Source organism: Chelon labrosus (assembly GCF_963514085.1).
Source record: "Chelon labrosus genome assembly, chromosome: 6".
NCBI classification, from domain to species: Eukaryota; Metazoa; Chordata; class Actinopteri; order Mugiliformes; family Mugilidae; genus Chelon; species Chelon labrosus.
Window position 1 is genome coordinate 19,929,901 of NC_140342.1, and position 61,193 is coordinate 19,991,093.

Here is a 61,193-nt window from a genome sequence, read left to right on the forward strand (position 1 = left end):
ATCACTGTATCTGAATGATAAAAGAAGGCTTGACATTTTTAACTTTAATGATAATGTATTGGCAGCATCCATTTTATTTGTATTGTTAGACAATGTATATCTTTGGGTTTTGGATTTCTTCAAGACAAGCAACAGGCCTATAAAGATGCCTATTTTCTTCACCAGTGAGTTTATTGACTAAATAGCCAAGCCATATTAACTAAGGCATTGGTTTCAGTCCCACAGACAACCAACATCCAGCATGATAGGCTAAAAAGGGATATAAACCATGTTAATTTGCATGCGGTGGGCAGGGAAACACTTTTCACAGTTACAACGACCTCCGTGGAAATATCTCTGAAGAAGGAAGGGGAAGTTCATGCAGACAGAGGGGGGTTTCACAACACACCCCCCCCCCCCCCCCCTTCTCTCATCCGTGCTGCTCTCATAAGCTGAACACAGCTCTGCCGGTCGTCCAGAGGCGATGCCGGAGTTTGGAGAGACGAGCGAACGGCTCAGCGCGCAGCGTCTGTCATGTGGAGCGCAGACTTAAAATAGGCACAAAGTTTTCTTCTCGCTGGCACCGACCTGCTGTTTACATCGCTCTCCGCCAACATGGAGTACTGGAGGCAGTGCGCGGTGTGGCTGATCGGCTGCAACGTGCTGCCGGCGAACCACCGGGTCACCGCGGACACGGCGCAGGTGTTCGACTTGGCGCAAACCCTGCGGGACGGGGTGTTGCTGTGCCAGCTGCTCAACAACCTGAGGCCAAACACCATCAACCTGAAGGAGATCAATCTCAGGCCGCAAATGTCACAGGTACACTGATCATTTCAGAGCTGCTGTCAAACTAACTTTTGGTAGTAACGCTTTCAGAGGAACTGCAAAAATACTGTGAAAGAATCTCAAAAATCACGCAGTGGTAGATGCTGACAATAGTCCAGGACAGTGTACGTTCATTAATTCAATGCACAGATACTCCAGAGTCAAATTAAGAGGTCAGCCTAATTAAAATTCATGGAGTAGGTAGTGTTGAAGCCACAAGTTGGCAGCTGCTTTTCAAGAAATGACTGTAGTGGAAAATACAAATGTAGCACTTCCACATAATGTTTCTAAAAAGCACTGCCACAGGAAGCAAGGAGAAAGCTTATTAGAACAGTATAAAGTCTAATGGTTGCTACTAGGCCTGCAGGAACAAAGATAATTAGGGGACTGGAAATGGGCCGTGTCCAGTGTTATTATACGGCAGACTTATGTTTAGTTTTATCCATGCTTTTAAAATAAATCGTAAGGATTTGGAGCTTAAGCCGATCGTTTGATGTCCCAAACGCTGTTAAATACAGACTCTGAACCCCTCTTTGTCGGCGCTGCCTCAGATGAGTGCCACTGTAAACACAAAGTCAACACAGTGACCTATCTGACTGTCAGGTCTTCCGACTGAATCCGTATTTCGCTTGTTTTATTTCTATCACCATCTCAGCAGCTGAAACCATATGCAAGTATATCTTAGATGAGTAAATAAGAGAGTGATAAATGTTCCTCTGCCGGTGGAACCTAAAGAAATGGTCCGAAACTTGACGTCTAATTCTTGCCGCTGTCACTGGAGAGGCCTGATAAAATCCCGTCTTTGATCCACCCTTGAGTTTGGAAACTAGTTTGTGCAGCAGCTTGTAGTTTGCTTTACGACATTTGGAGGCCGCAAAGCTGCACATTTTTATTTAAAAATAAAGGAGAGATAGCCGAGACGTTTTTAAGTCTCAGTTTAAGGTTGCACAAAATAAATCAACATCTAACAAATCCACCAGTGCGTTTCGTGATGCCACCAAGGCTCACGTTGAGCAGAATATGTCCCTGTGAACTCGGTTGAAATATACTTATCAAAGTGTTCACTGATATTTTGTCTGCCTTTTTGTATGACTATCTCTGAACGAGAAAGACTTCCTGTGCGTACTTACAAATGATAAGATCTTTATGCACCTTAAAAGAGAACCTGCAAAGGTCAAAACATCCACTAATAAAACAAAAATACCATAAAAAAGACTGCGCTATAAAGTGCACATAGAGAAGTTAATTATAGATGTGTTCGTTTTGGGGAAGATGGGATATTAAACCAGATGGCTCAAAATTTATTTCATGAAAATGTAATTCTGTATCAATCTGCCACGCATAAGTGGAGACATGTAGTCAAGAGGACTAATTTCGCCTTTAAATCTTTGCTTTAGGGATAAATACGAGGTAATTTCACAGCCAGACATTAGACCGCGGTACGTCTTCTAAACTGCACTGCACATCTGCTTGCTTTTTATTTTCTTGACTGACAGGGAAAGGAAAAGCAATCCCGGGGCACGATGGGTTAAACAATGGCCGGCCGTAGCCTACAGCTGTAGGCCATCTGAGTGATGTCGAGAAAGGCGCGTGTGTCAGTGGGCTTCAGATTTGAAGTGGCGCATTCAGCGTGCCCCACTGACCTACGATCTTAGAAAGGAGAAACGAGGGCGTAAGGGTAATGGGCAGGAGGATGAGAGTTCAGCGTAGTGTGATGAAAATGCACTGAGATTTTATTTTATCGCAGTGCATGTCGTGGTCGTTGGCACAAAACAGTGGCGTAGGGTTAGGTTTAGGGTTAGGGTTAAAAAATATATATAAATGTGCTAAATATCTTTTCTGCTATTCTTGCATTATTTACTTTGTTTGTTCATAAAGAAACGCTTTCCAAATAAAATCCTTCATGAAAATTACGCCAGATGTTGCTAAAAGTCAATACACAGTATATGTTCACAAATTAGACGACAGATAAAAATCCTCTATTAATCCAACGCCCGAATCCCTCAAACAGAAAAACTTAAACACCAGCTCTTGTGGTGTTTTTCTCCATCTAAACTAGATGCGAGCTAGAGGCTGTACGCCAGAGCTCTAACTGTATTCGGGAGCGTGAGGCTGCCGGTGGTGCAAAGCCATCATGTTCAAGCACTTCCTCCACAGACAAACGGGGCCCCAGGGGGCGGTGGAGTGATTACAGGCGTCTCCACGATGAGCTGCTGTGATAAAAAAAAAAAAAGTAGCCTATCTGTTCTCGAGAATCTTGTTACGGCTCTGCTTTTACTGCAAATTATCACAGATGCAGTTTCTGGTTTAGTCATCGCTTAATAATGTGGACAAACAGTTAAATTACACTGGCTGGGTTGTTTATAGTTTATTCACTGGATGTTTTTAGCGCTATATAGTGGCTATGTTTATTCCGAAGTGGACCTTGAACCTTAAACCATAACCAGTTTGACGGTCAGTTTTCCCACTGACACACGGATCCTAGTGGGAAGTGACACCAGCAGAGGACAAAGTCGGCGGTTTCATTTCACGCTGTTAAACTTTCAGATTTCACTTTCAATTTGTGGTTCACTTTCACGTTTATAAAAGTTCCTTTAAATGCCCCGTGCTTTCATTACAAATTGCAAGTACAAGTTTAGAAGGTTTTCCACATTACTTTGGTTTTTATTCACAAAGGTTTTAGATAGTCAGTAATCAGCAGCTACAGTCGATTCGTCTGCCCTTACTTGTGCACCACAAAGCATGCAAAACTATATTTAATACATCCATATCTCAAACAACAATCTTTTATAGCTTATTCAGTGGCACTGCTTCTACAAATAAAATGGCATTTAGAAATTTTCATCAGCAGCACAGAGAAACTTCTTAAAACCATGGCAGTTCTCATTTGAGTGAACACACCTTTTAATTTTGCCCCTGGTTCAGGTATTGGCAGCCAAACCGCACAATCTTTTGGTCAATAATGTACAGAAATGATTGTTTTTCTCACCAAAGACAGCAACAGTGAATATGTGTAGTTTATAGAAACAAACTCTATCAAACTCTCCCAGGTTTGGACAATTCAGTTGACATTTGGTTCATATTTTTGACCTTTGCAGTTCCTGTGCTTGAAGAACATTCGGACGTTCCTGAATTCCTGCTGTGACGCGTTTGGGATGAAGAAGAGTGACTTATTTGAGGCCTTCGATCTCTTCGATGTGCGTGACTTTGGAAAGGTAACGCCCTCATTCGTCGGCTCTCTCTCTCGTGTTATCTTTTCGCTGCCTGTCGTTGCATTTAATGACTGATGGAAGTCTGTGAGCTTTGCGCGATCTTGCCCCCTAACAAGCTGTTTTTAGAAGGAAATCAATGCGGGCGAGCTCATTACACGTCACACTCTATTACAGCTGAGGGATGGTTGCGATTGTGCCGGTCGTCTGTCTAATCGATGGCACATTTTACAGTTTTTTCTCCGTTGTTTGGATGTTATGGTTTGAAGCGGCGGGTCAGAAGTTCAAATGCGTTTTAAAAAAGTTTTTATTTTTTGATAAAAAGCAATAAAAGTAGAGAAATATAAAAGCAAACTTAAATCAATTAATAATGCTTGTTGCAGCTTCCTAAATGTGTCATTCCTGTTAATATCTTTCACCATATTTTGGGAACAAACACAAGAATATTGTGAGCACGGCACTCTCACCTGAATCTGAAGTGCATACGCTTGTGAAGTTTTTGCAGATTGTGCTTCTTATGTGGTTTAGTTAAACATAAAATGTGGTCATTTGCAATCTTATTTCCCACATTTAGCACAAGCAATACATCCAAAATCTTGCAAATAAATTCATATACTGCCCATAAATCCTGTCAAATATTCAAATATCTACTGCATAATGAAGATCTTTGTGATAGAGCCGATCAGAGTTATGATTTCTTCTTTTTCTGATGGAGCCATGTGTGTAAGTTTTGTCCACACTTTGACTGGTCTTGTGTTTTCGTGGTGCGCTCCTTGAAGGCGATTGCTTGGCTTCTTTCTTTTATCGCTGTGTTATTGTGGGGGCCGGTTTCACTGTGTGTACGCGGCGTTACCAGGTCAGTGGGTTTGTAGTGCGCTCTGCCCAGCCACTCTGTGGACTGTCGCTCGCAGCACAGGAGCCTGATTTAACTCCGCAGAAGAAAGCCCGCTCACTCTGAGCAACCGTAGTCCCACATTTCCTTAGTTTAGTGCATTTGGTGCATAAGTTTGCCTCCGAGCGTTATGAGTTCTTCAGGGGGGAAACGTGTCATTATTTGTTTCTTAAGCATATAAATTAGAGCGAGTGTATTCATCTGTACTAAATTATTTATTTCATAGTTCATTACATTAGAAAGCCGGGGTTTATTTTTTTGCTTTGACATATTTAGTGAGAACATTGATTGTATTTATTCTAAATAAATTCAGGAAATTGTGAAGTGCAGTTCGGTGCAAGCATGTGTGAGCAAATCCTAATGAGGAGAAATGTTCTCTAGGCACAATTAGGCACCGCACTGAGAACACTGAGTGTATCACAAGTCTTTCATTTAGGCCTATTATACATGACTGCAGAGCTGAATTCACTTCCCTGTGGAGAATAGAGAGGGGTCGCAAGTGGCTGAGAACTACGAGCGAGCGCATATTGAGCTTTGCGTGCAGTTTTTCCCACACAGACTCCCTTTTCTTCCAGTTCAGTGTGGTGCTCTAAAGAAGCTTCCAGTTAATCTGGCTGCTGATAATCCCACATGGGAGGTGGCGCCTGCAAATATGTACAGTACATGCATAATCTCAGTCATGTTCAAGGAGGGGAAAGATTGCGCTGCTGCTGCTGCTGCTTTTTTTTTTTTTTTTCTCATCACTAGTTAGACATACGGGTGTCTGCAGGTTCAGCGACTGGGGCTGGCTCCACTCCAGGAAGTGATGTACGGCCGAACAAGCAATGCTCTTCCTTGTTTTCCAGAAACATCCAAAGGAGAACATCTCAAATCTCGGGCCAGTCTAATCCACTCGAGTTGTGCCAACTCTGCCCGTAGACTGAGCATTAGTCCACTGAATATCTAATGAGAGCTCCCTAACCTACATTCCTCTGCTGAATTTCTGCAGGCTGCACCACGGGCAGCCACGGTGACTGCGTGCAGCAGCCTGCAGGTCACAGAGATGAAGGGAAGATCTGAACAATGTTTTTATTTTTTTGCCTTCAGCGTAAACTAACATCAGCCTCTCTTCAGGTGAACAGGGTATTTAGGGTTGAAGGCCTGTAGTTTCTTCACTGTAGCTGTTGTTTTGGGAAATAAACACATTCCTGGTGAGAATATGATGAGAACGTAGATTGAGCATATAGTAAACTATCAACAGTCAGCTAGACCGATTCTGTCTAACAGACTATTCCTTTCATTCTAGGTCAAGAAATAGACCAGCACTATTTTAATAATTTGGTAGAAAAGTAGATGTAGATCCAAGATTCTTTATTGTCAAATACTATGCAACAACTATGCAGCATCAATTAAATATATCGAAAAGAAATAGAATAGAAACGGAATAAAAGCAGAATTGTGCATGTGCATGCGTGTGAGGCAGTTCAGCAGATATGTTGCATTGACTGAGATAACTGTCCTGTGCTAAACCGTCGTAGCTTTATATTTATTGTGCAAGCATGACAGTGGTGTCTTTCTCCTCACTTAACCTTGGGCCCTAAAGCTAGTCAACATACAGCTCTGGAAAAAAATAAGAGAGCACTGCAAAATGATCAGTTTTGCTGGTTTTGCTATGTATTTATTAAAATGAACATTTTTGTTTCATTCTATAAAGTGCTGACAACATTTCTCTCAAATTTGAAATTAAAATATTGCCATTTAGAGCATTTATTGGCAGAAAATGACAACTGGTCAAAATAACAAAAAAGGTGCAGTGTTTTCAAACCTCGAATAATGCAAAGAAAACATTTCTTGAACAACACAACACTAATATTTTAACTTAGGAAGAGTTTAGAAATCATTATTGGTGGGATAACCTCAATCTTTAATCACAGCAGTGTTTTTTTATAATCTTCCTCATAAAATAAGATTTGGTTCAGGTGATCACCTGATCAGTGTCTCAGTAAGCAGAATGAGGAGGCTTGTGTTGGAATCGAACAACCACTGGAATGGACTGGCTGCCATAGATGTAGAGATGCTGATTTAAGAAACATTTGTGGGAGTGGTCTCTTAATTTTTTCCAGAGCTGTATTTCGCAAAATGTCAAAATATTTCTTAAACCGAGCTGAATAAAATAACGTAACAGTAAGGTTATTGGTCAGTGTTAATGAATACCGTCTTCCTCAATGTCAGCTGTTGGTGGAAGCTCTTGCTTGTTACATAACGCTTTGGATTGCTATACCTAGACTTTACGGATAGCTGAGCGACCGTGTTTGATATCTCCATTCATGTTTTATTTTGATTCATTGCATCCTGTTAAAATTCTCCTCCGTTCTGCTTAGCTTTCATTTTTTAACTGCACTCCTGAGATAGACTTAGTAAATAGGCCACTCTAACCAAGGTGGTCGGACTTCAGCTTAGCTTGTGGCTTTGCTTCTCGAGTCACACACATCTTAAACTCAGGCGAGGCACGTGTGAGATCGACTTCTTTTTAAAACAGCCTGCAATGTTTCAGACTTCAGTGCACTAAACTAACTAATGTTCGTCTGATTTGTGCGTCACACGGGTTCCTTCTTTTCTCTTAAAGACGGTAAATTCAACTTTTTATTCTTTAGATGTTCTCCTTCGGCACGACACGCTAGCCCTGTATATTGTGGCCTTAGCTATCACCTTTTAAATCAGTTGTAATGGGTGTGACGTGCAGCAGAATTAGATTTGCTCTGATGACGATGTGATAAGTGCAAAAATACCGCAGAGATAAAATCGTTATATTTAACTCGTAATGCTCTCAGCGAGGGATCTAAATGCAAATTAATTTACAACTATTCAAAGATTTTCTCGAATAAGCTGGCACGTGATCATAAGGGCACGACTGCGTTCCAGTTGTGGAAATGACACACAGCTAAACATTAGGGTAAATGTTAGCACATATAGTAACTCTGCATAGCTAACGAGTGCAATGATCTCACTTCCGAGGCAACGTTTCTTCTTTCATTCAGAAAAAAACAACAACAACATTTCGACTGCTGTAAATAACTTCTGACAACGATGAAGGCCCTTTTTTGCTCTTTTAAAGCCGCTCTCTCTCACGTTATAAACGCAACTCTGTCAAGACACCGGCACACCTGGGTTCAGCCAAAGCCACAGCACCCATTCACACAGGAAGAGGAGATAAACTGCAGACAGAAAGGCTGTTCTAGTTAACCCCACCAACAATCTTTATTAACCATCCAAGTCCTGCCAGAAAGTTTGCAGTTGTGTTACCAGAGAAGTTAGAGGGAAAGTGTTAACAGGTGCCAGGTGAACTGCGGTCTTGGTGTTATTGTATTTACTTTCACTACTTCACCTGTCATATGTTCTGAACAAAAAAAAACAAAACACAAAAAGCCACAAAAAATTCAGTTATGATCTTGTATCTGGTTGGATAAATAAATGGACATCAATGGTGAACATCAGAGCATTATCTTGTTTTTAAGGTGTTTCGCTAGGAGGATCAACGTATTTAAAGTTTAACCTTGCTTTTGGCAAACGTTAATTTTTTACACTTGCTTATGTAGAGGACGGTGTATCGCTGTTATTGTTGTTATGTAGTGACAGTGTCAAAGTATTGAGCAGTTTTCTCTCGCCTTTCTTTCGCTTCTAAATCTAAACTTCTTTTAGACGTGCACTCCTCTTCTGACACGCACACACACACCCGCCACCGCACTGACACAGGCATGTGATGCATAGGTGTGAGTTTGAGGTGGCCTGACCGTTTCCTGTCGTAGCTCTCCCAGCTGTTTGTGTTTCAACTTTTTTTATGAATAGAATTTTATTTAATGTAGAACATTTAATGTAGAACATGAGAAATAAAAGAAATGATCTGCACATTGCCGCACTGCAGACGGCACACTACGCCGTACAGCCGCGTAACTACTATATAAAGAGAAAAATACGATGGAATAAGATATTTGATTTAGGAATTTAATGCAATGGTCACAATTGCAGAAAAGATTAAATAAACAATAAATCAGAATGAGTTGTTGCACTGTTTTGTGTGCTGACGTATTTTGCCGCTGCTGTCACAAGTGTTGCTTGACTTTTATTTTGGTAAAGGAATAGAGTCGTTAGTAGCTTGTTGTGTACACATTAACTGACCCTACATCTACCACCATGCCTTTTGATACTATTAGGTTAGGTATTTTATACCTTTGTAAAATAGTACAGAGATGGATAAAGAAAGCTCCACAGCTGGATACAGAGGTGGCCTGACTTTACATTTTCATAGCTAGTGTGTTGCGTCCTGCTGAGACACTGATCGCTGTTTAGCCGATGCATGCCAATGTCAAGGTGTTATTTTTTTTTCAATTATTTGTGGTTATCACATCGCTTTTTTGGCTTTTGGGGTGGCAGCTGGGCTTGCAGGTGTTTGGTAACATTATACATGGCGGTAAATACAGAACGACAAAGTATTTTCTCATGAAACCGGTTGCTTGAGCAGTTTGTGCTTTCGGTGCGCTCAGTGTTCACATCATGGGATGGATTTCAGGGATGAGACAGGCCATTTGGGTGATGCGAGCAAACAACTCAAATCGGGGAAATGTAACACCAGTTCCACTAAAATTGTGTTTAACCAGATTGAGTTATTGACTTCAGCTGACATGATGCATCCATTTGTTTGGCATCCACGGTTCGTTTCGCTCGGCACTGACATGGAGACTTTTTTTAACTCAGAAACTGGTGATTATCAGATATGACGTTTGTCTCTTACACACAAACACACTTTCTTACTCTGAGATATTCAGCAATGTGATTTCATGAAACTTTGTTTCACCAGGTCATGGACACTCTATCCAAGCTCTCTTACACAGCGACTGCTCAGCAAGGAGGATTCAAGTAAGTCATTTGCGGTAATGGCCCTACAGCCACTGTGTACGTGTGCCTCCCTTTTGCTTCCATTCACCTCCTCCTCCACCTTCACCTCCACCTCCCCTTACTGACATTGCAACCACAGCTGCATCTCACACTAATTTCCAGTTTTACCAACTGTTACATTCATTACTGAAATGAAAAAAAAAAAATCCCATTTAATTTAAGTTCAATCAAGCTAGTGTAAAAAACATAGCCACAAAACAACAGCTGGTTGATTTAATATATAAATATATAAATTTAATATATGACTGCTTAAGGGAAAATGCAAAGCAAAGTAATAAAAAATCCTTCACTCAAATCAGACAGTGACTTGTCTCAGGATGAAACTGTTTCTTTTTTGTATGATCTAAAATTATGGTGTTTTTTTACATTGTAATAATTAATCTTTAATTATTATTATTTCTGGCATCCAGCGACTCTGCATCTTGAAATCCCAATTGCTGTTTTTCAAGTTGCTCTTGTACATTTGTCCAAATGAATTACTTCAACCCCTTTCTAGTTTGCAAAAGACATAGTGGACTGTTCTAGATATCTGAATATATATTGACACGTCCTTGGTTAGCTCAGTTTCTTCATTGCTTTGTTTTTTTTTCTGTTAAACACTGAACCTTGTGCTGCTTTGCTCTCACTTCCAGGCCATTCCCAACGGAGGAGAGCCTGAAAGACGAGGACATCTACAACAACCTGGAAGACCTGATTGAGTATGTATGATTCTCCTCTCCGCGGGTCTTTAACTGCCATTGATAAAACATGATTATTTCTCTTAGTAGCCAAACCAGCTTTTGCTCATCATCCATCCTCTCCAGGGGTCCGGACACCCACATGTTTTGGTAAAGGGCTGGCTTTCTCTGTTACTGTCAGAGTAAGCAAATGAGTAACGCTGCATGTTTTTTTTTTGCTGAGCGCTTGCATACCACCCACATCAAGGTTCTGGATGGGTGCTGCTGACAGTGTGATTGATAGATGAAGAAGATACAATATTTGTATGAGTCTCATGACACATAAGGGTTCCAGATTTCATTCTGTAATGCATGCAGTGATCAGTCGTTGAGTAAAGGCTGATGACAAATATGCAAAAAATAAATAAAAAAGCAAACCAAGGCATTTTTAGTTAAACGTAAATTAAAAAAAAAAAGTGTAAAAGTTGCTGCTGATATCCAGGCAATGGTCACACAGCACATCTTAGAGGTGTTAATGAGTATGTTGGTGCTTTTTTTGCAATAGTGAGAATGTTCTGGATGACGAGGATGACCTGTACGCTGCGGTCTACGGTCTGGAAGAAGACCAAGCAGGTGGAGAGATCTATGAAGACCTCATGAGGACTGAGCAGCATCCCCCACTGGTACCACAATGAGTCAGCCTTGCACACACACAGACATACACACATTTGTATTGGCTATCTTCGTGAGGACATTCATTGAAATAATGCATTCCCCAGCCCCTAGTTCACTAGTCTTAACCCTCAAACAGCTTTGTAAAGAAGTGAGAACCAACCAAAATGTCCCCACTTTGCACAAATGTCCTCACTCCACGGGTGTACAACTCAGAGTGGGCCTCAGAAAGATAGCTGAAAAAGAAGACACACACACATACATGTTTATATGGCTATCTTTGTGAGGACATTCATTGGCATAATGCATTCCCTAGCCCCTCACCCTAACCCTAACCATCTCAGCTAAGTGCCTAACCCCAACCCTCACCCCTAACCCTGACCCAGTTGTAACCTTTACCATAAAACCAAGTCTTACCCCTCAAACGGCCTTGTAAAAAAGTGAGGGCGGCCAAAATGTCCTCACTTTGCACAAATGTCCTCACTCCAAGGGTGTACAACTCAAAGTGGGCCTCAGAAAGATAGCTGAACAAGAAGACACACACACATACATGTTTATATGGCTATCTTTGTGAGGACATTCATTGGCATAATGCATTCCCTAGCCCCTCACCCTAACCCTAACCATCTCAGCTAAGTACCTAACCCCAACCCTCACCCCTAACCCTAACCCAGTTGTAAACTTTACCATAAAACCAAGTCTTAACTCTCAAACAGCCTTGTAAAGAAGTGAGGGCGGCCAAAATGTCCTCACTTTGCACAAATGTCCTCACTCCAAGGGTGGACAACTCAAACTGGGTCTCAGAAAGAGAGCTATACAAGAAGACACACACACACAAATAGTGGTATAGCTTTCTTTGTGAGGACATTCATTGGTATTATGCATTCCCTAGTCCCTCACCCTAACCCTATCCATCTCAACTAACACTAACCCTTACGCCTAACTCTGACCATAACGGTATACAGATAGCATAATGGTAGCCTTTACCCTAAAGCAGAGTCTTAACCCTCAAACACTGCACTTTGTCCTCACTCAGATGGTGTAAAATTCAAACTGGTCCTTCCGCCCTAGAGGTTCCTGTTGAAAGATATATATATCTGGTGCCATTTTCAAAGGTTGCCAAGCGTGAAATTTTCACTGAAGAATGAAAATGCTGCTACCTACTAGTACTACTATGACTAAAATTATGAAAATTAATAAATTAATGACTAATGTTTTATTCCTTAAGCCGCTTTTCACTTACATCAAATTTGATGTATGAGAATTGATTTTGCCCTTAAAGTTTTGCAGCTGTGACTGATCATGTTTGGGGATAATTATTAAAAATTAATTAAAATGGAAACACTAAAAACTATACTTACCTTAAACATCTGTATACATTTCTTTCGTTACTTTTCGCCGATACTACTAACTTGGAGTACTGCAGGGGTCTATTTTAGGCCCCATTTGTATGTTTTGTTTTACATTATTTCCGTGGCTTTTTCTCTCACTTGTCAAGCATGTGCTGATGATAACATTAACGTGCATTTACAGATAACATACTGCCTTTAGCTTTAAATATTCATCCTTCCCAAGGACTACAGATGAACCGTAGCCATCTGGCAAAACACTCTGTTTCTGTTCCGTCTGTTTCAGTGAGCAGGTGTTCACAGTTATGGACTGGACCACATGTATCTAAGACCAAATAACCAAGAATCAAATCAAATCAGGAACTAGTATCAAATGTTTTTTTTTGTATTAGGTGTATTAGTAAAATTTGACAAAAATATTTTCAGCAATATCACTATTTCTCAGCTCCTGCCTCACATGGTTGAGTGATACACTGTAACTAGGAAGAATTATTATTGAGCACATACTCTGAACACACGACCAAACAAAATCAGATTGCAATATTCAAACAATATTTTATATAAAATTTGTCTTTCTAGAAGCAGGCAGAGGTGGACGTCCGGAGCTGCTGCCTTACAGAAATCAAACAGACAGAGGAGAAATACACAGAAACCCTGGAGTCCATCGAGAAGGTACCGAATCTTTTTTAATGTCAGAGATCATATATTGTTCAGAACAAACCTTAATGTCACCTACTGTAAGTGTTAAATTGTTATCATTATTATTATTATATCATCACGTTCACAGCACAGCACAGGTATTTTAGGGGTTTTTGAGGGAACTTCTCAGTTATCAGTTCCCTAATTTGCATTTCTATCAACCTGTTATCAGACGTCTAACATGACGTCCATCAGTAGTTTCACTATGAGTGTCACTGGTTATTCCAAACTACCCTTTATATAGCTAAAAGTGAAAAAGGGGATGAAATGTTTTGTATAAGTTTATATGTCTTTCTTTTGTCCAGTATTTCCTGAATCCACTGAAGAAATTCTTCTCTGCGGCCGAAATTGACAAAGTTTTCGTCAACATTCCAGTAAGAGATTTCCTCTTCTTGCCACGTGACGTGAAAATAGAACCTTTCCGTTCAGATACTGATGGCTTCCTTCTTCTGTCGCAGGACCTGGTAAAAGTTCACAAGAGCCTGATGGTTGAAGTGCAAGATTCCATCCTCAATAAAAATGCCTTAAACCTCTATCAAATCTTCATCAGCTACAAAGAAAGGTGTCGGAGAAGTTAATTCGGGTGTTTTTGGTGCTAATTTATTTCAATCTTTTAGTCTTAAAAAATTATGTGTGATAGTTTCCATTGACTGATGTCTCCTAATTTGCTTTGTGAAGTTGTATCTCTAGTAGTGATGAAGTACATGTGCAGAAGGTTTCATTGTAGGTTAATTCCACCACAGAACTTGATGTTAATACAGTAATAGAAAGATGGCGATGAAGACTTTTCTTTTTCTAACTCTGTTCTGCACACTGGAGGTCTTTCATTTGAATTATATGACAGCTATGTGGTCTTACGGATGTGTGTTTTAAACGCACTGAAGCTAAATGTTGTTTGCATTTTCTTCTTTTAGAGAAATGATCATTTTCTTACAGAGTCGATTAAGTGTTTTATTGTCAGTGAAATAATAACGGTGTGAGAGAATCTCTTGACAACGTGATTGTGACATATCGTGGCGTTCTGTATTTTGCACAAGCGTCTGTATCACTGTCTGCTGATTGGCACTTACTTAACAGCCTCTCACTTCTCCTGTTTCCCTCTTGACTTGTAGGCTGCTCATTTATGGGATATACTGTAGTCGGGTGGAGATTGCCATCGCTGTTTTGGACCTCATCTGCAAAGAGAAAGAGGATGTCCGTCTGAAACTGGAGGTGACACATCTGAAGCTGCACCACCTATAACACACTTTCACAATCCTAATCCATATACATATATATCAAGCTTTTCAGTGACTCCTAGTGTATACATTGAACACTACACCTACATCAGAGAGTAATTTCAATTCACTTTTTATTGAATTATTATCTTACATATTTGTAAAATAAAGGTATAAAGAAGTTAACGTCCTATCATACTTTGCGCGAAGTATTAAGATAAATTACATATTCCATTAATTTCATTATTTGGCAACTATGACAAAACTGAGGGTCTATGTGTATTCCAGGAGTGCTCCAAAAGAGCCAACAATGGGAAGTTCACACTGAGGGACCTGCTGGTTGTCCCGATGCAGAGAGTCCTCAAGTACCATCTCCTTCTACAGGTAAAGACGCTGCCTGACTCACACATTTAAAGCACGTGCCACACAATAGCAAGGAGTGTCTCTTTTTCAGTTTCAGTGATTCGTCTGTATTATCACTTAAATCTGCTGAATCTCCTTGCTACCATTATTTTTTACTTTATCATTACTTTCTATGTGTATAAAGTTACTAGCTCCACTGGAACTCACTTTAAAGTGAATGTGTAGCTCTCAAAAAATCACTGGTTTCAACTTCACAAATGTGATATATTTTGATTTATTTTTACGTTTTATGATTAAATTGAGTTCGATTCCATCGCAGACCTTTCTGTGCGGAGTTTGCATGTTCTGCCTGTGGTTGCGGGGGTTCTCTCTGGGTTCTTCGACTTCCTCCCACCGTCCAAAGACATGCTAGTTAGGTTCATTGGTGATTCTAAATTGGCCGTAGGTGTGCATGTGAATGGTTGTCTGTCTCTCTGTGTTAGCCCTGTGATAGACTGGAGACCTGTCCAGGGTGTACCCTGCCTCTCGTCCAATGACAGCCGGGATAGGCTCCAGCCCCCCTGCGACCCTTCACAGAAACAAGCGGTTACAGACGTAGAAGATGATTAAATTGGAAATTTGATTGACAGATAGCAGGCATCTTACCTGGGATGACATATTTCGCTATGTGCTGATATTGTCGTGATTAAAATATTAATTGATAAATCAAGAAAATAATTTCACCTTTTCTAGGGATGCAACATCAGTGTTTGCTCTGTGACAATTGGTGCTTTTAAACATTTTTATGAGGCAGAATCTGCCAAGTTCTGTCCACTTTCATTTTTCTTTCATTATATAAGTGGCCACTTGAGGGCGACATCCTCCACAAATTTGCAATATATGTATTCCCTCCCTTCTCAGCAGCTCCACAAGACAAATTAATAATTTAATTAAATAGAAAGTCAGGCCTATTATGAAAAGTCACTTAGGTTTTGCATTTATTCTTTACTCCTGACATTTGAGAATACAAATACAATAAATAGTCCCATTTCCCCTCAACCAGGGACTTAAAAGGGGAAGATCACTCAATCTAAGACTGTCAGTCATCTGATGGAAAAAAAAGTAAATCTGAAATCAATTCAAATCATTTTTGTAGTGATTCGATGCATGATTGGAGTTCATAAACTTGCTCAGTAAAAGGATCACTCCTGCATGCACCAGTTTCCTGCAGAAACCGGACGTGCAGGCTTTTAAAAATCCCACTAATTTCAGTGCCCGCTGATGAACTGTGTGAGGCCGTCTCCTCTAGTTCGTATGAATCAGAGGTCAGACTGTAGGCTGCTGGCAGGGCGGTTGAGGGCGATGCCTCGAGAGCTGTTCTAAAGTGTTGGAGGGTAAAGGCCTCCGCGGTGATCCTGGGAGTTCTCAGCTGGCCCCCTGAGGAGAAACTGTGTGACGGGGCAATAAGGGGAAGACGGGAAAGAGGAAGTGAGAGAGGGGACGGCTCACTGTAGCTTTCACTATACGTACTCCTTGAAATAACATTTAAGCTCTTAATTTTTTAGATGAGCATCAGATCATGTGTGATTCCACCTACCTTTGATATTAAACGCATATAATCTGCAAATCTGTAATTACGATCAAGATGTCTTCTTTGTTGTTTTATGCTAATGAAACCAAAGGGAGATTCCATAAGAGATTCTTTGTCAACAGATCGGCATCTTTGTGCAGGTTACACAAAGTTATACCAACTATAGCTTAAACATGTTGATTAAAGGAACAGAACATATGTGTGTGTGTGGGTGTTGGGAAGATGATGTGCTCAGAACATCCTTATGTGCCCCCTGCACTATTTTAGGCTCAAATATACATTTGTACATGTTTAGTTAATTATTGTAAGAAAGGAAATCCTGTTGATGAAGCTTTCTTTCTTTTTACTTGTCACTTTATTAAATATGAATGATTAAATTAACACCTGAAGCATGTGCCTCACTGGTGGTATACAGACCTTCAGTAGAGGGAGCACTTCTACACAGTGAAAATACTCCATTACAAGTCTTGTTGTACTGAACTCCCTATTTTAATAAAAGTATTTTACACAGCAGAGAATATTCCCTTTATATTTATAAAATGCATATACTTCCATTTCTAATTATTCCCTCTGAGAGTTTATGAAGTAGATTTGCTTCTTTAAATTCCACTGCTGTTCTTCGCCGTGCAGCTTCATCGCATATTCGCACAGACTGGAACAAATCAGGTTTATTTTTAGTGTATTATGATACAGTTTGATATCGAGTGAAGCCAACCCGTTAAGTAGTCGAAAATCAGAGAAAAGGGAGAAGAAAGACAACTGGCTGTCTTTTGAATTTTAAAAATGCCTATTTGTTATAAAAATAAAAAAAAAAGCCAGCAGCCGCCTTTCATACCATTTACTTTAAAGCCATCTTCATTATCCGATTCCAATCAATAATCCAGCTACTGATTCTAAACGTGATTGTAAACGCAATTGTGTCTGCTGTGTGTGTTCTGTTAGTGGATGTGGTCTGCCATTCATTTTCTGTCCTCCTTCCCTAACAGGAGCTAGTCAAACACACTCAAGATGCGGCCGAGAAGAGCAACTTGAAGATCGCTCTCGATGCCATGAAAGTAAGTGCAGTGGTTACGGTAAATGGCGCGTAATCATGGTGATTCTGGATTCTTAACAATTTAGCTGATTTAGCGGATAATTCCGAAATGGTCTCTGCCACTCGGCTATCAACTTTTATTTGATGAAAGAAAGAAGGAGAAGGAAAAAAAAAACACAAAGCCATGAATCATTCATTCATCGTGTGTTACGGCTTGAAATGGGGGAGAATTGATAAAACTTTACATTGCACTTATTTTTTTTTAGCACTGATTGCTCTGCTTACTCTAATACTGATGACACCCCGAGCTTGACATACAGCTGATCTATGAAGTTGTCAAATTCACAACTTTTGACAAACTGATTTATACTTTTTATTGACGTGATTTTTCTGCTCACAAAGAAGCACACAAATGTTCTACAACTGCGTATAATAACACATATTTGTCTCTTAAATATGAAGCAATAACACACAACAAATTAGCTTAGCATAAAACGGGAAAATCAGCCTAACTCTGCTAGCCTTCGCATTGAACAATCTCTACAAAGGTAGGGACAAGAGTGTTTTAATTTATTTAATTTATTTTACCAGAAGCAATAGTCTTGAACACATTAGCTTAGCTTAGCAAATTAGCTTAGCATCAAAGAGGGCAAATTAGACTAACTCTGCTAGCCTTCACATTGAACAATCTCTACAAAGGTAAGAACAAGAGTGTTTTAATTTATTTACTTTATTTTACCAGAAGCAATAGTCCTGAACAAATTAGCTTAGCTTCGCAAATTAGCTTAGCATTAAAGAGGGCAAATTTGGAAACAAGTTGCTTGGTTCTGTCCAAAGGTTACGACATCCTACACGGCGTTATTGTTTGTCATTAACAAACCTCCATTTCATTTTCCATGTCAGTTTATAGATGGTCCAACTGTTTTTCAGTCTTTATGCTAAGCTATGATAGCCTATGGCATCTGGCTTCAGCTTAATAACGAATAACTTTTATAAAAAGATCCCTGCATGTGAATAAGCAGAATTGGACAACATTACGTTAGTGTATGATTTCTGTAGTCTAAAATTGACTAATCAGATTTAAGCATGCTTTAGTCGCAAGTAGCTAAACAGCTACATAATGTTGTGTCTCAACTCCAACCCTGTTGCTCGTCGGTCTATGAACAGTGATGCAAGGAACAGACACTCTTGGCCCAGATATCCGTTATCTGTTATTTTGATGTCCACTGACTAGGCTGGAAGCCAGTGGATATCAATCCTGTCAAAGATTTCTGAATGGATATAGTTCCCAAAATGTCCAAGGTATCTTCTTTACAAAACAAGTGTGGACAGAATCTTTTTGACTGTTTTCACTTCCTCCACACTTAACCCTAACCTTCACAAAATATGTGAATATGTTTTTTCTGTGTTCCTCAGGATCTGGCTCAGTATGTCAACGAGGTGAAGAGGGACAATGAGACAATAAGGGAGATCGACCAGTACCAGAGGTCTATCGAAAACCTGGTAAAGCATGATCGACATCCGTTGGTGTACAGTTTGAGAAAGTGCAAATTATCGGGAAGATGTTGTTGTTTTTTGTTGAATCATTTACAAGACATCTCTATACCAAATACTTAAATTAGGCATCCAAGCAATTAATTCTCATGACATTAATATGTTTTATTTCTCCTTGATTAACCCAATCAGTGTCAAAGTTACAGTAGTTCAAAAAGAACTCCATATTATGCCTATTAAGAGCTGCAATGATTATCAAGTAGACAAGTCTTTATTAAAGTGCTTAATGTAATAATTGTTGCTTTTATTTGTTGTGCTTGGCTTAAAATAACTTAAGTTCTTCACAATTTGTAAACCTCGACCCCTGGAAAATTTCAAGAGTATTTTTTATTATATTGGGAGATTGTTTTTTTTTTAGAAACCTTAAATAATCTGAATGAAAATAATCATCGGATGTATTGATATTGAATATGGTCAATAGTTGCAGCAATCTCTTGTTAATTACTAATGCCATTAAAATATAACATAATATAGACATAACTTTTGACGTGGAGTACACAACCAGGTTATTATATGAGTACAAGTGTGCTGCTAAGAAAACATAATGCGATGATGTGGATGTGGTCCAAGGGAAAAAAATATGAACCAATTTCAGGCTAGAAAAAAGCGTATCCAGCATCATAAAAGTAAGAGCATGAGAGCCTGTCAGACTGTAAATGCCTACTCCTTATCTTGATTGAATGTGATTGGTGACTTGAATGGATGTCATTTGCCATTACAAAGTCAAATAATACTAATCGGCCAGTGGTGCAAGACTGCCTCCGTATTCATCAGTTTAGTGGACGGACAAAAATAGTAATTTTTGGGGATCTCTTTTGAGATTCTCCTGCTGAACTCATTGTTTTTTTAGTTTGGTTTACATTTGGAGTTGAGTTGAAAGATCTCCTTTGAAACATATGATGGAACGGTGTGCAACATTAACTGTTCTTCTCTGAAAGAAACGGTAGAGACAGACATTCCTCCCAGAAAGGCATTTAAAATGCACCGCAGATTGCCATGCTCTCGTACTAGAAATTATTGATACCTAAAACATTTTATTTTCTTACGATACCTTACTTTATCTTCTTTTCTAAATGAACCGATTCTGGGAGAAGATCTGATTGATTGCACTTCGGCATCAAAAGGTTGATGTGACCAGATGTGATGCAATTTTCAAAGCTTGAGGCAGATGAGAAAATGAAATAAAGAAAAGCTTGGTGTGATAGTATTCATGTTTAACTGCGTCACGTTTTGCTCGCAGAATCAGTCTCTAATCACCTATGGACGGCCGAAGGGTGACGGAGAGGTGCGCATAGTCTCCACCGTTGACAAGAGGAAACAAGACAGGTTGTCATTGCACTTCATTGTCCTCGTTGAAGGTTGCTTTAATGAAACAGAACGATTCAGTAGATTTACTTTATGTACAAAGTTGACTTTTAATAACTGAATTAATTACTTGTTTGCTTGCTTCTAGCACGTGTAGAGCTTAAAAGTCACTGAAATACATTTAACTCTTAATTAAATCGCTGATGCAAGCTTCATATAATCACATACTCTCATCTGAATAAACAAGATTTTGTCGCAATCGATAACAAAGCAACATAACACGCCGTCTTATTGTTCTACAGACACATCTTTTTATTCGATGTGGCCGTCATCGTTTGCAAAAGACGAGGGGACAACTATGAGATGAAGGACATACTCGACCTCAACTTCTTCAAGATCACCAACAACCCAACGTCAGACAGAGAGGGTAAAAAGGTCAGTCGTGTTGAGAAATCACAATATACTGTATTCAGTTTTTTGCTAATTGCTAACTCTAAATCTGTCAGGCTGCGTAGTTTTATGGCTAAAATAAACACAAAAAAAAACTCCATTCTGGGAAACCCTTCATTGAGAAGCCTCGAAATCTAACCCTCTTTTGTCTCGCCGTGCAGTTTGTGCGGCGTGCTATTTCCAGCCTGGTGGGAACGTTCGCAGGCCGTATTGTAGTGGAGGGGACTTGTTGATGTCTTGTTGATGTATGCCCACAGATGGTGCCTTCTCACTCCGCTGCTGATTGCTAATGTGAAACTGACAGCTCGCCAGAATGGGACTGTTCTGTGTTTTTTTCTTTTTCTTTTTTTAATCAAAGGGACTCCATTATCATTCTCATTTACTTTATTACGCATTCATCATATGTGTGTGGGAAATGTGCATGACAGTGATCGGTATTTGACATGCATATCCATTGTCTCGAGGTGCTTTTTGGGGTATTTATGCTCGCCTTTGACAGTATTTCTGAATTAACAGTTGACGCAAACAGTGCTTTATACGCATCTTTACCCTTTTTATTTATCCCTCTTCTAGCATAAAGGTCTATCAATCACACATAACCTTTTCTTAATGCAGCGCAAAACTACACAGACACATAAGAATGCATTTGCAGCACACAGAAACAGATGCTTATTCACAGAGGTCCCGTGTACTAACACCTACAAACACACACCCACACACAAACACAATGCGGGACAGACATGCTAATATCAGGTGATGAATGTGTGCAGTCCTCCAAGGCTACTTAAAGCTATATATCATTTTCTGCTAAATGAAACTTCAGAGTTTGAATGCGGTGCCAGTGAGCACCCACACAGTCATCAATGATTTAACGCTCAGCAGAGCTCTGTAAGCACTCAGGGCTGGCCAATCACTGATGGGTAAACCCGACCACTTTTCTCTTATTAGATATGACACAACAAGCACGGAGCAGGTTATGGTGACAAAAGCAGAGAGGTTTGGGAATTGATTGAATGCACACATAAGAAAAAGCAAGTAGCACTCATACACTATATTACCCATGGATTTTTCTGTACACCTGTAAGACATGGTCAAGAACTTTGGCGGGGGCTTTTGGGTCCACCTTTAAGAATTTTTTTACAAGCTGTCTGGTTTCTCTGAGGCATATTTGCAGACTTTCTGCCTCAGTATTGTCACAGCTTAAGTCTGTCAGCCCTCTGAAGGACTCAGCACTCTGGCTAAACTCCCACTGCTGTAGCACTCTTGACGTTGACGGTATACAAAGCTAACATACTTTTGTTGGTCCGGCATCAAGACACATGAAGCTAAGTCGGTTATGATTGATGATGGCATTAATGGATGTGATGATTGGCTTGTGTTTTGATTGGTGTTTGACCGAACGGCTGAATTACACCATATCACCATAAATCAATCTAGACAGCCTTTAATGCATCTCGTCTTATACAGGACGTAGTACATTTTACCATACGGTGGATAAGATAAAACAGGATAATCCTTAAAACATTTTTTAGGGGTCTTTTGCCTTGTATTGAATTGTTGGGAGTAGTGCTGGGACGTTTGGGGAATGATTGCTGGGCAATGGCACACAAATAGATCTGGTATGTCAATGATGCCCCATAACCACTTGGCCATCCATTGCTGGGCTATAAGAGAAATTAAACATTTTTAATTTTTTATTTCACTGAGTTGTTTTCTCTGAAAATGAGCCATGTCTGTTGGAAAAATAGCAGACTATTCCCTTTTTTTTTTAAACCAAGAATTACTATAGATCGGAAGACTGATTCTACTCCAATGTCTGTATGACAGATCTGAAGGTAACACTGGAAACAGGGGAGAATATCTATCTGAAGGTAGAAAAATCTGTCTAGCAGCACCTCCAGACCTAATTATTTTATGCGCTAGTTCTTTACAAGCAAGACACCAAACATGCGCAGCCTTAGGCAGATGGGTCCCTCCATATGAGCTGGGTTCTGCTCGAGGTTTCTTCCTGTTAAAAGGGAGTTTTTCCTTGCCACCGTTGCCTTCAGGCTTGCTCTGGGGGTTTCAGGCCGGGTTTTTGTAAAGCGTCTTGAGACGATTTGTATTGTTATTGACGCTATATAAATAAAATTGAATTGAATTGAATTGAATTTATGCTAAGCTAAGCTAACTGTCCCCTGCCTGTAGCATCACATTTTCAAATTTACAGATGCACGCGCATTTCTGAACTTCTCAACAGGAAAGCAAATAAACATTTCCAAAAAATACCTAAATATTCCTTAAATATTAGAAATGTTGTGGAAACTGAAGAGTAATTTCCTTCTTCTGGGGGTTTAACATTGCTCAGTCACACAATGGAACATTAGCTTGTTGATGTAAAGTGCTTTATAAATAAAATGTATTATTATTATTACTAGCCTTTGGCAATAACAACAATAGCATTTATTAATATTCAATTTTAATGTTTTATTGATTTAATGGCCACAGCACACGTGGCATTTATCCCTTTAGCTTTTCTACTTATGTAACACCCAATTACAGAGCATCACACAGTGTCTATACTCAAGCGTACGCTTATGCCCCTCGAAAACCCTGCTGGCCCTGCGGTGTCTTTGGTCGGTGCACTGGCCTGACTGCCTTAATCATTCACACTTGTGAAGGTGAGCATAAAAGTCACGGCTGAAGAGATCTGTGGAGTCACCTTTCCTCTGCTGCAGAAGCTCCCCGCCTCTCACCCGTCGTCCATTTACATGTTTGATGTAGTAATTCATGGAAATTGACCATTTATTTTTGTAACTCTGATGTCAGGTCTCTTTCTACGCTGCAGCCCTCGAGCCATGTTGTAACACGCACAAATACATTACAACAACCTTCCATGTTATTGGAAATTTATGACAGAAATTAAAAGAAAAACTTGTTCTGAAGCAACATTTGCACGAACTCAATGACTGTGTCCCCACACACTAATCTGTAAATGTTCCTGCACAGACTGTACATCAGTAAAAAAAAGCATTCCCTTTTATAACTGTGTTCTTCCTGACCTCCACAGTGGTGCTACGGGTTCTACGTGACGCACCAGCAGGGCCACACAGGCTTTGAACTCTTCTTTAAGACCCGCGAGTTGAAGAAGAAGTGGCTGGATCAGTTTGAAATGGCCATGTAAGTACAAGGAGGCATGAACGCCGCAGTCGTGACAGTTTGTCAGCCGTGCAGGAGACCGGTGATCATGCTGTGTGCTTCTGTGTGCATGCGTGTATGTATTGTGTTTATTCGTCTTTGTTTGCACGTGGTGTTATTCCGAGGCGGAGAGAGGTGTTGACTCTTTGGTGTGCACTGTTTGATCAGGTCTTAGCTGTAGTCAAACACACACTGCTGACAAAAGCACACTAACACACAAACACAGACTAATGTGTCTGTCTTTGAAAGGACTTTCCATCAACATGATGCATTCCCTAGCTAGCCCCTTAGTCTACCTTTAACCATCTGAAGTAAGTGCCATATGTAACTAAAATGTAACCCTAAAACCAAGTGTTAACAGGCTTGAACCATAGACTGTATATAAATATGGACAATGCGTCCCCAATTCCTTGCACTGGCCAAACTGACGCTAGTTTCCCGGGGATACGGGCAGCCAAATTCTGCACAGTAAGGTCGGAGAGTGGAGCCATGCGGAGCTGTGTAATAGATGACCCGCACACGCCGGTCAGACTCACTCTCATTCTCATTTGATTAATATTAAAATTAAAATGTCTGATTATACACTGTACTTGTTTATTTATTATTTTTTCTTGTTCTCACGGCCCAATGGGACTGCTTCGCGGAGCGGTTGGCATGGCAACATCCTGATGTCAAATAACATGGAGGAGGTGGCGCTTATGCTGCCTATACTGCAGCCAGCCACCAGGGGGAGCTCTACTTGCTTTGGCTTCATGGCGTCCATCTTTATTTACAGTCTATGGCTTGAACCCACAAAATATTTTGGTGCCCCACAAGAACAACATGGAGCCACGTTAAACACACAGAAAAGAAATTACCTCTAGCTTGAAGCTATTTTTTGTGTCTATGCACTGGGTAATTCCCATTGGGTAATGGCCTTGGTTTTATTAGCACCATGCTCTAACCAATGGAGCTACCTGACCAACACGTTCTTCTTTGTGTAGACACCTACACATAATATTAACTGTTCCAAAGAGCTGCAAAACTACAAAGATGTCACCTTTCCTTGATGGTTCTCTTCAAATCAATGCTTTATGGAGATATACAGTATCTTTTGCATTATCTTGTAAAAGTAGGCGGTTTGTCCAGACAGTTAGCCAGTCTGCACCCGTTGTTATGTTGATTCAGAAGAATACTGTGTTGTTTTGACATTACACTCTGACTGACTGAACAAATGTATGAAAACAATATCCCTGATGCGCATGTTGACTACCTGCTATGGCCTTCCCGAATACATTTTCACTTGTCACGGTGTTGTGAATCATTCTTGATATGTTTACTGCAGAGCGTGGCGATGTGCATGTGCAATTTTAGTTCTCGCCCGCCTCCAACTTGAACTGTATGTAGTAGCCTATGATTTTGTACACTTCCATTACCACTGAGCCCACGACGCCTGCCCAAAACATAATGTGTAAATTGCGAAATTTAAAAAAGAAATTTCAACCCTGTTTGAAGGCTGTTTCGACACAGATATAAGGTTTGTGTCTGAAAACAGCCATGTGTGCCTCTGTGCATTGGGTAATGACACCAGAAGGGGCCAATTCCAAAAGTGAAAATTGGACCTACCTAGGAGGATGTGGGCTCGTGATGAAGGACTCACTTATGGGAGCACTCAGTTTAAGTGGCGTCTGGATGGCGTGTTCAATACAAAAACCCTTTTTTGTGTCAGCCGTGTTTGTTCACGTTCCAGAAAGACTGCCTCGTTCTGCTATGCGTGTTTCCCATATCTCATTTCTCATATTTGAACACATGCAGATCAAAATTGGATTTGTCTGGGTGGATTCAAGTCCTCTTCATTTACTTGGTACACGTGCACTGCTGGAATAATTGCTTTTATTTCTGTCAGCTGAAAGAATAAACCGCAAGGTTGTTTTTGCCATAACAAAGTTGTTTTATTTAGCTGATTGAGACTGATTTGCATTTTGAATAAATCTAAAGAACTTGTCAACTACTGAGACGCAAAAGAAAATGACAGACGGTTTGATGATTGCATCGCTATTGTCCAGACTTAACCGTCTATTAATTAAAATTGCTTAATCTTAACTTTACTAAAAAATCCATGTATTTACTTTTTTTATTGTGAAAATAAGTCTTTTACTTTGAAACTACAAATATTTTTCCATGGAGGGAGCTAAACTGACACATCTTTCATTATTTAGGAAGAATCACCTTAAAAAAAAATGTTTTAATAGAGTTAAATAGCAGCAGGCTACTCTGAGACTAGTATTTATTCCATTTAAAAGGAGGGAAATTATTAATTTTACTTTGTAATTTCAGACAAGTTTCAGAGAGTAAACTGCATTTTCTTCCCAGAAGATCACATATTGCAGATACTTAACAGGTGTGTAACCCAGGTGTAGACACAGGCAAGACAAGAATAATGTCAAGGATATTTATTGCAAGATATAGAGAAGATGGGGAGTTGGCTTGCTCATACAGGTAGCTGAGAACCGGGAAGTGAGGCTGGGGCAGTGGTTAGTGGTCAAGATAGCAGGTCCGGAGTGAAATCCTGGGCGGGATGAGAAGTGTATAAAATTGAGGGTTACAGGGTTGAGGGTTACAGGGAAGTTTGACCAGACTCCTGTGTCAGAACAGACGGTATTATTACTGGAGCAACAGGCAACAAGCACTGAATGCCGAGGATTCATAGGCTCCGTACGTAGCACCACTCATGGGCAACCCAGTCTGTGATCCGGCTAAGTGGAAGTTGCAGGGCTGAATAATTTGGAGCTCCTGATTACTGAACTGGATGCAGCTGGAGGGACTCTGCCCTGACTCTGGCACACCTGTCACCACTCGCACAAACACACACACTCACACGGCGTGAGGGAGATGACTGACGCTGAACTGGAAGGGTTGGGGTATCGGGAGAGGCTGCAAAGGCCAGAGGGGTGACAATTGTTGCCTTAAAATGAGACGGCAGTTACGACACGGGAAACGCCATGCACTCAAAACGCTTGCCAATCAAGTGGTAACGTCGGCCGTAAATCGTGCCAACACCACTGCTAGGTGGTCCTCGAAGCTAATGAGGCTAATCAATATCAGACATATTCTGAAATTACAAAGAAAAAACTCTACACAGCTAAACTACAACATGTTAACTTACCCTCCAATTTGACTCAGGCATTCGCAGTCCCCAAAAGATGAATTGTTTTCTTTCACCATAAAGTTGGCTTATGTGCTTTTGTGTGAGGAGCACACTAACATTTTACATCAACTACAGATTGATTTTCTCTTGCATTCATGCTCTTCTCAAGATGAATTAGTATTTGCTTTATATATAGCGTCAGCATCTGGTCATAATGTATGTGCACAACTTAGACTGATTGCTTTGGGTTTTGTTCAAATGAGTAAATGATAGCACACCATCGTGTTAAACACCTGCTAAACATAAACCTGTTATTAGCATTTAACTCCAAGCTTAGCCTAAGTACCGCCGCTAGCAGAAGCTGCTAGCTTGTCTCAGACCTATTTTCATTTAACACATTTGTTTTTTTCTTAGATCAAATATCCGACCGGAGAAAGCCAACCACAACTCCCATCAGTTCAAGATGCACACATTTGAAAGGATCACTTCCTGTAGCTTCTGCCACATGTTGCTCAGGTAAGATTTTTGGGCACCGTGAACAGACGCTTCCACTTGGGATAACTATGTAGACCTGACGAACTCCCAGTCGAGTAAAAATGCTGCTGAGTGACGATCCTCAATCCTGCGACAGAGACAGGGTGAACATGAACTGTGACATATTGTTCCAGGATGGCAAACCACCATCTATTATTACGCTGATATCGTTCTTAGGAAAATACACTTTCAGATCTTTCTCACACTGAAGGCAGGAGAGAACACAGTGACATTTTATACTTGAGTCTTTTGTCACTTTAGGGAAAATTAATATTTTTCTTAATTTAGCAGTGAAATTAACTGAACATTTCTCAGCATTTATTAATTGAAATGAACGTTTATCATACTGTAGCAGTGATTGTACGTCAGTGTTCAGCACAAAGTGACGGTTTTATGGTTTTTGTGAAGCTGAGGGACATTTCCTGTGTCATTTTTCTTATCTCGAGTGCGTGACAGAAGCCAGAACATTTCTAAATGTCAAGGTATTTCTCTTAAGGATGCCGTTGCACATGAAATATATTTCGTGTTTCATTGTCTGCAGGGGCATCTTTAACCAGGGTTATCTCTGTCTAAAATGTGGCCTGGGGGCTCATAAGGAGTGTCTGGGTCGACTGGGGCTCTGCGGGAGAACAGGTAAGACAGAGACCTCCCAAATTAGCAGTGTTTTTTTAACACTAAATACCAAACTTTGAGGTGACCTTTCTTCTAGTACCCCCAAAAGGCCTCGGTTTCCACTTACACTCATGAAATATCAAAATCTAAAAGGCAGATGGCCATGAAATTTACTGAGTACATGCATGCTCCCTAGAGGAGGACCTCTTTACATTTTCATCACTCCTCTAGTTCCACACACTTGTGCCAGGTTGCCAACCATGTGCACAAGCTTTCTAACAACCATTGTAACCATTGATGAACCTCATAACTTTCTCTTACTTTGCCATGCTTATTTATTTACAGTACCTTACTTCCCCCTTTGGAAAAAAATATAAATTTAAAAGTCTGTATTTGCAGGGTTGAAAATTACACACAATATATGCTTTGACTTCAAACATTCTTAGCAATCGTACAATGGCTGAACCTTACTCCAGAGTCAAACCTTAGGTCTTCGACGCTGGTAGATTACCTTCCTTGAATGCACACACAGATAAAGCCAGTTCAAGCCATTTGACAAGGCTTCTTTGCAGAAAATGCTGTGGTCCTTATGTATTCAGAGGCGTGATGGAGGCCAGCAGAGGTTGACAGCTGAGGTTGTATGTCAGGAAGCCACCACACACTCATATTGTATTCCTCTCACTGTATGTGTTTCTCCCCTGACTGCAGATCCTGGCAAGCCAAGGCCCAAGGTAAGACCTGGACTCTTTCTCCTCTTTTGAGCTAGACACCTAAGCTAAGATAATTACTGAGTCGTAACGTAACAGATGCAACCCCATGCATGTGCACACAGATCACAAATCTAAGCTTCGGACTAAAATCCAAGCAGATAATGTTATTTGAAAATGACTTGGCCATGCTAGTGAACAGTTTGTTCTTGCTGTGAAGTGGAAGTAGACAATAGTATTTAACAAATGTTGATTCCCAGTGGAAACTTTCCTTTGAGTGATACCAAAAACACTGGCAATTTCTACTTCACCTGTCAGTCTATGGCACAGGCGTCAAACATAGGGCGTGCGGGCCCAAGGCGGCCCGCCAGAGGGTCTAATCTGGCCCGTAGCATGAATTTGAAGACTGCAATTGTTTTTTATTCCTAATTTGTCCACTGTTTTAGTAAGAGAAGTGGACAGAACACAACACTGAGACCCAGGAATAAACAGGATCATTTTTGTTTTTCAAAGAAATTATTATTATTATTAAATGTAAACAATCTCCTAATTTACTTGTTCTTTGCACTAAAACAAATGGAAAAAGTCTGGAGTTGCTGTTACTTATAGGCTATTATTCTGTTATGCTACTGGTCTGGCCGCTTGAGATCAAATTGGACTATATGTAGCCCCCAAACTAAAATGAGTTTGAGACCCTGGTCTATGGACTCTGGAGTGTAAGGAAAAAAAAATATTTAAATTGCATTTAAAGTATTCTTTATAAACATTAATGCAAATAAAGATATAACAATAGAAAATCATGATTTTTTTTCCAAATTATAACATAGTCAGGAAGAATATATATATGTACTTCAATAAGGAATCTAAAATAAGCATTTCAATTCTACTTTGCCTTAATATACCTTTAGAGTATTCCTTCCATAGTAGCTATTCCCCCACTACAGTAATCTTTTGTGACTGCATTCGTCTGAAGACAGATCTCTTTAATTCCCCGTCTTGTTCGATGCTCTGCCTGCAAATTTAAAGAAGTTTGAGGCAGATCAGCAGCAGGAGGAGATCTGTTTGACTGGACTTGTGTCAACATTTACAGTAACAGCTGGCCACTCCTGGTTCTTGTGGCTTCTCTGTGGTTTAGACTTCACTGGTGCACGGATTACAAAACGAAAAGTTCATAATTCATTCTGTGGCACGCTCTGGGCTTCCTGTAAGCTTTTTGTTTATGCAGAAAATTAACAGGGGTTTTACCTTACCAGACTCCCTGGAAATAACAACCGCGTATTTATGCATGTTATGTATCCAATTAACGAACAGTTACCACCAAAAGAAAGTGCTCCAAAATGAACGTCTAGATTAAACATTTGATCTAAAGAGTGTAACACTCACATATGATTGTGATGAGAGTACGACTGGTTCTTTAGGTCAGCCTGGTCCTGCACGTGGAGTAAGAACCTCTATATCCATCAGTGTTTTTCCTTTCTTCACGTTTCTTTCTTCCTTTCTATTTTTTCATCTTGCTTTCTCTCTCCATTTACAGGACAACACAACACCGCCAGACCCAGGTCAGTATGGCTTGACCGCCTGACTTTTGTGCGCCTGCTAAGGGCTTTATGTGGTGCCTCTTAAGCTTCTTTCATCTGGGCTCTGCAGAAAAACAGCAACACAGTGAGGATGAAAAGGAGATGGTTGAGGCCAGAGTGAAACGTGGAGCAGATAGATGGCGGTTTAAAGCCAATCCTTGGATGTTTAGATACGTTTTTGATCACATATTACCCAACAGTTTCTTTATTTTTTTTTTGCACATAAAAGATTTTTCTCAAAAATACTCTGACATGAGAGGAGGAAATGAACAACAGTTTCCCCCTGACAAATATATTTGAGTATATACAGTATAACCAATGAAGAAGAGGATGCAGATGGAATCCTTAATCAGAGCACAAAAAAAATAAGAAAACGCTCCTTTTCTTGCTCGCATGCCTTGATGCCTAAACTCTAGACGGCATTGAGATGAATTGGAGTGGGTGGAATCATTATGAGAACCACGGCAGGAGAAATGCTGGCAGAAAAGCACTTCTAGCAGTCTATATGCCTCGGCCTCAACTGCTGAGCTGGGCCCTCGTGATAAATCAATTTCCATAAGGGGCTTTATGAGAAAGACAGCCCTGCTTATTGTTCTTATTAAAAACATGAATGTGAGATATTCCATTCATCTGGGGTCACAGTCAGCTAATAGTTTCCTCGGGCTGGTTTGCAGGGGAGCTGTGGCTGGAAGGGAGATGTGTCTGAGGGGGGGCTGGATGTGTGAGTCAGGGGAGAGTAAGTGGCTGTGTCTTTTAAGTTGGCAGGGGTGTTTAGTCTTAGACCTAGCCCCATGCTCGTGGCTGTATTTGTCTGCCGCGCTGAGAAAAGATTGGTGCTGCGCCATTCAGGAATCAAAGAGATGAATTTCCTGCATTGGTAAAGTGCCGTTTTTTCGGATGGTGCCACTTTGGTGGTTTAGACCTCAATCACGAAGGCTGTCGGCGAGTCACACACAAATTAGAGATCAGTTGTGCTAAAATGTTTAGGAAAATTGCAATAAGAGGCTTTGTGCGTTTGCAAAAAAGTAGAAATAATTACTGATAGACTTGAACTGCAAGGAGCTGTAGTTTCCTCCTGTAGCTTGGGTGGTTTTATCTGCAAAGGTTATGAAATAGCTGCATCTGAGATGTAAGCAAGAAGGAAAGTTAGCTTGTAGCACTCTGAGCATTGAAAAACTAGAGGTAAACAGCAACTTGAAAGCAGATAAAAATCTTGTTTTTGCTGACGTTTAGTATTTTATCCTCGCTTCACTTCAAAGTTGTCCAGCTTGTTTCAGCGTGTATTTATTCATCAGCGATCAGACACATCTCCAGTTCATTCTAGTAACGCGGAAAGGGGAGTTTAACATATATTTAGTCGAGTAAAACCTAGTTTTAAAGGCCGAGCTAAGGTGACATTTGGTGAGGATGCCTTCCGGACACCTCCCCACCCCGGGGTAGACCCACAATTTGCTGGAGGGATTATATATCCCGACTGGCCTGGGAACGCCTCGGGATCCCTCAGGAGGAACTCCGCTAGGGAGGGGGACATCTGCTTAGCTCATTCCAATCCGACTTGGGATAAATGAATGAATATGGATGGATGGATTGTAATTAAATGAAAGTGTGTAATTCTTTTCCTCATCGTGCAATAAGTATCTCTGTCATTGCACTATTTTCACCCATTACTCAGAGCTAATGATCAGCTTACACAAGCTATTAGTACTCTGTGTTAATCCAAGTAAGGTTTGTAACACCAGTGTTTACAATTTTGCATATAAATGTGTTTGTGTTCCCTGCCGCCCGCTAGGTTTACCGAGGATGGTTGCGATCAGAGACTACAGCGGCATCCCCTGCCCTCAGCGCGGGCCCCCACTAAGCATTCACGCGGGGGAAGTCATTGAACTGATGTTTGCCGACCTGCACAGCTCCTGGTGGCAGGTGCGTGTCACTCAGCTCACCCTCGTCTTATCTCAACATCTGTGACCGTATGAAAAAGTAACATGCTATGGCTCACTGGGTTGTTGTGCTGCACGCGAAACCTCTCCGGTGTCAACGGGTCTGAATCTGTGCCTGCGTGTCACCTCTTCTCCCTGATGTTGGATGTCCCACTGTGTGAAGTTTTCCAAAAGTATTAATGCGGTGACAACAACAATTGATCTTCTGTCGTCAGTTATTTCTTGTACACCGACCAGGCATAACATTATGACCACTGACAGGTGAAGTGAATAACACTGATTATCTCTTCATCATGTGGATGGCCGGGTGCATCACTTGCATTATGGGAAGAAGGCAGACCGGAGGAAGCAGTGTGATGCTTCTGGCAATGTTCTGGTGGGAAACCTTGGGCCCTGCCATCCATGTGGATGTTACTTTGACACGTAACCACCTACCTAAGAATTGTAGGTGCACACCTGTCATGGAAACGGTATTCCCTGATGGCTGTGACCTCTTTCAGCAGGATAGTGCGCCCTGCCACTAAGCAAAAATGGTTCAGGAATGGTTTGAGGAGCAAATCGACAAGTTTAAGGTGTTGCCCTGGCCTCCAAATTCCCAGGCTCTCAATCCAATCGAGCATCTGTGGGATGTGCTGGACAAACAAGTCCGATCTATGAAGGTTCCAACTCACAACTAACAGGACTTAAAGGATCAACTGCTAACATTTTGATGCCCGATACCACAGCACACTCAGGGCTAGTTTGGCCGCGAAAGGGGGACCAACACAATATTTGGAAGGCGGTCATAATGTTATGCCTGATGGGTGTAAATCACTAATTGTATTGTGGTTGTTAAACACATTCTGTGTCCTGTCAGGTGAGCCATAAATATGACATTATGATGAAGTCAGAGCGCAATTAGAAATATCAGTCGAAGATCTGTATGAACTCCCCTGGACCCGAGTTACATTACAAATGTGTTATCTGTCTCTTCTCTCACTCTTTAGATTGAATCAGAGCCTACATCTGATGATCTAACCAATTAGTGGCTTCAGTTGATTAATAGAGTGCCACGGTGAAACAATAAAACAGCAGACACTTCAGCCTCTGGAGGATGTTTTAATGGCTGGTGCACAACCTCATGTACTGGCACATTTAGCAAGCATCTCACGAGGTCAGCCAGTGGTTGAGAGCATTTGACCTTATCTATTTTTGAAAGGATGGCGATTTATCTGGGGTCTTCCGGCAGCCTCCCTAGCTGTTTCTCACTCTGCTTTATGGCAGGCATTAAAGCCTCATCCTCCTTCTGGTGCTGCTCCAACCGGCCCGCGGCCTCTGCCAACGGCACGGCTGGGAGTAGGCAGTAAGCCCGATTTCCTGTGCTCCGTGTTCCTCTCTGTTGTGACATAGCACAAGGTGGAGGGTGAGGACGTGAATGCCAGGAGACTTCTTGTAAGCTGGTAGAACGCCGACCAGAATGTCGTGCCGCAGACCTGATGGCACTGTATTGTTTGCTGCCATGGCAACCATGCATGCTGGAAATGGATAATCGGAGGAATTATGTGGCTGCACGCATTTGTGTATTCCTGTCTTGTGCAAAAGGATACTGTAATTAGCTTAACTGAAATCTATCCTTATGACCTCGCAACCACTGGTGGTTCCCATGGTGTTTGTATTATGTGTTCCTACAGTGCACAGTGGACGCTATAGGATATAATTTTCTCCATTCTGTGTTCTCCTTTGAGGAAAAGCCAGGCAAATGATAATCGGTGTCACCGTGAACTATGTGGTTTTATTTTGCAGGTAAATCCGTAAAACAGTCAAATCAAATGGCTTCGTTAGTAGCTAGGTGGTGACTGCAGTGCCTTTTTATGACAGGAGACAATAATGTAAGCAATCTGGGTGGAAACAAAATATCTATCTTGAATGAATGAATGAATGAATGAATGAATGAATGCCTTTATTGTCATTGCATTTAGGTACAATGAGATTCATAGAGCCTCTCCAGTAAAGTGCGTCAACACATATACACTAATAAAAAATCCATTTTACAACACATTCATTGCAATATTTACACCCTCCTCCACACACACACACATACACATGCAAACACACGTTTCAATACATCCACCCACCATCCATTGCAACATTGCAAACATCCTCCATGCAGCCTGTGTAATAAATATGAAAGCATGTAATAAATAATAGTAAAGAAATAAATGAGCGTAAAGTGCTGAGTAACAATGCAAATAGCATTATTAAAAAAGTTTAGCTCCATTCAAAATTGATATTGCCTTGGGAAAGAAGCTATTCCTAAACCTGCTAGTCCCTGTTTTTAGACATCTATAGCGTCTCCCTGAGGGCAAGAGTTCAAACAGTGAGTGACCAGGGTGAGAACAGTCCTGTGTGATTTTTGTGGCCTTTATATTTTGGCTATTTTTGTAGTCGTTTTGGCGGTTTACGAACAGCTTTTGTGCTGGAAACCATCACCAGAATCCTTTTTGCACATTTCCCTGCAAGCCAAATCTCTTTTTTTAACATCTTTGTTGATTTAATATGCATCACTACTGGCGCACAAAATTTCCCTGCAGAAAACAGATTTAAATCTCCGGTACACTGTGGAATACAGAAGGATTTACCTGCTGCTAATTAGGCTAATCGGCATGGCGTGAGCATGCTGGGCGAGGGTTCGAATGTAATGAAGCTTAATGTTTATGTAAAAAGTGCCATGCTATAACTTTGAAGGTAGCAGCCGCCCGCATCAGTGGAAAAGACACACATGCACATTTACTTGAAAACACTTATGAAATAAAGAGCCTAATTGTATACCTTCAAAATGTTAACTGTTTACAGCTATTCTGCAGAGGGCGTTGATGCGTACCAACAGCTGGCAGCAGTAATGAGCTGTGAAGTGTAGGATATTATACTGTAATAAACGGGAAGATGACGAAGACTACAATCTGACAGTTTGAAACAATGAAGTTTGTTGGGCCGCACTGTGTTTGGGTGAGAAACGCAGAATCTTAACAAAACCGTGTTTGTTTACGATGAAAACTCCACAGGGTACCTTTAATCTTCAGCTTCCCCAGTGGCGCCAGAGGATGGAATTACAGAACGTTGAGAATTCATATCCCCCGTTACCCAGAAGGCAATTATCCCCCGTCCCACTGGCAGAACAATACAATCAATCACTGTAATTTCATTTGATCCTTTGGCTGCTGCCTGTTTATGCCAGCAGAGTAATAAGTTTAATCTTTATCATACGCTTATCGAAGGCATAACAAATAGAGAAGGGCTCTCAGAAAACCTTTGATGAAATGTTATTACACAGAATGAATCATAGAGATGGGTAAAGATTCGCTTTCCAATCTAGTTACTGGCAGGGATTGCACGGTCCCAAAAAGCATTTCATACTCTAATAAAGAGGAGTGAGGAGGAAAGCATAACCGGGGCAGGAAGCTGAATGAAGAGCGCCACATGCCCCTCGCCGCTCCCTGTCTTCTCAGATTGACTCAATGGACTGCAAATTGACCCCGAACTCAGAACTGGAAACCCAGATTATCTTGAGCTTAATGCTGATACATATTCTTATTATAGTCTACAAGATAATGTTCATGATAGTAAATTAAGGGTATAAACTAATTGATTTACGTAGGGGGAAGTCTTTATGAAAAAGTAATTTGTTTTTCTGAACTGGTTTATTTTAGCTGGCGAAAAAAAAAAAAAAGTCAAGAAATTAATGATTTTCATGTAAAGCCTGTGGTAGCTTCAGGCAGGTTAGCTACTAAACTGCGATTGTTAGTCTTTAGCGCGAGCTCACGCTGTTTGGATATTCAAAGACCAGAATAAGATCCATTATTTAGTGTTAAACGAGGCTCTTGTTTTGATGCAGCACAAGTCTAACTGCCGGCAGAGTTTGAACCATAATTAACTCGGGCTGCAAATTAGATGCACTGCTTGTTGTGCGCTAATTGCCGAGGATTTATTGAAGCAAGTGTGGGAGGGGAAGAGAAAAGGAAGAGAAGAAGGGAAAGAGAGAGAGAAGTACGACGGCTGCTCCCAGACAAATATAACGTGATTAACAAGCGGTTGCCATTGCAGGGCAGAATTCTGGCAACGAACGAGATTGGCTTCTTTCCAAGTGACGCTGTGAGGCCTTGCCCGTGTGTAAGTGTGCATATTTTTTGTAATCAATAAGACAAATTCAGCGTGATTACAATGCATTTGGTGTATAATGGCTACTATTGATGTCTCGCCAAAGGAATGTAGTGCTCTCAGTTCAGTTTCTTTCGCCGTAGAAGACCGATTATGGCCATTAGATGTGGCTTGAATATCACATTACCGCAAATGACCTCCACCTTCTGTATCGACTCCCTTAAAACACAAAATAACCACAATTTTTTTTTTCTTGCGCCAGCTTCCAAAACCCGTCGATTACTCTGCCCAGCTCTGGTAAGTGGTGCAAACAAACAGCCGGCGATTGCCAACAATAAACACGTGTCATTCTTACCCCCCTTATTATTGGTGGTATTGACTGTTCTCATCCTCATATTCAGAATGATTGATTGCAGTGTAAGTGCAGTAGTTGTTCATGGATGGTTCAGGTTTGCAGGGCCCATGGAGAGGTACCAGGCCGAGGTGGAGCTCATGGACCGGGGGAACAGCACCTATCTGGTTCGACACAGGAGCAGAGAGTACACTGAATATGCCATCAGTATAAAGTAAGTGACTCGATGGCTTTCCTGCCGTTTACTTCCACACCGAGTCCCCTGCAATTTTCCCTCGCTGCCATTTATCAAGAATAGTGGAATAAACATGCAGTCGGCAGCAGCGCTGTGGGCAAAACACTTTCTTGCGGGAGGTGAGAGACGAGTGGCGAGAATAATGCCCACATGCAAATAACAGGCCAGTGCACCGGTGCTATCAGAAAACAAACAGCTCATCAAATACTGAAGTGGATTGGCTGCGACAGAAGGAGTTCACGCTGTGTTCCTCTCACATCAATGAAGAACAAGACGTTATAGACTATATCACCAAACCAAACAGCCTGTAAATGAAGAATAAGGAAGGTTTGTCTCGTCTGAGAAGTAAGAGCTGACACAGAAACGCAGATAGAGGTGGAAAGAATGTAGTTTAGAGGCGTGGTTCGTTCAAATTATAAAACATTTAATTGAAGTCTTATATCCTGGTGGTAACATGTCTTCGATCCGGTCTTCGTTGTTGCGGTTGTTTTGGTCCCAACGCTTTTTTTTGTTCCTCCCAGAGACTAGTCATCTGATGGTAAAGGGGAACTACTGTTTTTTACAACCTGGACCTTATTTCTGGCATAAAATACGATCATTTACTTACCCATGTAACTTTGGTGTCATTTGGAGTCGTTCGTCAGATATTTACATCTGCATATATCCATATAGTGGGAGTGACTGGGGCACCGAAAAGCAGCCTCTAAATAACGCATTATCTGCCATGAAACTTCACCAATTTCACCAATATTTTGTTATGATACGCTAGTCCTATTCTCTGGACTCAACGGGGAATAGCACTAGCATATCATAACAAAATATTGGTGAAATCGGTGAAGCTTCAGGGCAGATAATGCGTTATTTAGAGGCTGCTTTTCGGTGCCCCAGTTACTCCTACTATATGGATATATCCAGATGTAAATATCTTCCGAAGGACTCCAGATGACACCAAAGTTATATGGGTGAGTAAACGATGGTATTTTATGCCAGAAATAAGGTCCAGGTTGTAGAAAACAGTTGTTCCCCTTTAACCACATGTAGAGTGGTAACGATATTTTTGGCAGATTTAACGCATTTATGTCCCAACATTTTTATTTAACATCCATGTTAAAGAAATATTGTCGATGTAAGATGTAAGAAAACTAAACTCTTACCATATTCCAAAAAATAAATAAAAAAAATTACAGTGAAAAGATTCTTAACACATTTACGGCAGTCAGGAAACAATAACATTCGGTTTATTTTACTCTTTTTAGTATCATTTTAAATCTCCTTCACTTCACTCAGGCATATACCTCAACCGTAGACCATGTATACGTATATTAAAGGTAGTATTCATTAAGTTACTGCAGTAATTTACACCAATAACAACTAAGATTCTACATTTGACCATTGTTATCATTGTACGAAGCCAATGGTATTTGCCACAAACTGATCTACAAGAAAGAAAAACAACAGTGAATTAGCTATTGTGGTTTATGGCGCAGCCTTCAGTATGACCTTTGAAAACTAATACCTACCCTGGATAATTGCCAGACCTTGCTCTGAACAGTTTTCGCTGCCATTACTGAAGAAATAATCCCTAATAGGGATGGTTATTATCTAGACGTAACGACAGGGACACTGTTCCTGTTGAATTTCTAAATTGACATTTATTTTCCAGAGAGTTAGGTGTGGAAAAAAAAAATCTGTTCTCCTAATACAAGTGAAAGGACCCCTGTCTGCCATCTTCACTTTTGTTTTCTCGGTACGGCGGCCGGCTCGGTCCATACACCTCAGCTGAATGTAGTACGTGGAATTGGATGGTTTATTTTCCCCATCTGTGCCTCGGAAATATGTTCAAGGGGTGCTTGATAGCTTTGCATCATGCTATTTGATGCTCTTTGCCTATCAGTCTTAGAAATGCTTTTCAAAAAGAACCCAATGCACTTGAATTGTAGATAAAACATACATCCCTTAAGGCTCCAACAAATGACTGATTTATCTGCAAGCTGAATGCTTCCGTGTCCCTCTTTTCAGATACAACCGTACCCACTTAACTGGTGAATATGCTTCAGGCTACATCAAAGTTTGTCCACTCTTAAAAAAAGAAAGAAAAGAAGAAAGTAATATACCGCCTCCTTCTGACCTGCCATGAAGGCTCCAAGAGATTATAACGATTGAGGGTGCACTCTGAAATAGTGTTTGGATGTTAAGACTATTTAGCCGGTGACACACCATCCCAGCCCATTTGGTTTGGTAGACTCGTACCGTCCCTCATTCAAAGCTTTGATGTACGGGGCCAGTTTCTGAACACCCCAATCCTAATTGCCTGTCTCAACGCTTAAGATCATTATCGGGATGGCCGTTTGAGATAATGGAGCTTTATACGGAGGGCTCCTACTAATCAACTGGAACTGTCTAGTGTCACACACTGCAAGTGGTCAGTTTGTGCTAGTGTGTGTTGAATGATGTTTGTGTGTATATGAAGCACCCGGAGCCTGTAGGAGCAAACTCTGCCTTCGCCAAGCGCGGCTCATCCGTCTCCACGTGTTACGCACCTTATATTTCAGCACTCATCAATAATGTATCAGCAACCATATATTCATAATGTATCAGTGAGTTTGCAGCACGTCTATATTCTGCTCATCTGTTATACACTGCAGCGGGAGATTTACAATGCGGATCTAGCTCCCGTGGATCTTGCACATCACCATACGGGGAGGCATGCTATATACAATACGATGCCTGGCCTTGCAGCTAGCCTGACAGCATACCCCCACTTGAGCGTGTATATGCACTGAACAGTGTGAATGCATCTTCAAGTTTAGTCCACATTACTGTTCACAGTGCTTAGCCTGAGCTATGACTCTCATATGTCATACGAGCACACTATGGCTCAATTCCACACACTCTACAGTATGTTTTATGGTTTGTTTTAGTGAATAGCATCTTCCAGGATAGGCTACGTGTGCTTGGTCAAAAACTTGAATCATAAAAAGGTGCGCAATAACGAAACAAATCCACACAATCAACAGCAGTAATTAACAGTGAAGCTTGAAAGTATTTGCACCTCCATTTCTGCAAAAAAAAAAAAAGTACTCAAAACTTTAGCAGATTTTCCTGACAGTCCTGACAGTAGACAGAGAGAATCCAATCAAACAACTGAAACAGAAATATTATGCTTTGGTATTTCTTAATTTAGGAAAGTAACCCAATATTACAATATTATATCAGCGAGAGGCAACAGAAAGTGCACCTCTAGGATTACAAGTTAATTTCAAGGCCCATCTGTTTAGAGAAAGGCAACTGAATTTCAAGAAACTCTACAAGGCCAGTAACCTTTCTTTAACGTATTTGGACATGATATAATTTAATTTCATGCAGTATTATTGTATGACACCAGTCTATCAGGTAACAGTCTTATATGCGCTACATAATACCGATGGATTTGCAATCCTGGGATCTTTGTTTCTCTCTGGCACAGAGCTGCAGCAAACAACGTCACTAGCAAGATATCAACAGTGTGATAATGTATTACGAGAGTATAGATCCATGATCCATCTACAGCTAATTGACCTATTTTGCATTTGGAGTGTTTCGACACATTACATTTAATATAACCTGAAGTGTGTACATACTAAATCTGCCTGATTTTTGAGAGCAGCGTGAGGACGTGTGACGGACAGCTTTTCCTCAGTATCCACATTTTGACTCGACGGCAGGAAAGCTACATTAATTCATAATAAAATTAGTCTCTGCTCCATTTATCTACGGCGCCACTGTAGGCTGTCTTACAAGGCTCACAGATTGTTAATAGTAATGTATAACTTTCCTTCTGTGGAAAGGAAAAGGTCCGCAGTATTGCTCATTGTGCCGACAACGCCAGAGACGTCCCAGAAAAAGTGATCTTCTTTTTGTTAAACTGATTAAAGTCCACTTTTTGAGATGTTGAGCCACATCTTGGATCATATTCTGTTAGGACAAAACAGTAATATACAATAAATCTAGTTGATTAATATGCTGAGAGAATAGGATTATGGGTCATAGTAGGAATTAGCCATCACTGATTATTCCCACGGGATAAATAAAGTATCTGTCCAAATATTTTAAGTAAACACAAGCCAGAAATGTGAATAGCTCATATCTAAACTTTTACTATTAACCGCTATGAATGAATTGGATCTGATTTCCACGGCGGGAAAAACCAGGGGGGTGATCGTGTCGAACAGAGTTGCTTTTCTCAGCAGGAAAGCAGCTGTCAGCCTCAGACAGACCTTCGTGACGGTTCACCACGGAGACCGGATTGATGTGGAAGCATGTATAGTTGATTAGCAGCCCATGTCTTATTCATCCTCCACAGGTTCAACGGTAAAGTCAAGCACATTAAGATTCTGACCAGGGACGGAGGCTTTTACATCGCTGAGAGTCGGCTGTTCAAGACCGTTCTGGTAAGGGCTTTAACTTTGTATGGATTTTTCTGCCCTACAAACGGCTGTAGCATTAATGAGTATAATCATTCTGACATTACACTACTTTTTTTTTTCCGGCACTCTCTTAAGATTAATAAATTCTTCATGCAAAGTCAAAAAAATTGTATAATAAAACATTCTGACGGTGACTGACACAGAAAGCTGTATTTGCATTCATTTCAATACATGATCAAGATTTACCCTGACTTACCGCCGTTACCTGTTGTTTCTCTTATGCTTGTTCTACATAGGACTTGGTGGAATACTACAGACAGCACTCTCTGAAGGAAGGTTTCAGCAGTCTTGACACCACTCTGCAGGTCCCCTATAGGGAACTGTCCAATGGAAACATGCCCATGGCCATTACCAAGGTTGGCAGCGGTGAGTCTGCTACACAAACATCCGTGTTCCCTCCCTGACAGTATCTGTGTGACAGGTGGAAGTGCTACAAGTTCAGATCAGATCTCGATCTTGTTATAGTTGAAAGACATTGCGAGCATTTGTTTTGACCCGTTTGGAGGACCAGAGGCTTAAGCTTTTGCTACAGAAGTCCAGATCAGATAAAGTAAGGCGTGAGTGAGCTGTTTTTTTTTGTTTTTTTTTCCCAGAGAAAGTCAGAGCTGCTTGTAAAAACCATGTCAGTATGACAGATAGAGTCAGACCTCTATATTTCCCATGTCCTTACACAGAAACAATAAAACAAGCTGAGTCCACAAACAGTTTGCAGAAATCTGTATCTCACACATTATTTTGTTGTTACGCTCCCTCACCCTGTGGAGAAATGTCCCAGCCTGCGTTACAAAATCACGCTGACAGAGCATTTGCTTGGTTATTAAGACACCCGAGTCTGTGTCTTAAAACCCAGGGCAGTCCTATCTTTGATGTGTGAGACACGCTGGAGATATTTAGCGCTGCATAATGAGCTAACATGATTCCCTTTGGTAAAGCACAGCAGCAGACGTTTCCTTGAGAGTTCTTGCCTCTTAATTTTTACTTGATCTTTTCATTTAAGTCGAGTAAAACATTTACATCATTCAGAGTTTAATATGTGGATCTCTTTATGGCGCAGAGTCTTTGTGTGTAGATGAAATGTTAGCTGCTTTTTTGTTGACGTGTATTTAGTGTGCCAAAACAGTGTTACAGTGGCGGGCTCTGTTCAAAGAATTCCCCACTTTTGGTGTTCGGGTTCAGGCTTTTGTGGGCATTTTGGGCTTTTATGCAAGGGGTCAATGTCAATTTTCCAAAAAAAATCACGTGGACAAATTGATACAGTGCTGTATACACCGATTAGCCACAAAATTAAAACCACTGATAGGAGAAGTACATAACATTGACCATCTTGTGACAATTCAGTGTTCTGCTGGGAAACTTTCAGACCTGGCATTTGTGTGGATGTTACTTAGACATGTAGCACCCACCCAGACCAGACCAGGCACCCCCACCCCATAGCAATGAAACTCCTTGATGGCAGCAGCCATCCCCAGCAGGATGCAGCCTGACACAGACACAAAAACGCTTTAGGAACTAAAACAAAAAACATGAAAAACAGCACAAGGTGTTGACCTGGCCTCCAAATTCACTAGATCCCAAACTGATCAAGGGCCCTCCCCTCAACTCATAGGACCCAAAACCCCCCACTAACAGGTTACACACCCTCAGAAGGCCCATGTCCATTCTCTGATGAGTCACAACTGTTTTGGAGGCACAAGGGAGACCTACACAATATTAGGAAGGTGGTCATTATGTTATGGCTGATCGGTGTATAAGAGACGTACTGTGTTTAATATGGAAAACCCCATTTCGTCTTATTAAAGCTGACAAAGAAATTCAGTTAGAGTCACATTTGAGAAGCTCTCACAGGGCCGGAGTGAAGCATGCGCTTGATATTGTTTTGCTGCATGGTGAAACTGTCATTCTTGTCTATCAGCGATGTAAAGCAGCATCTTCAAATGCAACTTGTCGGCATCGACAGGCCTGAATAAATGCACCGTTGTTCAACACGTCCAGTCACTGCATTGTTACTGGCCCTCGGAGACAGAAGCAGATGCTCATTCACTCCTTGAAAGCTCCTGAAGGATAAAGGGAAAGGGGGTCTTGAGGAAGAAGGAGATTAGAGGAAATGGCAAGTTGGGAATAGAGAGTGCACGAGAGAGAGATAAAATGTGGATAGAATGAAATGCACAGATGGGGGAGAGGGGCAGAGAGATAGAAAGTAGGGGACAGGGGAGGGAGGGGAGAGGCAGGAAGTAGAGAGAAAGATGGTACCTTGTGTTAACATGCAGTGTGCATCTGGATATATTATCTGCATGATGGTTATTTATTTATTATATTCATTATACAATGAGAGATCTTGTTATCTTCATTTTACCCTGATTAGGTGTGAAAATAAGGCAGATATAGTAAACAAACCACTTCCCCATGTGCATTTGCACCTCAAATTAATGTGAGTATTTTTATTCCCCTTTTCATTTCAGCATGTTGATGGATTTAAATACATTTAAAGAGGGACACAGGGTACAAAGGCGAGGCATGGAGTAACAGAGATAGAAGGAGAGCAAAAGACAAAAGAGAGAGTGAGGAAGACAGTGAGTGAGAGAAATAGAAAGGAGCCTCGGCGGCTCACCAGGCTGTGCAGAGAGGTCCCAGTTAGGGCCTAGTGCCCGAGGCAAGCACCAGGAGCCTGCTACTCCAAACGTCACAGCCCGTACTCTGCTCAGCTCCGAGATGGCTTCACAATTTTCCTGACAGGACATGACATTTCACTAGGGCTGGCTGCGGAAAAAAAACTGTTCGACAGCCGCCCGCTGACACACACCTGGGGGACACCCCTGGTCCAACTGAGGGCCCGCGACTGTTTCCATAAAACTGGCAAAAGTTTGCGAATGCGATCTGATCTAAAAGAGCAGGAAGCAGCTGGAGGTAAACTGTCTCAACTTAAAGAAAGGTATACGTGTAAACAACCACAGCGGCTGCAGCAGCAGCGGAGGCAAGCAGCTGAACGCTGGAACAAAGTCAAAGTTAGCCCGTTGTGTCTGTTCGGATGTAAAATTCTGCTACATCCTTGTCCCCCTGCCTCCTTTGGCAGCGTCGGTCTCCGAGCACATCAGGCTTCAAAGCAGCTCCGCAAGAGGTGTGTTTGTGCATTGCTGCCATTCACTGCGCCGCCTTCTCTGAGAAAGCCTTGACAGACCCGCCGTTGCCTCATTGCATTCTGGGATAGATTATTATTGCCTTAAGTCGTCCACCCCCATAGACAGACTTAGTGTGGGCACCGCGTTCTCTGTCTGATAAACAGCCTCGGTAGAAAGACAGATGTCATGCCAAAACAACAACAACGACAAAAAAAAAAAGGGTTTGAATCTCAAGACAGACACCTCATAGCAAAGAAAATAATATGTGAGGCTAAGAAAACAATCAGAAGATGCACAACTACTGAAAAGCCATCAAAACTCTGGAGTAATTTCCTCGGGAAAAAAAAAACAGCGAGCACTTTTAATTAAGTCTGGCTGACTGATTGTCATTGTGTGTGTGTGTCAGTGCTAGAGCTGAGATATCATTTGCAATGCAATGATCTGTTGTCTGTCAGGGTAATCCTTCTGTAGTCGTGTATTGATGTTATTGGAAAATCCAGTTTTGTTATATTAATGATTATAAGTGGTATATTACAACTTAAAGTATTAGGTACACCTTGTTCAAACCAGTACTGTAACAGTGCTCCAACACATCCCAAGTTCATAAAGGTTGTATTGTTCACTTATTGTTGTTTGAGTGTCAGTTCAGCTCTATGGTCATTCTGGAGGATGCAGATCTTATCCACACCGGTGTAAATGGAACGGAAACCTTAACAGAAACTCCCATCAGTCAGCTCAGGATGCACATACGAGTGTTTACGTAAACTGTAAATACTTCCTACAGGTATGTGTGTACTTGTTTAACGTGCGCTCCGGCCACGCTCTTGACACGTGCTGGCCCTCCGCCCGCAGGGGAGAAAAAGGAGACGTGGAACCATATTGTTGCCTTGACAGGAGGTGTTTTCTCGGCGCGACGGTCTGCTGGCTCAGATGGGATTTCATACGGGAGCAGAAGTCGGTTGGCTCTGCGGCTTGGTTATCCCAGACGTTGCCTTGTCAGGGTACCGTGCTGTGCTCAGGCGTGTACTTAACCACATGCTGCTACTTTGGCTCACCTGCTCCGAAGCTGAAGTGGTTGTTATTGGCTGATTATTAAGCAGTATGCTCTGGAGGAAAGTTGCAAAAGTATGGGGACATAACAATTTGCCAACTTTCCAGCCATTCAGTTAAGAGTCACATGGGCCAGAGTAAAGCGTGGGCTTGATAATGTTTTGCTGAAGCTTTGCAAACTCTAATTCTTGGCCTTTAGAGATTTAAAGCAGCATCTTCAAATGCACTGTTGTTCAACAAGTCCATCGTTATCGTCTTCATACCACTTCCAAATGAAGCTCCTCTCTCATATAAGCAATGTGTACAGGTAACTCCAGAGCATAGAGGTTTTCTCTTTCAGTTTTGGACCAGAACAGTAGCTACAAATAGGAAATAAGACAGGTGTATGTATGTGAAATATCCTGTATTTGTTATTTTTTATTTTTGCTCAGGCTGCGGTGCAACTTTAGAACTTCCTGGTGGGCTCATGCACCCAGGACACTGTTGTCTAAAACATTGCAGAGTTTCTGCTGAATTAGTGTCGAGGTGCTTAGTTCAGAGCAGTAAAGTCAGACAAAAATAAACCAGTGCAGACTTTTCGACAACCACATCCACAGGTACATTAGTAGCTACTGAATTAGCCCACCTAGCCGTGTTCTCTGCTACGTAGAAACCGTGTGCGCACGTCAGCTGAAGTGACAATTTGTCTGACGGCTTCACTGTTTTGCCATCCTCTCTCCCACCTGTATTTGCTTTCTGCTTGTTCTTTGACTTTGACAACTTTTCCTCTTTTCGCTCTCCTTTACCCTCTCTCACACCCTCTTTCTGTCAAACTTGTGTTTACTTTGCTTATGTTCTCTCTTTGCTCCCTCTACGGCCTGAACCCCCCATCACGCGCTTCGTTTCTCTGTAGTTCCTCCTGGCGGCTGCGGCTTTGTTCCTCCCTCCTCCTCGCCTTTCTGGTCAGGTACAGGTACAGCTTTTCTACTTTCTTTGTCTCTCCCCGGCTGTGTGCTCGCATTGCCAGTTTTCCCGAAGACAAACTGTCTTGTTTTTCCCGTCTCTATTAAATAATGCAGTCTAATGATGCCAGTTTTATGTCATATTACACAGACTGTACGAGCTTCTTGAGGGGGAAAAAAAAAACATTCACATCGGTCGCCTGTAATTAAAAATCTGAGATAATATGAATTTTCCGCCAGTTAGGATAACTCCCATTTGGTAATCATAACTGCAGTGGAAAATTACTGGCCTTCACGTTTTTCTAAATCCAACAATAACATCATCAGTTCAGCTAATTAAAAAAAGGGACATGCACTTTTGTTTGTATGGTTTCACTTAATGGACCGTGACAAAAATGTCGCACAATAGTTAATTCGGGTTTAGCATCCCATTTTCATTCTGCCAGCGTGGCGCTAGTTTGCAGCACAATGGTCTATTAGGATCGCTTTATGTCTGTGTCTGTTTGCGCTGCTGTGCATTACATTATAAAACATGCATGCATGTTAAGAGCCTGAGCGTCTCCCTCGTGCACAAAATGTGCCTCCGTGTGCACACGGGAACAGATGTATTCCTTTCATCTGGCATATCTTCACAGTTGTGTCATCTGTATTTTCACCGATAAGGCAAACAAGCCGGAGTTCACGTGTGATATGAGCCCTGACCTGCGCGCGTAGGGCTAAACAGATAAGTGTGGATACATTGCGTGAGCCGAGTTCAACATTAACTTTTAATAAGATCAACACGCGACTGTGATAACCCGTGACCCCTCATCTTGACTGTGTGCTGCTTGGCCTCACCGAGCTTGGCTGCCGGATATCTCTCTCTCTCTCTCTCTCTCCTCCGACCACTGAACCTGATATATTCTCTCATTTCTGTCTCTGCGGTTTTGCCTTTACTGTTAGAACGTCTCAGATCCACGAGTCAAGGCTTTTTGCTGCCTTATCATCCTTAGGAGATGGCCATAGTCACTTTACTGTGGTTAATACCTGTGAGAAATGTATTTTTTTACTATAGTAAACCATATACAAAAACAAAAACTAAACAAAAACTCAAAAATCTATATTAGTCAGATCAAATTTAAGATGTGATCGCCTTTTGACCTTCCTATAGAATAGATTCTGATTTAGCTTTTGTGTGAAGTGGCACTCTAATTTTAAAAGTGTGATATTTCTTCATGAACCACTGACAGCACAAGTTCTACTAGTGCCTAAGACGGTAGTCAATGTTCATTCAGTCTGCATCTCTGACATTATATTTAGAATATTTGTGATTTTTTATTATATCCCTCTCTGTCCCCAGTCTTTTCTCCCCGGGTGGTGGGTATTGCGGTGGCACGCTACGACTTCTGCTCCAGAGACACGCGGGAGCTGTCCCTGCAGCAGGGCGACATTATCAGGATCTACACCAAGATGTCCAACGGGTGGTGGAAGGGAGAGGTCGACGGCAGGGTGTGTGTGTTTGACAATTCTGCACCGTCCTTTGCCACTGAACCGATTCTGAATTTGTTTCTTTTTGACTTTGTGCAAACATTTTGGAGTTCAAAATAACAAAGGGTTGATCAGTAATAACGCAGAGGTAAAAGTGATCATATTTTTGACTGGCCTTGATCTCGGTGAAGCTCTTTACTATTGGGAGGAATTAGGATGAAAGTTCTTGGTGTCAAATGCAGCAGTGTGAGGACAAGTTACTGAGAGTAAGAGAGGTGTATCTGTGTAGACAACTGAGCAGAATGAGGTATACACATATATATATATATCTGAGCTGCAAGCTAATTGTATTCTGTTGCCTCTCAGGTCGGCTGGTTTCCCTCTACCTACGTGGACGAGGAGGAATGACTTTGCTCATTGAATAACATCTATTCAGCATCCATTCAAAGCCGACCACGTCCGGTGAGCGCGACGCTGCTCTGCCACTCACCGTGGCCTCAGTCAGACCTCTTTGATAAAAAAAAAAACCCTGAGACTCGGACATGAGATGAAGCGGCAGTGCCCTCGAAAACCTTCTCCTGCCCTCTGACAGACTCCCACACAGAGGAGATGTCAAATCACAGATTCCAGGAGCGTCGTGCCATATCTTACCTCTCTGCGGCTCTGTCTGCCCCCGCGGTCCACCGGGAAGTAGATGTGCTATACCCAGATAACCCCCACCTCCTTCCTTCCTTCCTTTTCCCACTCACCTTCTCTTATTATTGATGACTCCATTGGCCGGTGTGAGACTTGCCTTCACTGTCATCATGTTTCGATACCGGGACGGCTCAGCCACCCAAGTGGAACACAGATCCTGCTGACAGTGCGCCGCCCAGGTACTTCTGCAAATTGAAATGCAGACGCAGAGGAGCTTTCACTGCTGCTGGAACACTATAGCCCCCTTGGCTTAATCGGACGTTTGCGTGTTCAGCTGTCTTTAATTTTAGTTTTTGAATTTCAGTCTCGTATCACTGGACATTTTTGACACTCACTTCATGAAAAAAAAAAAAAAAAATGAAGGATGAAAAGTTTTCAGTATCGTATGGATGAATGTGTATGTATGCAGTCAGTAGACTTAGGGGGCGGGACATCTGACCAGCTTTCAAGATTTGATTCCTGTTCTATTATCATTTCCTGCATTGGATTGGTGTAGAAACAGAAATAGGCTGACATTTTGGGAAATACACTTACGACTCTGATATCAGCGTCTTGAATATTAAGTTACAATCACTGACTGTATATGAAGACAGAGGAACCTTCCATGACGTCACCCGTGGGTTTCCCGAAAGAGCAGATTTGAAGCTCAAAGCGGCTACGTAATCTCTTATGCATAACTTTAATCCTTGACATAACATTACATGAAAATTCACATCCTGTACAGTTCTCATAAGACTCAAACTGCAGTTTTTGATATTTTTTCATTCACTTGTCATGCCTGGAGTTTGCTTCATAGTTACAGCCCAATACCTTAGCTTAGCACTGACTGGAAGCAGGGTTAAAGAGCTCTACTAAGCCTCACTCACTCTGCACAAATATAACAAAAAGCTCAGCAATTATCTAAACCTCACTAATGAACTCTTGTACTAAAGCCATAGTGAACTTTAGAGGTGCCGATAAGTTGATTTTGATAACTTCCTACTGCTGCCGCCTCCCCCTCTTCCAGTCTTTATGCTAAGCTAAGATAAGCTAAGCTGAACAAAACAACTCCTGGCTGTGGCTTCATATTTAGTGGAAAGACACAAGAAATATCAACCTTCTTATCTAACGCTCACCAAGAAAGCAATAAAAAGCCTATTTCCCAAAACATCTAGCTATTTCTTTAAACAGCAGCCGGTCCCACAAGGTTGAATGAATATGATAAATGATCAAGAGAAAAAACACTCTTCGTTAACGTTTCACAAATGATCAACCCATTTAAGGGCGCTTGAGGAAATATAACACCCAGTTCCCACGTTTGACTTCAGACCACTGACTGTATGCTTCAGACACGTGGAATCATCAAAGGAAATATATGCACAAAAGGAATCACAAAGCCGAATAAGTTGTAAAAGTGCATGTGAGGTCTGGGCAGCGAAATTGGAAGTATAGGCCCGTACTTTGCTCCTTGATCATTCACCGTGGAAACCAGAGAGTCCTTTTATATTCCACAGATTTTGTGTTTACCTCAACTCGTTTTGGTTTCAGAATGAATGATTCAAGGGTGATGTAATAGCTGTTCACTGTAGAGCAAGGTAACACAAGGGCGTTAAGTGATGCTGTTTTCCTTCAAACGTTAACACCCCGCTAACCATGTGTGTGACATCAATATTTAATAAAAGCGTACTCTTTGAATTGTACTTCTGAAATTTGATAGGCTATTTCTCCCTCTTCAGACAAATGGTACATCGCACGAACAAAGGCACCGGGGTTGCATCACAAATCACAGCCGTGTCTGACACGGTTGTGGAGGTGCAGCAGAGACTTGGCGGGTGCTTGAATAGCGGCTAAACAAACAGAAAAGAGAGACACATAAGCTCAGCGACGTCTTTCTTTCTAATTTTGCCTCACAACAATATAAATATCGGGCCAAAATTTGCATTATGCAGTCTGCGATTCCTCTTATAATTCGTGTAATTTCCCCTCTTGTTAATCTTGAAACTCTTTCTTTCAATTCTAGTCTGCCACTTTCAGAAGACAGGTCCCGCTTCCACTCGCAATCTGCATGCAGGCATTGCTTGCGAATTATTTTTGTAGAACAAGCATTAGAGCATCCCTTATTTGCTGATCGTTGGATCCAAACGATAATATTAGCTTTAGCGAATAAGAACAGCTGATCTAAAAGAAAATATTAGAGGTGTAAAAGTTAAAATCTCGTGTTTTTCATGCGTTTGTCACATGCATTGTGTACCACATGCAGGTGTAAATAAACTCATCACAGTGGAATATGGTTCAAATAGTTTAATGCAGCTCATGTAGCTTATGCTAAATTGTCATTTGAAACACACTAAGCTAACGCTCCTGTTCCCGTCACCAAGCAGCCTCATAGGATCAGCCTTGATAACAACCTCATGGAAGTATTTAAAACAAAGCAACAGCACTTGCTCAAATAAAATGCCAAAATTGAGTTGACCAGAAAACTGGCCACATGGTTCAGCGCCACAGTCTGTCCGCCTAGCAGATGAGCCCAGTGGGTTAACTGCGGAGTCTGAACCTCCTGTCATTTTTAAAAATGATTCCAAAGATAGTCTGGAGTCTTGATTATCCGTGCATCACAACTCATTAGTTTTCTCTATCTAGTTTCCATGAGTGGAGAGAGCAGACAGACGCTACATTTTCAGGATGTCTCATTCAAGAAATCCTTGCAGATTATTAGAAATCAAGAATTGGAACTATCAAATTCAGTAGTCTCATATCATCGGTGCACCGTTTGCTACCCAATTTACAAGACACGTCTGTGGTTGTAAGATATATTACAGTAAGCAGGCTAACATTTGTTGCTGTGAACCCATCATACACTGTGCAGCTCCTCTGATGTTTACAACTAAACGGTTCCAGAGAGAATATTCGGCAGCTTCAACGTCAAGTCTCCGCTTATGTGCCGATGGGATTTGCAACTCTAAATGTGCTCCTTTAGCTCCGTTAATGTCTTTTGAGCAATCAGATTCAACAATGGCGCAATGATTACGATGAACCGTACGCAGCCCGTCACTGTTCGTAGACCCGGTTGTTTATGCTGGTCTTGCTGTGATCTGTTGCTCTGAGCCTGCTCATTACATTGTTTGTCATTCAGTAGCCTTTTTTATAGTGTTTTTATGCACTCAGTTTATGACCCACTGAATTCAGCAGCGATTCACTGTCAAATATAAGAATGCATTTACACGCTGGGGCACAGTATCAGTATTCTTGTAATGTAAACACTCCCTCAGGCTTACGTTCCCCCACTGCTCTGCAGCCTCTCTAATGGCCAAACTCAGCAGAGGGAGGGCTCCGCTGCGCTAACAGTAACCCTCCCGTCAGAAAGAGGCTGAATGAATGGCTCCCTAATACTCTTCCTCTCCTTAATCTGCCTGTTCCTGTCTTAGCCAAAGAGATGAAAGGCGACGACAGAGAAGTTGGACAGCAGCCAGAGACACAGAAAATGGGCGTACAAGGGTTGCACGGAGTAGATAAAGTGCAGGGGGGAAAGAGGATGGCGTGTGTGCGTGTGTGTGTGGGTATGTTTGTGCATCTAAAGGGAGGAACAAAAGGCTGACAAAGACAAAGACGAAGGCCCTGCATCATCTTCATCTGTCTGAATGATCTCCTTAACCCCAGTCTTTGCCAGTCAGCCCCTACGGATCTCTATATAGGGGTTAAACAGGGATTTGGCGAAAGCTGATGCTGCCCCTCAAATACGGTGAGCTCTCGGTTCTTCTCAAAAGGGGCTCGAATCTCCAGAAGACTTTATCTGTAAGATTTATATTCAACTGCTGACTTGTGACCATCAACCACCTTTATAAAATCATAATGCAACAACAGCGAAGTGTTGCCGTATTCAGGGAAGGTACATAAAAAGCTGCACTGCAAGAGAAAAGTGAACTGTAACAAAAACCATAGAAGATGCTGACATTTAATTGTTGCAGTGACATGGTGCCACAAGACCAGGATTTGATTTGACTACCCAATACATTTCCTCATCTTTTTTTAATGAATACACGAAGGTTTATTAATTAAAATCCGGAGATCATGTGATTCTTCTCACCTCGTCTCCTCATTAGTGACTTCATTGTTTTTTTTTTTGGCAAATTTAAAAAGGTGACAGTGCCCTTGTGAGAAGAAAGCTTATCAGACACAACCTGTCCCTAGAATAATCACAAAATGTTTATGAACAACACTTCTATCCAGAAACACAAGCAAAAGGGACACAAAGTTGTATAAAAGGCTCAAGGAGATGCATGGTTAATTGACTTAATATGAATAAAACTCAATTTAATGGTATAATTGTATTTTAACTATGTGCAAATGTAACCATGAGAGCAGTATTTTAACCAATTAAGAAAGTTTTCACCTTCTCAAGAGCGAAACGTTCTAAATTTAAACGATAATGCAAGGGTTTTTGCTATCGCGAGCCCAAAAACGTAGGATTGAGGTCATCGCCTTCCGTTTGTATGTTGGTCGTGGTGAAGTAAAGATAAAATGCACAATGTTTTTCGTGCATTGCCTGGAGCAATCTTAAAGCTATTCGGTTGATGAGGGAAGTGGCATCAATGCTAGGTCTGAAAAAGAGCATGAGAGGGTTCCAAAGACAAGAAGGAGGACTGGCTGCATATAAATATATAAACGCTTCCTTATGAGAGAAGCTTGGACGTTATTGAATATCAGAATGAAGAAAATAATCATTTAAGCTGTCGTGGAGGTCTGTTACATTTAATCCCGTATCAAATGAGCACACACACAATGGCGATTAAGCCCATCAGTGCCATGTAAATCTCTCTGTATTTCGCAGAAGACAGGAATTTTAGATCTAGTGTTTGTGGTGACATTGCTGCGCTGGTGCACCAGTAGCGATGTGTTTTTCCTCTGCCAGCAATGATCGCTTGCCAGGGCTAAAGCGGGAAGCCAAACCAGTGACGTAGGTGGAGTAGGATGCAGCAACTGGGAATATTGGGGAGGGGAGGAGGAAACAAGAGTTATGAAAGGTTCCACTATCTCTGGTGGTCAGGAAGAACGAAGTAGGACCTAGGAAGCCTTCAAGAAGAGTTCCTGATGCTCCGAATAAAACAAAGGACTCAGTGTTCAGAAGAAGGATTTCAATGTAAAAAACAAAGCGATCAACTATCCTTGTCGGAGAGAGCTGAAAACGAGCGCTGAGGGACTTTTTGTGTCGGTGCACGCTCTGCACATGCGCCTGCAGGAATTGTGTAACTACTCACAATGTCACAACCGGGATACCAAACAGAAAAGTTCTGCACTGCAGCTTTAATACTTAATAAAATTGTTCTAATCGTATAAATTAATATGACCTGTCTTTTCCTGACAGGTTAAAATGCTTGATCTGTTGTACTGGGATAAGTTTGCATTTTAGGAAAACAAGGAACAGGAAGAGAAGGTAAGAACTCGACCACTCTCCTCCCGCCTCGCCTGAGTGTTGTTGCCAAGTCTCCATGAGGACTCTATCAGTGCTACCAAGCAATTAAGATCTCACAGATCAAAGCGGTCTAAATGAGCTAATCCTCAGAGAACCGCTGCTCTCTCTCTCTCTCTCTGTCTCTCTGTCTCTCTCTCTCTCTGTCCCTCCCTCACCCCAGTTACTTCCTCTTGACTCGTGGCTCCATGCGCTGAGTGCGCTTTGATGCCTGACAGCGGTGGGTCTCCAAAATGTAAAATGGTGAATAAATGCACGTTAATGGGCAACACTTTCATATCCTTAATGCCAACTCGCACCGGCTGGGGAGCGTGTTTTGAAAGGTCTAAAGACATAATTGGTGACCAGGAATTTAGAGACACTCCATGTGATGCCCACACGCGGAGCAGCTCACGAACTCGGCAACATTTAAGACATTAAGACATTTGATAACAAGCCTTATTAATACGTCCAAGCCTGCATTAAAACTCCACAATGCAACAAGGCCCTCCCGACCGAGCGTGGCGAGCTGGAACCAGCGTTGGCGTGAAAGCGAGCGACAGCTTTGAGGTCAATAGTTGTTCGAAGGAGCGTGACGCTGCTAGCTGCTTAGCAGGTCGGCCATTATCATAGAAAAAGCAGAGCATCTGCCTGTGACTCCCAGGGACAGGTTTAACGAGGTGGTGCTGCTTGTCACGGGGGCTGCTTTGGCATGGCCTGTCTTTCTCTCTCTTGCCCCCCCCCCATCTCTCTTTCTCATTTCTCCCTCTCTTTTCTCCCCTCCAATCCTTTCCTCCAGGTCTGCCAAACGGTGCTGTTCATGTTTACAGCTGCCTCTTTCCATCAGGGGAACCATTGTTTCATGGCAGCCTTTTGTGATGAAGGCTTCTGTCTTCTCTCCTTTATTTCTCTCCACTGTAACTTGATTCCCTTTGTTTTGCGCTCCCCCTGTCTGCCTCTGCTCTGTCTCTCCTCATGTCCCTGTCAGTCTGTCTCTCCTGCTATCTGTCCGTGTGTCTGCTTCTTTCTCTAACTGCTTCTTTGTACCCATTATTTGTTTGGGGATTTTGTGTCACCGCCACCACCTGTGCCTTTCTTTTCCTCCAGTACATGAGATAACAGTCCCTGGATTAACTAGTCCTCCGGTCAACACTGGTTTGTGACAAATGTAGACTACAAAAATAAAAAATAAATTCAGAATTGCAAGAAGATGCAGATTGGAGGCATTTACAGTCACTATTTACACTTGTATAAGGCTCAGATAGTAGACGCTCTCCACCAGTCAGAACATCACAGTAACCGTGTTCGTTTCTGGGATTTTTATGCACAATTTCAAGTAATGCATTTAAAAAGATTGTTGAAATGGCATCGTTTTCTGTTTTTCTGAAAAGCTTTGTGTGACTTTTTCTTTTTTTAATTGCTGTTAGCAGGGAAAGGAAACATTCATTCCAAATTAATTTGGACATAGTAGACATTACAGCCTAATAAGTGCCACGGCTTCCAGGCCTCAAGACCTGCTTTCTCATTTGTTGGCGTTTGAGCAGCGGTTCATTAGCAGTGATGGCTGACACCTGGACTGATGTGATTGCTAACCTATATCTGGGGGTGCCTGAGCAGCCTCTGTGTCTGTCTCTGCTTTGGTTTGGTTGAGCTTCGGTTTATCTTGTGTCCTCCTATTCTGGCATTCACTCACTCAAATGCACACTACATACATGACTGATTAACTGACTGCATAATTGATTTAAGCCAATAGAATGAATTTACTTCGTTTAAGAGATTCATGTGTGGTCTCCAGATTTAGTCCGTCCTTTGAGCCGGGTTGTGACATGAGCTAATGAGCTGTTTCAACGTCTAGAGAAGAAGATGAGGAAAACTCATGAAACGCGGAAAAATCAATCCTCGATTTGCTTAATCTTTTTTTGTGTGTGTGTTTTGTTTTTTGGCATTACATTCACGTCTGTGTAATTTGGCCTATACCACCACCTTCTAAAAACCCCTATTCATGGGTTTCACCAGGTCCCTTTCCACAGGTGTTTATGAATGTAGACTGCATGGTGCTTGATTAAAACACCTGTGGAAAGGGACCTGATGAAACCCATGAATACATGCTGGATTTGCTTGTTTTTGGGAGATTTAAAATTTTCTGATTTGCTTGCTAATGGCTCATTCTGCTGATGACAGTTGCATTAAAATTTCCTCTGTCTGTATGATACGTTTTGAGTGCCCTACAGGTTGTGTCCGGAGCTGAAAAATAAAACCACAACTGTGAGCGTAGTTAGATCTGATTAGAGGAGAAAGAAAACGTCAACTATTATTTGGGTGATCTGGTCTTATTTCTGTCTGTTTTTTTTGGCATTTGGTTGGGACCTCACCTTCTTTTACTCTAATTATTTATTTCAGCTATGCATTAAACAGTCTATACCACCACCTACTGATGACATTATGCAGTCTATTTTTTTATCCTAACCTGCTAAAATTATTTGTTTATTTTTCAATCTGTTTGCTTCAAATTTCATTGCTATTGACTCATCCTGCAAATGATTTCTCCATTATATTGTCCCCAGTCTGCTTTTCATGTCTGGAGTGTGCTACAGTGGGGATGTCCACTGTGTAAAAGTGGAGGCAAGAAATCTGGCGACGCTTGTAGGACAAATAAAAGTATCTGCATAGTTAGATATGATTGGAGGAAAGAGAAAATGTTTATTGGCGTTTGGGTAATCCCTCTATTTTAAGAGCTCTCGACCGGCCACATACTGCACCTGATGTTACATGCAATTAATCAGGGACGCTGTAATGTTTGCAGTTTAACAATCTCTGCATTCATAGTTAGGTTTATCCCTCACAACCTGAGTGTTCAATGGACTTTAGAATATGTCTTTGACACACTCTCCAGCTGCGTTATTTTGCGTCTCCTCAGTCAGAGGTGTTTATGGTAAAACCAAGCAACCATCACAAAAAAGTATCCCTCCCAGCACGTGAGAAAATGAGGATAAACCGTTTTCTTCCAAACTTCCGGGAGCAGACTGTGAATGGCATGTCTTATTTATGGATAGTGTTGGTGCGACACATAAATAATTTCTTCAACAGGGCGTTGGAGGCTAGCGGTGCCAATCCCAGCCAGGCCTGATTTGCAATTTAGGTGAGGCAGTGAAGGCCAGAAGTGTTGGGTTTGGCAGTGAGGGGGAGAAAAAAGACGAGTTGGATTACCATCTGTAGCTGAAGAGCCGATTGCAGCCCTAGAATGTATTAAAATGAGGGGGACACCAAATTGGATTGCGGCTGTGACAAGAAAGCGAAAATATTTTACCAAACTGTTGCATTAAACTGATATTTTGGATTTTGTTTTTGTCCACATAATTGTAGCGATTATTTGACACCTACTATTTGCCACTCAGTCAAACATAGTTCATAGCCTCTCGCGTTAGCAGGGTAGCATCAGATGAAATAATAAACCAGCAATGGCATTATTCGTACATTTTTTTGGGCTGATTGACGGGAACAGAGAGGAAACACTGCTTCCTGTTTAGTCACTAAACAAGACCAGGCTAGTAGCGAGAAAGATATTTCAGCGATGTTCCAGCAGAGGCAGCTTAACTTCTTCTTTGTTCTGCCTATTGATTCCAGTGCACTCTGGCTCTGTGTGCCAAGCCGGCGAACCACCCGCCAGCTGTCCTTGCAGTGTCAGGGATGTGAATAGGAGTTTGATAAAGCCACATATGGCATGCTGCTCCGACCTCTCCATAAGTGCCATTCCTAATGTGTTGTCACACAGATGGAGTCGATACACTTTCTACAGATGGAACTGAAAAATTGATTAGGATTGAGAGGGTGGGAGGTCCTATAGATGCCGGTGACTCACGGTGCCTGGTCGTGAACACATGCCTCCCTTTCTTTACTTTTTTGTCACATATGATGTTAAGCCTTTATACAGTATACAGTTTTTCAGTTCACGGCCCAAAAAAACCCAGCATTATTGACATGATATTAATGCTGTTTTTTGTTTAGTTAAAAAGTAGGGTGCATAGATGTGTATTAATGATATTTAAAAGGAGGATTAGAACGGTGACGGGATCTGTCCTCGTGGAGCTTATTTGCACTTCCACACCTTTTTAATTTAAGCTCGCTGCATCTCGGAGGGGAAGAAATCTGAAACTCGTGAAGGTTTCTTGAGTGAGGTTGAAATTTAATGGAAGGCAGGCTCACATCCGCGGTTACAAGGACGGAATTTGTAAAACGAAGTCAGGTCATTTTACCGGCGTTGCAGCGATCAGTGGATTCAACACATTGTTGTTTTGTTTTTCTGCATTTATCTCAGCTGAAGAGCGAAAGAGAAAAAGCAGTTGTTGTTTATTAGTTACGTTGCTTCATTCTTCTTTTGGATGCACAACAAAATTAATGATTTGCTGTCTGTCACTGGTAACAGCTAATTTGAATCTTATTAACTAAGGCTACTTATCTTACATATAAGTTCTGTTAAATTCAATTCAAGAATTCAAAATCTGAGTCCACATTTCCCATCTGTCTCGGACAAGCAGTTTTAATTTGTGTGTGCAAACGTTTTGCAGGAGCGGGCGCAACTTTTCCTTCAGATGGCAGCAAGCATTTGCAAAGAAACTTTCTGAACAAACAAGCAAACTGACAAGCAAATAAATAAATAAATAAGTGCAATCCCTTTCAGTCTATGACAATGCAGCTGCTACTCTAAGAAAGAGACGCCTTTACGGGATCTGCAGTTCTCCATATGGAGCCGGGCTATAGCATTGTTTCTTTTGTTCCAGACACAGTTGAAATAGCAGCTGAAGTCTGCTCGGTGACAGGGTCAAGGGCAACTTCTAGAGTTGTGACACGTATTGTATAAGGACCAGCAACTTCTAACGTACACTCAGAGATGTGAACATATATAAAATCCCTGAAATTTATGATCCAAAAAGGAGCCGTGCTTTCCTCGTAAGCCTTGATTTAAAACAGCCGGGGGAAGAAATATGAATCAGGCTTTGTGTCCCCATAAGGATACCATAAGGATTATAAATATTCAAATGATCTAGGGGAAAAAATGTGAGTCGGGGGCTTCTACTGTATGTAGCAACGCTCAACATATGCATTGCATTAGTACTGTTTACAGTGTTGACTGACAGAAAAGTTTAGCTTCTTGTCCCCGAACACCATCAGTCTGTTATGAGTTCTACTGCTGGGCATTTCACACAGCTAAATATGGATATTGGGTTTGCTAATAAGCTCCAGTCATGCTGCTCAGCCTCTTCTCTTCCTCGATACCGAATACCCCCTGTCTTATGTAACTTTCCGTTGGTGCCACCAGTGCTGACAGCGGCAGAACACAAGGACTGCTCGTGTCTAAAAATGTCCTCCTAATACCCCCTCCTGAGTCTCAGATGTGAAAGGAGGAAGGACAAGGCGTTGCTGTGACACGGAACAGTGGGGAACATAACTAGCGAACAAAATCCTCAGGTCTTTTTCTTTGTGCTCTGAATTCTGACCCAGGGAAAGAAAAAGCCCCATGCTGCACTCAAAAATTCTACCAAAAGAAAAAAAAATAAATCGTTATCATGAAATGCACCTCCGCTGTCACATGTTTGAGCGACAGCATTCTTAAAATACATCTATATGTTCGACAACACCTTTGTTTATTTATTTTTCTTTCTAAATCCAGTGCAGAAAAGAGAACATTTTGTTAAATATTCCCATTACCTTTCTCCAGCAGAAAGCAGCCCATGTAGAGGAGTTATAGCACTAACTCTTGGCAGAGTGTTGCAGAGCAATGGTCTCCATCCAGTTGTTCGTCAACCTTTTTGGCCCATAATCTGAATTTAAGTGCGAGAGACTTGAATTTAACCTTAAAACTTTTCGTGGTTAATAGCTAAATACAGCCCAAAGCCAGAAGCAAGGGTCATAAAACACCAGTTTTATTGCACTAACATGTCATAAAGGTAATTGTCTTTCACGTACACACACACACACACACACACACAGTCGGTGGATCTTAAACACTGCTCTAAAATCTCTTTTTCTCACACTTATCACTGCACGCAGTCTTAAGTGTGCCATTTTTACAATCTGCAGAGACAGTTCAGGGAGAGGAATTGAGGAGAAAACTACAAAGTTGGACAGATGCCATGTTGTTGCTATACTGGGGGTAAGAGCAAAGTAGTTTTCCAGTTTTACTACACCCATAAGCTTGTATGTGCAATTGACCTTTTGCTAAACCCTGTTGTTAGTATGCATATGAAACTTAGATGTGCAGCTTCATATGACAATGGGAGCGAATTCACCATAAAAATCATGAGCCAGTGGGTCTATGAATCTTTACAGAGGGGCACACAAAACCAGGCGTCTGATTTATATCTAACTGTAATTGCACCTGTCTCAGAAATAATTCATTATCTCCAGCTCATTAATTATTAAACTGCCCACTCATTTCTTGCTTTTTCTTCAAAATCCATCCATGCATGGGCGTGTGTCTGTAAAGGGTTCTTCTCTGGCCGAGAACCTCATGTCAGGTTGCTCGTTAGCACGTCATCCCAGTGCTTCATCAACAACATAACACTTAACAGCAACATTCAACGTGCAGTCGGTCTGCTCACACAAATGGGCTTTTCCATCTTGGCCGTGGTCATTCCAGTCCGATATATAAAGCTCGGGATAGACAGTCATAGTCAGTACAAGCCTATCCTCCATTTTTGTGGTTACCAGGGGGGTTGGTTGCCTGAAAAGAAAAACAGTGACGACACCAGAGCTTTTGACCAGAAACACTCGGAGCGGAGACAGAAAAGATAGAGCTCTGAACAGTGAACATCCTCATCGGGAATAATGAAGGAGCAAGATGGGGACATTCAGCTTATGTCTTAAATAAGAAGCTGATGGTTACGTATGCTGCCTTTTAATTCATGGGAAAGGACACGGGTCATGTACATAACTCA

General features: G+C 41.5%; 1 protein-coding gene across 2 annotated transcripts; it reads left to right on the plus strand.

Moving 5' to 3' along the window:
- Nucleotides 1–463: 463 nt before the first annotated feature.
- LOC311489111 (guanine nucleotide exchange factor VAV3-like) lies at nt 464–50,399 on the plus strand. Of its 2 annotated transcripts, XM_084546054.1 has the most exons (27): nt 464–798; nt 3,903–4,019; nt 9,740–9,798; nt 10,470–10,535; nt 11,059–11,176; nt 13,094–13,186; nt 13,519–13,587; nt 13,672–13,775; nt 14,326–14,425; nt 14,719–14,814; nt 17,350–17,418; nt 18,813–18,899; nt 20,191–20,276; nt 20,558–20,690; nt 23,755–23,864; nt 27,424–27,525; nt 28,085–28,176; nt 28,864–28,886; nt 30,397–30,421; nt 32,229–32,359; nt 36,457–36,522; nt 36,773–36,807; nt 36,960–37,076; nt 41,440–41,527; nt 41,800–41,929; nt 48,010–48,158; nt 48,504–50,399. In XM_084546054.1, exons 1-27 carry the CDS (start codon nt 595–597, stop codon nt 48,543–48,545), a joined length of 2,511 nt encoding a protein of 836 aa, XP_084402180.1. In that variant the 5' UTR covers nt 464–594; the 3' UTR covers nt 48,546–50,399. The 2 variants fall into 2 exon arrangements, with proteins under 2 accessions (XP_084402180.1, XP_084402179.1); XM_084546053.1 differs by having other exon boundaries at nt 48,010–50,399.
- Nucleotides 50,400–61,193: the final 10,794 nt, after the last annotated feature.

What these genes read in the sequence shown, in the direction of transcription:
- LOC311489111 (XM_084546053.1), top strand. Translation starts at nt 595, where the DNA reads ATGGAGTACTGGAGGCAGTGCGCGGTGTGGCTGATCGGCTGCAACGTG. An exon ending in CTGAGCAGCATCCCCCACTG is followed by an intron (nt 11,177 to 13,093) that starts GTACCACAATGA and finishes TTGTCTTTCTAG; the next exon opens with AAGCAGGCAGAGGTGGACGT. An exon ending in GACAAGAGGAAACAAGACAG is followed by an intron (nt 20,277 to 20,557) that starts GTTGTCATTGCA and finishes ATTGTTCTACAG; the next exon opens with ACACATCTTTTTATTCGATG.